Source organism: Marmota monax, unplaced genomic scaffold, assembly GCF_021218885.2.
Source record: "Marmota monax isolate L192 unplaced genomic scaffold, Marmota_monax_Labrador192_F-V1.1 WCK01_AAM20220418_F8-fsc00064, whole genome shotgun sequence".
NCBI lineage: Eukaryota > Metazoa > Chordata > Mammalia > Rodentia > Sciuridae > Marmota > Marmota monax.
This window is the reverse complement of record NW_026694542.1, coordinates 7069403-7138678: the sequence shown is the minus strand read 5'-3', so window position 1 is coordinate 7138678 and position 69276 is coordinate 7069403. Positions and strand designations below refer to the sequence as shown.

Sequence of the window (69276 nt, the reverse complement as noted above, 5' to 3'; positions counted from 1 at the left end):
GCTGTTCCCAGAAACCTTTTGGTATTTTCAAGACTTTCCACCATAAAAGAATAAAGCACAGTGAAATTTATTGGGAGAACTAAAGAGAAAAGGGAACCGAGGGGACAATCAACCTTTCATTTTATACGGTCCAATCTAGATCAATCTATGAAGGCTATATCTCACTAATGAATTTGTTTTAAAAATAGTAGAATCTAAACAGATAACCAGGTGCCGTGGCTCACACTTGGAATTCCAGCCATTGGGGCCAAGTTTAAGGCCAACCTGGGCAATTTAGCAAGAGAGACCCTGTCTCAAAATAAAAAATGAAAGGGACTGAGGATGTAGCTCAGTGGTAGACCACCCTTGGATTCACTTCCCAGTAACCCCCCCCAAAAAAAACACCCTAAGTAGAGACTGATGTTTTATTGAAGTGCATATGCTAAAAAAGTCCCTGGCACACCTATTTTGTATCATATTTTTTAAAAGTCCAGATTAAAGACTTAAATGCAAAAAAAAAGATAAAAGAAAGAAAGAAAAATAATAGGAGAACATATAAGACCGTAAGCATCATCAAAGACTAAAGAGATCTAGTAAACCAAAGTGGAAAATGAGAAGCCCTAAAAGAAAAGAAGAACTCCCCCCACCCCCAATACTGAGAATTTGAATCCAGGGGGTGCTCTGCCACCGAGCTACATCCCCAGCCCTTTTTATTTTTTACTTTGAGACAGGATCTCAGCTAACTTGCCCAGGCTGTCCTTGAACTTGCAATCATCCTACCTCAGTAGCTGGGATTTTGGTATTTTCAAATACTAAAATTGGTGTTTGCTGTGCCCAGCTAGAAACATATTTGATTACAAAAAAAAAAAAAAAAGCTTTAAATTGTGTTTAAAAAGCCAAAGTGCAATGGTAAATTGAGGGTAACTTTGCATGTTAAGTGGACAAAAACTCTAAAAATTCATAAGAAAAAGACAAACAATAAATAGCAATAAATTTGGGGAGAACATGAAGAGGCATAACTAGAAAAACAGCAAATGCAAACAGTACACAAAGCAATTTAATGGCCAGTGCCCAGCAGAGAAGTGCAAATTAAAAAAAAATGAGGTCACTTCTCACCTATCAGATTAGCAAAAATTAAAAACAGAGTAACACCTGCTGCTGGAAGGATGCAAGAAAACAATACTCTCATATCCTCGTTGTTGCTGGAAATGTGACTCTCCACAGGAACAAATTTTTCAGGAACAAATTTGGCAATATCTGTTAAAATTTAAAATTTCCTTTTCCCCAGTAACAGTATTCCTGGGAAATTCTGCCATAGAAATAAAAGCCTCAGTCATAGGCTTAAGCCTAGAAGTATATTTATTGCAGTTTTGTGGCAAGACCCTGGAAACCTAGTGAATGCCGATCCAAGGAAGGAATAGAATATTATGCAGTCATTAAAAAGAATGAGTTAACCAGGCACGAGTCACCTGGGCATGGTGGCCTACACATACAATACCAGCTACTCGGGAGGGAGGCTAAGACAGAAGGATTGCAAATTTGAGGCCAGCTTCAGCAGTTTAGCCAAGATCCTGTCTCAAAATAAATATTAATTAATTAATCAATAAAAAGGGCTGGGAATGTAGCTCAGTGGTAGAGTGCCCTGAACTAAACACCATGAGTGATGAGATCCCAGCCATTCAAAATTATGTACAAGCCGGGCATCCTGGCTCAGGCCTGTAATCCCAGCAGCTCAGGAGGATTACAAGTTCAAAGCCAGCCTCAGCAAAAGCAAGGCCCTAAGCAACTCAGTGAGACCCTGTCTCTAGGTAAAATACAAAACAGGGCTGGGGATGTGGCTCAGAGGTCAAGTGCCCCGGAGTTCAATTCCTGGTACCCCCACCCAAATTATGTACACATAAAAAAATGGAGAGAGGATAGTCCCCATTATGTTAAAGACAATTATCTTGCAGGTGGACTTCAAGTAACTTTAACTTTTTTTCCTTTTTTATTTTGTTTTTGTTTAAATGTTATGTGAGTATATAGTATTTATATAATCAGAGGGAAAGAAAGCTATTTCCATGGGCGGGGGTGGGGAGTACTGGCAGGTAGAGGTCCTTAGGGGACCTGATTTAATGAGCAAGGAAGATCGATATTTAATTAACATATCAATTGTTGGCATGTCAACTGATGTTTCCCCAAATCCTTGAAGTGGAGGTTCTCTTAAGTAGCCAAACTGTCATCTGAAACATTGTTTATAATTCTTCCATTTAACTAACGCTGAAGAATGGACCGAATTCCAATATCAAAGCAGGAGAGGATTAAAGAAAGTCTTATTGAAGTGCCTCAAATGACTGCCTGTCCTGTGCTCATCCCAGTTTAGAATTCTTTCTCCAAGGTATCTCCTGGCACCTTCCTAACACCACTACCATCAACTTCAAACTTTTTAGACTTGAATTTTTTTGTTTGTTTGTTTCCTCTCTCCACCCCTCTCTGTAGTGGTTCTTAAAGCTTCATTTTAAATTTTCTTTCTTGGTTTTGCCATCTCTGTTCACCTTACTTTGGGGGACACTGTTTTACCTCTCCTCCTCTTCCCTCTCTCCGCCATCCTGCCAGGCTCAGGAGAGACTTTATATGTTCAGTCCCTGCAAATGCCATGTTTGAACAGACTCCGGAGAAATGTTGAGGTCATGGGGCTGGGGATGTGGCTCAAGCGGTAGCGCGCTCGCCTGGCATGCGTGCGGCCCGGGTTCCATCCTCAGCACCACATACAAACAAAGATGTTTGTCCGCCGAAAACTAAAACAATAAATAAAAAAAAAAAAATGTTGAGGTCAGCTAGGTAGCTAGGGTTCCTCTGCTTTTTTCCCCAACTTTTTTTTCCCTCTCAGTACAGAATTGAACGCAGGGGGTGCTGTACCACTGAGCTACATCCCAGCCCTTTTTGTAATTTAAATTCTCACTAAGTTACTGAGGGCAGCCTCAGACTGTTGATCCTCCTGTCTCAGTCTTCTGAGTAGTTGGGACCTCAGGAGTGGGCCATCACTCCCGGCATCCCAGCATTTCTTGAGCGTTGCTGGGTGTCCTGTGGTGGTAAGGATTCGAAGGTGAATAAGGCATGATCCCAGAGAAAAGGCGACCAGATGTGATAGTGCTCCACTGGACAGTGAGCACAAGCAAAGACGCCATTGACGGGGGCGGGGGAACAGCTGGTAGGACTTGGCAGAGAGAACAGCATATGCCAAGGTCTGGTGGTTCTCCAAGTGTGGTCCCAGACCAGCCACATCAGCATCGCCTGGAACCTGTTGAAAATTCTAATTCTCAGGCTCCATCCGTGATTTACCAAAGCAGAAACTCCGGGGGTGAGGACCAGTGATAGTATCTGTTTTATCAAGTCCTACAGGTGACTCTGATGCAAGCTAAGATCTGAGAATCAGAACTCCAGAAGAGGTCTGAAATGCTTAGGATGAAAGAGGAGGAAAACAGTTCAGGGTGCTTAGGATGAGGTAGGGGAGAAAGGCCAGAAGCTGCTTAGGATAAGGGAGAAGAGAGTAAAGGATGTTTTCTTGAAGGGCCTCGGAGCCAGTCAACGGGTTAGACTTTGTCCTAGGTTACGGCCTGAAGGTTTGAAGAGGGGCCTTGTGGCACTCACACCACCACTCCCAACTGGCTCTTCTGGGAGATGTAGCATTTACTGGGACCCTGGGGTGGAGAGCTTACCGCCGGCAGAGCGGAGCTCCCCCACGCCCCGCAACACCAGGCAGGCGAGCGGTCCGGCCGCAGACCCTCCGTACCCCAGTACAATAGGTCTGCTGTCCGGGAAGAGGTGAGCACTGGCTGGGGCACACACCGAGGAAGGCACGCCGGATGCAGACCCGACGTGGGAGGCCGGGCGACAGCCAGCTCGCAGCCCCAAGCCCGCCGCGGTCCGGGAGGGAGGCTCTGCGGCCCAGGCCCCGCCCCAGCCTGCGAGGCGCGGCCCTCCGGGCCCCGCCCTTGGTCCCGCCCAGACTCGCGCCCGGCCCACCTCCCTAGGCCAGCAGGAGGGCTCGGCCCCGCGTCCGTGCGCGCGCCCGCGGCGGGGTTGCAGGGCTGGGCACGCGCCCCGCGTCCCGGGCAGGAAGATGGTGGCGAGCGCGCGGGTGCAGAAGCTGGTGCGGCGCTACAAGCTGGCGATCGCCACCGCGCTGGCCATCCTGCTGCTGCAGGGCCTGGTAGTGTGGAGCTTCAGCGGCCTGGAGGAGGACGAGCCAAGCGAGGTGCTCCAGCGGCCAGGCGGGCGGGCAGGCCGGGCGCGGGGGCGCGCGGGGTCCTAGCGGGCTGCGGGCCGCCCGGGCCAGCAAGTGGGGCGCCGGCAGCGTGCGTGTGGGCAGCTGGAGGCCTCCAGGAGCCCGACGTCCGGCTCCTGACTCCCCTTTCCCAGGCGGGCCTGACGGGCTGTGCTTCGGCGTGGTGGGTGACCCAGAGGCCCGGGCCGCGGGCGGACTGGGGGCTGGGGCGGGAGGAGCGGGTCATGGTGGGGTGGTCTCCTGCCGCGGGAGCGGTGAAGGTCAGGCGCGGGGAGCGGGGCTGGGAGGCGGGGCGAGGCTGGAGCCTGCTCCGAGGTGGGGAGCCCCAGGCCAAACTTTCTGAAGTTGGGAGGGGGCGGGGGTGTGCACGCCGTGGGTGGAGGAGTGGGGCGGAGGGACCCCGGGCATCTTTGCCCAGCTGCGCTTGAGAGGCAGCGACAGATAGGAAAGTGGAGCTTTGGAGTGGAATTACGGCCTGTGACGAAGTGTGTACCTCCACGAACTGAGAGAACAGGGAGTGACCCTGAGGGGAAAAGCTGGAGTGTCCCCAGTTGTGGCTTCTCAGCCAGGGGTTTGGGAGGGAAAAGTTGAGCTGGCTTCAGGACATTAAAGAATCCGGGAGAGACCCCCTGTGGCTCTAAGGGGATAGGGACGACAGCAGCTTGTTCAGCAGCGCTCAGGTTCCCTGATCCAAGAGTCTTCCTCATTCTTGTTTGATGTGTTTTCAGCCGAGGGCCAAGTCGCATCCTCCCCAGTGTGGTTCAGAAGGGTCCAGTGAGATTGGAACTGAAAGGGCATAGAGGGTGAGCCATACTCTTAAGCTGTGGCTACAAGTTAGGAGTTCCCTGCCCCTGCCTCCACTTCTGGTCTCTCCAGGGCTCTGGTCAGAGGCTGTGCTTGCCTGCCCTCTTGGGCTTCTCTACCTGGGAATTGAAGGCCAAGGGAACCCCCCTGTCCACTCTGACTTCCTGCACCTCGGCAGTCTGGAAGGCCTGGTGTGGAGATTGGAGAAGAGCTGATCTCTCTTGTTTTGGGGGGAGAACCAAGAAGCTGGAATGGGGAGGGGAGCAGGAACAGTTACATGAGACCATTACTCCATAAGGAGTTGAGGGTGGGGACTGGGGAGGCTGGCTCTGTGACTTCTGAGGGAATGAGCTTGTTTTGTGTGGACCAGGGTGCAGGAGGAAGAGAAGAGAGTTTCAGGCCTAGTATAAGAAGTCTTTTGGGACAGATAAGACTTTAAGATGGACTAGCTACCAACAGAGTTAGAGAGCCCCTGACCCTGAAATATGTGAGCAGAAACTGGTGACCACTCTGGGGAGGGAGATGTCAAAGCACCTGAGCCTTCTCAGAAGCAAATGGCCCTGTGCTGCATTCGCTTGTGAGTCTATGAATGATCTGAGGACCTTGCTCCCCTGTTTATAGCTTGGCATGGAGAATTGGCTCACCCCTTTCTCCAGCTTGGAAATTGGAGGAAACTGACAGAGGAATCCTGGGCTGAATGGAAAAAGATCCTCAGTGAGCTAATGTTGAGCATCAGGCAGCCACTGATGCTTGAACCCCTCAGCAGCTACCTCACCAGACTTGGGGGTTGCCAGGCAGCATAGCACAGTGCTCGGGAAGGCGGCTGCTGAAGTGGGACTGCCCTCTTCACCATGCTGTTCCAGCTCTGCTGCTGAGCACACCACCAGTGAATCACCGCTCCTCTTTCCATATCCTCCTCAGTACCCCCTCAAGACTGGGTAATAGTAGCACCGCTCTTGTTGGGTTTATACAGACAAAGTGAAACGATGCCTGTGAGCATTTGTAGGAGTTCCTGGCACATGATAAGCTGTCAGTAATGTAACACTTATTATCTCAGCACTGCACCTAGGGGACAGGAGTTCAGTCATTCAGTCAACAAACATTTATTATGTTCTATTCACACCAGGCACTGTGTCAATATGGAGAGATAGAAATAAAGACTAGGTGAGCCCTGGCTCTCATGGGCAGAGTCTACAGAGAAAGACAGACAGTGAAAAGGTTAGTCACCAGACTAACAAGGAGGCTGGTTTAGATCGGGAGGTTGGAAAGGCTTTCAGCAGGAAGAGGTGGGCAGGAGAGTTGGGGCAGAAGGCCCTGGGAGTGGGCTGAGCTGGGTGCTCTTGAGGAATGGACAGGAGGGTGTGGCACTTTCCCTGAAAATGAATCCATACTGCATGGCTAAAGGGGCCACAGGAAGGGCCTGGGGTTTTGTTCTAAGTGCAGCAGGAGAGCGCCACCCGGGATCCAATGTGCTTTTAAGATGTGCACTCTGCTGTCTGTGGGAGGGCTGGAGTGGCTACCTGGGATGATCACCAGACTCCAAAGAGCCACTTGATAGTTTTCAAAGCCTTCACAAACATTCTCACCACTTGTTTTATCACCACTTACTTTAAATGCAGTCTGAGAAGTCCAGGGAGGTGGGGTATGGGGTGAGCATTTCTATGTTCACTGTCTCCATGGCTCAGAGAAGGATTCCGGGGATTCTCAGAGCCAGGAACTGGCCAAGGACTTTAAGTGCTTCTTCAGTGGGGAACAGGGGGCCTTTGAAGCCAATATGCATCCAGGCTTGAGGACCAGTCCCCATCCTTAGTAATCAGAGGGGGCCTTGCAAGGCCTCACAACCTGAGGCTCTGCTGATGCTCACATGGACTTACCTGGGAGAGGACAGGGCAGGGGCTATCGACTAAGGCTTCTCTCATTCTTCACCGCTGCCTCCTGGTCCCCTAGCCTCCTCTGGGATTGTCCTTCTCAGGGTCAGCCAGCTCCCTGCTGCAGTGCAGGGCACCAACATGCCTGCCTGCTCTCATATCCTGTCTCCCACCACAGCCAGCCTGGCCCTGTGCCCTGCCCTCCTGACCAGCTTCCTGACTTGTTGATACTGGCTTCCACCCGGGGAACCCACACCTCTCTGCCATATCCACCCACCGAAGCTTGGGAATGTCTTTCTCTGCTTGCTGTGTGGCCAGGCTCACCTTTCTAGAAGGCTGCCCAGCCCAGGGTGCCCTTCCCGATGGGGGTACTGAACAGGATCAGCTGCCTCCACTCAGGTTTCTCTTAGATGGGGAGCCTCCCCAGCTCTCATTGGGAACCTCTTAAGTCATCAGAGGGCTGGCTCAGTGCTAGGCACAGAGGGTCTGGGTGCCAGGGTATAGGAGAGGGGCTCTGGCCTGAAGGTGGCTGTTACGTTCTTGCTGTGCTCAGATAGGGGAGAGAATGAAGATCCTAGGGAAGTGAGGGGCAGGGAGAGGCCAGCCAACTGCTGTCTAAGATGTCTGAGGGTCTTGGGCCTCTCTTGACTTCACATTTAACTGTTTCCTTCTCCCCTTCCAATAACTAAAATGAAAAGAATGGCACATTTATAAATGCACCTAAGCCAAGACTAAAACCAAGACCATTGACATCCATTCATTCAGCTGGTGCTTACTGAATGCCTGTGATCACCAGACACTCTTGGGCTCTAGGAACAAATTAGCAAATAGCCCTAAAACACACAATATAAATAAATGGCAGGATGATGAAGGGTATCAAGTGCTGTGGAGAAAATAAAGCAGAGGATGGGAGGGCCAGTATTTTGAATACAATGGTGGGGGGCTCCCTGAGAGGAGGCTACTCATGCACAGTTGAAGGAGGTAAGGAGCAAGCTGTGGGAGGGGCTGAGGTCCTGGGTGCAGTGAGTGGGAAGGTGGGATGAAGGGATGTGAGGAGGCCCTTGTGACAGGATGAGAGTGAAGCAGAAGGGGTCATAGGAGAAGAGGTCAGAGGGCAGGGCTGCCAGATCCCACCAGGGGAGGCCACTGGCTGTTTCCAGCAGCAGGATGGTGAGATGGAACTGAAGTTCTAACCGGAGCCCTAGAGACTTGAGGCAGAACAAGAGCAGGTCCAGGAGACCGGGGAATCCAGGCAGAGGGTGATGGAGAAAGTCCTAAGAAAGAGTCAGATTCTGCATGTATCTTCAAGACAGCTCCAACAGGACTTGCTGATAGATTGGGTGTGAGGGAGAGAGGAATCAAAGTTGACTCCAGTGTGTTTGGCCTGAGCCACTTAAGGATGGGGTTGTCATTAACTGAGGTGGAGAGGAAGCTGAAGGAGGAGCAGGTTGGGAGGAAGAGCAGGTGCTCCCACTCGGACCTGTGGGTCAGAGGTCTTTATGCTCCCAAGAGAGATGACAGGGAAGCTGCTATTTAAATGCCTCAGAGAGAGGGAGAGAATTCTGGGAGTGTGGATGAAGTTTAGACACTGAGACTGAGTGAGATCACTGAGAAATGAAGGTGCTAGGCTGAGGACAGGCCCCAGGGTTCCCTTTGGGAGCTGAGAGACTGATGAGGTCTGGGAAGGCCCAGGAGGGTCTCCTGGAAGCCAAGGGAAGAGGTTGCCCCACTGAGGTGTGCTGCCCACAGGCCACGTGAGAAAAGGACTGAGCTCTTGCAGGGCTGGAGGAGAGGGGCCATGAGAGAGGGCTCACATGGGGTGCAGGAGGGGAATGGGACAGTGGTAGAGACACCCTCTCAAGCTGCCTTCTCCATGCTTTCTCTCTCTTGCCCGTCACTCATGGCTGAGGGCATTGCTCAGGGAGACTGAGCGGCTGTTGGTGAGAGGGCAGAGCTGAACTCAGAGCTCTGGGGACTCGGGACCTCTCTTTCCTCTGTCACTTCCATGTCTCAAGACACCAGCCAGATGCCTCCATGTGTCAGCTACTCCACTGGACTCTGGGGAAATGGGGCTGCCATGGCTCCCCTCAAGGGGTCCACTGTCTGCTACAGGGACATCCAGGGCTTCAGAGCTCAGTGTATCCCACTCTAGGGCAAGTGTGATGGCTGCCAGCCAGGCAAGGGGGGGAGACAGGACTGGAGAGGAGGGTGGTTCAAGCTGACCAGGCCATGGGGGAAGTGTCTGGGTTGGAGTCAAGGAAGCAGGCACTTAGAGGAAGCACTTAGAGCCAGGAAGCAGGGGTGCAGCAGGCTCGTGGAGGGCTTGTTTCCTTCGGGAGAACCTGCTGCGAGTTCAGGTTGGACAGCCTCCAGCTGTGGGCCCAGCTCAGCCTCACCTTTCCAGCCAGGGACCAAGTGTGGTGGTGGCTCAGGGGCTTACCGCCTACAGGCAGACCTTGTGCCAAGTTCAGGAGCGCAGGACTTCTCTAGGGAAAGGGTGGGCAGGAGCTCCTAAGTCTGAGGGTGCCCCCTGCCAAGGTAGAGCTCGAGGAGGCAGAGTAGGCGAGTGACTGTCCTAGTGACCTCTGTCTGCATATCTTTTACAGAAAGGAAGGCAGAGGAAGCCACGACCACTGGACCCTGGCGAGGGCTCCAAGGATACAGACAGCTCAGCGGGGCGGCGGGGCAGCACGGGCAGAAGGCATGGGCGCTGGCGGGGCCGTGCTGAGAGCCCAGGCTTGCCCGTGGCCAAGGTGGTACGGGCAGTAACCAGCAGGCACAGAGCCAGTCGCCGGGTCCCCCCTGCCCCACCCCCAGAGGCCCCAGGGCGCCAGAACCTGAGCGGGGCAGCAGCTGGGGAGGCGCTGGTAGGGGCTGCCGGCTTCCCACCACATGGAGACACAGGGAGTGTGGAGGGTGCCCCCCAGCCCACAGACAACGGCTTTACCCCTAAGTGCGAGATCGTGGGCAAGGATGCGCTGTCTGCACTGGCCCGGGCCAGCACCAAGCAGTGCCAGCAGGAGATCGCCAACGTGGTGTGCCTGCACCAGGCCGGGAGCCTCATGCCCAAGGCTGTGCCGCGGCATTGCCAGCTGGCTGGTAAGGGACAGGGCACTCTGATCCTTCCTAGGCATGGATGGGGACGTAGCTTGGCTCAGATCTTCACCCTTATTTCCCAGAGGGCCCATCTCCTTGCCCAAGCTTTTGTTTAATGTATTAAGTGGCAGAAAGGGAGCTGGGACCCAGGGCTCCAAATGTGGGCTTCTTCCATTGAAAGGTGTTTTACCCGTACCCTTTGACCTTGTGTGGACCTCAAAGATGTGTCTGTTTTCTACTCTCAGGGAAGATGAGTCCTGGCATCCAGTGGGAAGAGATTCGGGCCCAGCCTGTGGATGGCCCCCCGGTACGCATCGCCTACATGTTGGTGGTTCATGGCCGCGCCATCCGCCAGCTGAAGCGTCTCCTCAAGGCCGTCTACCATGAGCAGCACTTCTTTTATATCCATGTGGACAAGGTACTGGGGGCAGGAAAGACCAAGGGTGTCTGGAGTGAGCAGAGCAGAAACTACAAAGATTACAAATAGACAGGGTCTCTGACTTGGCTTAGGCAGCCGAGAGACAGGAAGACTGAAGCTCAGAATGGGACGTGTCCAGCAGCAGGTGGCGCAACCCTTTAGGAACTAGAGCCCTGCCCTTTGCTTTCTCTACTCCATGTTATTTGTGCTCTCCCCTGGGGTGGAGTTGGGGAATTGTAACCCTAGGGCCCAGCTGAGTAGCCCCCAGCTGAGTACCCCCTCTTCCCCAGCGTTCCAACTACCTGCACCGGGAGGTGGTGGAGCTGGCCCAGCGGTATGAAAATGTACGGGTGACACCCTGGCGCATGGTCACCATCTGGGGTGGGGCCAGCCTTCTGAGGATGTACCTGCGGAGCATGCGGGATCTGCTAGAGGTACCTGGTTGGGCCTGGGACTTCTTCATCAACCTCAGCGCCACTGACTACCCAACCAGGTGTGGGGATGGGGCTCTGAACCTCTGGGTGGGAGGGGGCCCCAGCTGGGCAGTCAGGGTTGGAGGGCCCTGATGGGCTCCTCCTCCTTTGAGCCTCATTCTGGGATCCATACATGACCCTCTTGGCCCCCTTGGTCCTAGCCATGTATTAGAGGAGGAGCTGGTAAAGGTGATCTGAGGATTGGGAATGATAAGGGGAAAAGGAGGAGCCAGAGGTCTGTACCTGGATACATCTAGCAAGGGAGGGAGGATGATGTGATCTTTCTTGGGACCTCACGTGCCTACCACCATAGAGAATTAGCCAGGGAGGGATAAGGCTCATGGCCAGAGAGCTCTCAGCAAGAGAGAAAGGTCCAAGGGAAAGTGCTGGAGGAAGTCTGCTCGGGCCAGTGGTTGAGCAACCGCCCCTCACACCCCATTCTCTCACCAGGACCAATGAGGAGCTGGTAGCATTCCTATCCAAGAACCGGGACAAGAATTTCCTCAAGTCACATGGCCGGGACAACTCCAGGTGAGGGAGGTGTGGAAGGAGGCTCTAGTGTCTTCTCACAACCCTTCCCACACAGGGGGACTTAGTGATCCCAGCCTTGGGTTCCAGAATCTCCAGACCAATCACAGATGGAGGAGTGCTGTTTGCTGGGTAGATGAGAAGGCCTGGCCCCACTCTGTGGATCCCTCGCCATGGTCCTTTTGCCACCCCCAGGTTCATCAAGAAACAGGGTCTGGACCGGCTCTTCCACGAGTGTGACTCGCACATGTGGCGCCTGGGTGAGCGGCAGATCCCTTCAGGCATCGTGGTGGATGGTGGCTCCGACTGGTTTGTGCTGACACGCAGCTTCGTGGAGTATGTGGTGTACACGGATGACCCACTTGTGGCCCAGCTACGCCAGTTCTACACATACACGCTGCTCCCAGCTGAGGTGGGTGCCTGGGCCGGCCAGAGAGGGTGCGGGTTGGGCTACTCACAGCTCATCTTCCACACCCCTGCCACCTGCAGTCCTTCTTCCACACCGTGCTGGAGAACAGCCCAGCCTGTGAGAGCCTCGTGGACAACAACCTGCGGGTTACCAACTGGAACCGCAAGCTGGGCTGCAAGTGCCAGTACAAGCACATCGTGGACTGGTGCGGCTGCTCCCCCAACGACTTCAAGCCACAGGACTTCCTACGGCTGCAGGTGCTTGCTATGGCCTGAGAGGCCGCCTTGCTAGGCCTTCACCCACCTTTTCCCCAGGAGCCTTCCAGGTCAGAAAGGCAGGATGGGCCTCCACTGGGAGCAGCCCTGGGGTCTGGGCCCACAGCAGCAGCAGAAAAAGCCCAGGGAGGCTGATTGCTAGGCAGTGCTGAGAGGGGCCGGCTTCTGCCCTACTGTGGGGTCCCAGAGCCCTTCACTCTCCTTGTGTCTCCCTCTCCAGCAAGTCTCCAGACCCACTTTCTTCGCCCGGAAGTTTGAGTCGACTGTGAACCAGGAGGTCCTGGAAATCTTGGACTTCCACCTGTATGGCAGCTACCCCGCTGGCACGCCAGCCCTCAAAGCCTACTGGGAGAACACCTATGACGTGGCCGATGGCCCTGGCGGGCTCAGCGATGTCATGCTCACCGCTTACACCGCCTTCTCCCGCCTCAGCCTGCGCCATGCTGCCACTGCCGCACCTCTACCGGCCACCTCACTGTGCAGGTGAGACCCCCTTCTGACATACTGCAGGCCCTCAGGGTGTGGTGCCCTCTGGGAGACAAATCGAAAAGATAGTCCCTGCCCACAGCAAGTCCCCAGTCTAAGGCAAGGAAAAATGCAAGAAAAAGTAATGATAAAGAAGGCAAGAGCCAGGCACATAGGTGCTATGGGTTGTGAGATTTGGGGCAAAGGAAGTGCCTGGGGATGGGACTCCCCAGTGCCCCCTCCTTGGGACTCCAGGCTGAGTCAGGTGTGCTGATGGCATCTCCCTTTCTCCCTGCTGGAACCTTAGGTTTGAGCCCAGGGGTTTGCCGTCCAGCGTGCACCTGTATTTCTATGACGACCATTTCCAGGGCTACCTGGTGACGCAGACGGTGCAGCCCTCAGTCCAAGGGCCAGCAGAGACGCTTGAGATGTGGCTGATGCCCCAGGGGTCGCTGAAGCTGTTGGGGCGCAGTGACCAGGCCAGCCGGCTCCAGAGTTTGGAGGTGGGACAGGTCCTCCCCCTTGGTTTCTCTTGACCCCTAGCAAAACATAGGGAGTGGGGAGAGAGGGACAGATTCTCTATCGGGTCTTCATGAGCTGAGTTCACTGGAATCTTCTTTCCCAGTAATGGCAGCCTTGGTGATGTCCCACACAGACATGCCTGTGTCACCCTGCATGTACACTCTGAGGATCTCTCCCAGATGGGGACATAGGACATGCAGTGAGTAGGGAGGGATTGTCATTCCATCGTAACACAAGCCCAGTCCTTCTACACTACAAGGATCCTTCTAGGGGTATGAGGATATTCTGGTTGAGCTTTTGGGTGCCGCCTCATTCTCTTTCCTAGTTACCTTCTGTGGGATGGTCTGCCTATGGCCCCACTACTGTAGAGCAGTTCAGAATGAAAGCCTAGAATGAATCTCAGAGCTGAAGAGATTAAGATTCTCCTAGGGGCTGGGGATATAGCTCAGTTGGTAGAATGCTTGCTTCGCATGTACAAGGCCCTGGATTCAATCCCAGCACCACAAAAAAAAAAAAAAAATTCTCCCAGTCTGACCCTTTTATTTTTCATACGGGGAAACTAAGGCCCAGAAACAGTGACTGGCCTGAGGTTACACAGTAAGAGCAGCATCAGAAGAGAGAAGGACATTTCCTCCAGGCTCCTACCCACCTCCTCCCTCCCTACAGGTTGGCACTGAGTGGGACCCCAAAGAGCGTCTTTTCCGGAATTTTGGGGGGTTGCTGGGACCACTGGATGAGCCTGTGGCCATGCAGCGCTGGGCCCGGGGCCCCAACCTCACAGCCACTGTGGTCTGGATTGACCCAACCTACGTAGTGGCCACATCATATGACATCACGGTAGATGCGGAGACTGAGGTCACACAGTACAAGCCTCCACTGAGCCGGCCCCTGCGGCCAGGAGCCTGGACCGTTAGACTGCTTCAGTTCTGGGAACCTCTGGGTGAGACCCACTTCCTCGTGCTGCCCTTGACCTTCAACCGCAAACTACCTCTCAGGAAAGGTAAGGATCTAGTGCCTAAATGATGACCCAAAGACAGAATAGGATTTGCCAGGGAGATGACTTCAAGAAGGTGACCATCAGAGCTGACCCCATCCTTAAGATAAGGGAAGGGAGGAGGTTGGGACCTTGATCTTCTATCCCTTAGCATGGAGGGCCCTACAGTGTGGTATAGGGGAAAGAGGAGCTTTAAGGTAAATCAGACTTAGGTTGGGAACAGGCCTCTGCTGCTTTCATTGGGCCTTAGAAATTACTTGGCCTTCCTGAACCTCAGTCTGTTCACATGTGAAGAAGGGTAGTGTAACTATCAGACCTCCTGGGTGCCTGTGGCACATATTATTAAACTCGCTCAAGTTTAAAAAGGGGAATCATTGGAAGAATACAGGATGCTTCCTCTATCCTTTGGGGGTAGCTTGTCCCCTGTCCTAGTTTCTCTGAGATCAGCTTCTTCACACATGGCCTTGCAGAGCAGCAGAGCCTGATCAGGGCCTTTGGGTCCCCAAGTTCCATGATTTGGGGACAGCAATTCTGACTGGTCATCTCAGTCTACTGTGTGACAGAGTGAGCAGAGTCACATGGCTCTCCCCTGACTTGGCTGAGGCTAAGGAAGCAGGTGAACAGCAGCAGAGGCTGGGCAGCTTCCTGCAAGGAGCTGGAGATACAGGGACGAGTACTGGGTAACAGCTGGGGGTATGCAGTGGTGCTCACGCTAGATATTTCCTTCCCCCTCCATATCTTCTCACAAGATAGGTTAACCCAGGTTGAGGGTGGCGGGGGACACTGGGGGTTGGGGAGATCTAGGGCAAGTGAGCCACATCTGCAGCCCTCCTGGAACTCAGTCTGGTGAAGGAAACAGAAGAAGGAATAGAGGCAGCTCTGCTGGTGGGGACTGGGGCTGGGTCTCCAGAACAAAGGCAGAGCCTGCTGTATGTAAATGGGAGGAACAAAGCTGGCAGGTATCTGATGAGGGGACAGAGAGTTCAGGGAAAGTAGGAGATGGGAAGGCCAGCTGGCCAGGCAACTGGGCCCTCAGGGAGGATCTAATAGGTTGCCAAGGGCTCCAGGAGCCACTGACAATGATCAAGAAGGGATGTGAGCGACACAAACCAGGTTGTTACCTTATTTTCTAAAGTGCCTTGAATCCTCTGTTTGACTTAATGAAACAGTTGAGAATTCAGGGAGTACATCCTTGGTTTCATATAACTTACAATTTTATAGACACAGAAAGTTCCTTGGATTAGTCCAATGTCACTCCACCAGATGAGATTTAATGGCAGGGCTGGGATGGGAACTGGGCTACTCAGATCTGACTCCTGGGGTCTGACCTCGTACTTATTGCCTGCCCTGCACCTCCAGATGATGCCCTCTGGCTGCACGCGGGACCACCCCACAATGAATACTTGGAGCAGAGTTTCCAGGGCCTGAGCGGCATCCTGAATCTGCCTCAGCCAGAGCCTGTGGAGGAGGCCGCCCGGCGGCGCGCAGAGCTTACAGGTCCTGCTCTGGAGGCCTGGACAGATGGGGAACTGAGCCGCTTCTGGTCTGTGGCAGGACTGTGTGCCATAGGCCCCTCTGCCTGCCCCTCCCTGGATCGCTGCAGACTGACCAGCTGGAGCTCTCTGTCCCCAGACCCCAAATCAGAGCTGGGGCCTGTCAAATCAGATGGGCGACTCAGGTAGCAGGGCCCCAGCCAGCACACCCGGAGAACCCGGGAATTGCACCTTACAGACAATGGAGGGCTATCCCCTCCCACAGGCAGGAACCAGAGGCCCCCCGGGGGTACACCACATCAGCCATCCAGAGCCCGCACAGAGGGCAGCCAAGGTGGGCTAATGTCTCTGCTAGGGACCAGAGGGTTGACAGGAAGGGAGAAGGGCTCCAGCAGCATTCCGAACCCAACTCTTCCTCCCCCTCCTCTCTAGTTTGTTTGTTATTTTTATTTAAAATGGGTGTGTGGGGGAGGAACTAGAAATAAAAGATGTGCAATAGGGCTCAGAGAAGCCCCAGGAAGTGGGCCATGGCTGGGCGGAGCGGGGCCTTTTGAGCCCATCTGCTACTGCTCTGGAGAGGCTGGGTCTGCTTCGCTCTCCAGGGCTGGGTCCCCCAGCCTGGGCTGTGGTGCTCATGGCTGAGGCCCTGCAAGGGTACAGGTACCCTGCCAGCTCTGAGGCCCAGAGAACAGGTGTTCAGGAGCCACCGTGGAGCTGGGCTCTAGAGGGACAGCCCCTCCCCTGGTAGCCAGGGGACCCTAGAGCAGTGAGGGAGTCTGGCTCTAGGACTTTCTAGCACACCCTGCCCCTTGATGGGAAAGGCAGGGCATCAGGGCCTGCTGAGACCATTACAGTTTCCCAGGTACTCCCAGGTGTGCCCTGGGGCAGTGAGCCTCATTAGCAGTGTGGGAAGCCTGTCAGGGGCTCAGAAGAACCCAGAGTCGCATTGTGCCTGAAGCTCGGTGTGAAGTCTGAAATATGCAACAGAAGAAATATATCTCTATCTCTCTAAGCAGGCTCGTGTTTTTCCTCCTGCATGTCGGGGATTCATCGCTGTTCCCAGGGCCACCTTCTTTTAGGAGTCTTAGCTGCTATTTTGATGGCCCTGAGAAGGCAGAAATCTCAGCCCCCCAGAGCAGGAACAGCTTCAAATCCATCCCAGCCAGAAGGGATGCAAAAACTCCTCCAGTGCAACCCTTTCTTTTTCTGAGAGGTCAACGGCCCTGGGAGGCTCAGAGACTTCCTCATTGCCACTCAGCAGGCCAGCATGAGGGGAGCTTCGTTCTTGAGAGCCCTGATCCAGCACTTCCACCTCGCCAGGCTGTAGCAGATGTTGGCTTTTCTGCCTTCAGTGTCACCTGGGCCCATCCTGGAAGCCCTCATTGTTCTGTTTCGTGGGGCACCCTCAGGAACAGAGGCAATCCCAGCCATGGCTTGATGGTCATGCTGGAGTTTGTCCCTTAAAGCTGGGAGTAAGACTTGGGTTTCCTGGCCTCTGACCTGGGACCTGAAAGGATCCTAGAAAGGTTTGTCTAGCTGCATGCGGTGGAAGGCTGAGGCAGGAGGACTGCGAGTTCAAAGCCAGCCTTGGCAACAGCGAGGTGCTAAGCAACTCAGTGAAACTGTGTCTCTAAACTAAATACAAAATAGGGCTGGGGATGTGGCTCAGTGGTCTAGTGCCTCTGAGTTCAAACCCCTGTACCCCACCTCAAAAAAAAGGTTTGTCTATTCCTTTCCCTTTCTTAAGCCCCTTCCCCACCTCTGACTCCCCTCCTGTCGTTAGCAAGGGCTCAGAGTTCTTCACACCTTCTGTAATGTGGGGAGCAAGAGTGAGGTTTCTAGACCCAAAATCACCACTGCTGATCACACTGGTCTCAGCTCAGCTTGGTATATTAAAGGGCTCAATTCCGCCCAGGCTGCCCCATGTCATTTTCCTAGTTGCCATGAGAGGGCGCTCCTGACCACTAATAACAGCACCAGAGTGGGTTGTTCAGCCACTGGGCTGACTGCATGCAGTTCTCATTTAATCCTCCCAACCCCTAAAATCAGGCACTTTTATTACCTTCCTGGGGCCTATCAGGAAACTGAGATTCAGAACTGTGAAATGACAAGCCCAAAGCTTGTCATCCAGTGGTAGCAGCAGACTTCAGAAGGAGGTAGAAAGCCTTAGCCACTGAAATAACTATGCTCTCTCTTGAGGGCTTGACTAGACAGGTAACCAGAAGGGGCAAACAGCAAGAGCATATAGTTCATGATGTTCAGGTTCAAAGTGAATATAATTGTGTTTTACTCCTATTTTAGTGAATATCTGAAGCTGTACTCTAGTCCTCCAGATCACTGGGGGTTTTGTTTCTCAACATCAACTCTGAAGGGTTTTTTGGCTCTGGGGTTGGTACGCAGGACCTTGTGCATTCGAGGCAAGTGCTCTATTTTTCAGCTACATCTCCAGCCCAACTCTTAGGCCATTAAACAGAAAAATTACTATCTGGGTTCAGCATATTAAACACAGGCCAAACCAAAACAGTTGAACTGCTGGCCCAGAGCACACAAAGCAGCCCACATTAACCAGGGCTGCCTAGCACAACAGTTCTCAAACCATTGTTGTCTTAGTTTGGGTGGCTCATGCACTGTGTGCCAGCCCCTGCCACTCCCACCATGTCACACCAGGTCTTAGTTCCACATTGCTCTCATCTGCTGCAAACATTCTGTATTTGCATTCTTGTTTAGCCCAACAGATCATGAACCTGGTTTAACTGGTCTGACAGTCCAACAATGGTTGTCACTGCTCGCCAGTGATGCTCATTTGCAGGCAGGCAGAAGAACGAGGAAAGTCTGGTCCCAGCCCTGTTGCTCTGGCTGCCTTGTCTTGGCTTTAGTGAAGTAGAAGCTCTGTAGGACCCAGGACCAGAGTCTAGGACTCTTCCCAACAGGCTTAGAAGGTAGGCTTGAAAGTGGAGGCCGTCTTGGCCTCCCCTCCTTTGTTCACATCACTGAGGCAAGTTTGAGAGCAGCTTCTCTGCCAGAATCCCTAGTCTTTTAGTAGGGAGAGTTAGCTCAGCCTGGAAGCTCAGTCAGGCCAAGTCCCCAGAGCTCACAATATTTGCTCTGGAAGGAGGAAGAACCCCAGCAGAGAGGCCTTTGTGTATTGTGGTACAAGCCCAGTTTCCAGGGTAACCATGGAATCCACAGTTCCATTAGAGGTGGGAGCCCAGACCAGAAGACAGCCAATTGGCATCCAGAACCCAGTTATGTAGGCCAATAAGAAGTAGAGATAGGCAGAGTCAGACTGAAAGGAGATCTGAGACCAAGTGCAGAACCTTGGCAAACTGGAGCTCCCCTGCCTGGCTGTCAGGTTCAGCAGAAGCCGAGTCCTTTCCCACCAACCCATTCTCCTGAAGTGATAGAGATGCCCTCATGGCTTCAAGGCATACAGAGGGGAATGCCATCTACAGGACACCAGGTCATGGCCTAGTACTCCTAAAAGAAGGCAGAAGGAGTGGAAAACCTGGAGAGGTCCTCACAGGTACCAGGGCTCTGAAGGGCTCGATCCTCTTGACCCTCTAGTTCGGGGGAGGACCAGTGGTCCTGGTGGCCACCCTCAGGGCTGAAGCCCTTTCCTGGCACTCCATGCCACTGCTTCTGTGTCCACACCATGGACAACAGCTTCCTAGCCATAGTCATGGCCATGATCAGTACCTACTGCCATTCCAAGTCATAGGGTTGGAGCAGATGCACTCTGAGCCCCTAACTATAGACCAGAAGCCCAGCCCCATCAATAGGTCCCCTGTAATAACAACATTCCTCCCAAAACCACCTGGAAGAATGCTGTATGGAGGCACTATGAGTCACTGTCTCTCCCCATTAGTGTCAAGTTCTACAGTGCCACAGTCTGATAGGAGAGGGCTGAGTACCAAGGGTTGAGTTCAGGCTCTTGGGTTCTCTCCTGCCTCCTCAGACCCACTGTTTCTAAGGTTATCTGCTCCTCCTCCCTAAATGTGTTCCTCTGTAAAGTCTCCCTTACACATGGCACTGCTTCCCTGGGCTGAAGGGAGACATAGGACAAAGCCATTGTGCTCTCCTGCCCAGAGAGTTGATGCAGCAGCAGAAAGGAAGCTGCCTGCACACAAGTCTGCCCTGTGTGTGAAGCGGGTCATTCCCACATCAGCTTCTGGAGTGGGACTCTAACCCAGGGAGGAAATGGGCCACAGTCAGTCCCAGGCTGTCCCTGATTGAGCCTCTGGGAGGGTAGTTTTGTCGTTGGTATTCCTCCTGCCATCCTGCTGTTGTACCAGCGACACCCCCAGTGCTGCCAGGTCCTCTGCTCCTTTCTCTTCTTTTATTGTCCTAGCCAATATGTAAGCACTCTTCCCCAACAAGCCCTTGCCTCCCAAATTCTGGCAAGAGGGCCCCTGCTCAGGGGAAGCAGTTATTCAGTAGCAGGGGGCCTTTGGGCTCTCTTCTCTGAATGCATCCTCCTCCAGCTTAGGCTCCCGGTGGGTCAGGGCAATAGTATGGAAAGGGTTAATGACATACTGGCCATTGTTAAACTCTGCAGGGAAACTCAGTGTCTTCACCCAGCTCCCCAGTTTCCAGGGAAAGCCCAGAGGCCCAAGGGGCAAGTGGCAACATCAGCAGTCAGGGACAAGGGCACCATATGGCATCTATACAGAAAGCAAAGGCAATCTTGAGCTTCAGCCCCCACCTCTGCATCAGGTCCAGGATGAAGAGCTGGGGACAGGAGGATGAGGTCTTTTCTAACTCCCTCCAAAGCTCACCAGAGGTGGTTGTCAGGTTGTGAGAATAAGCCAGTGGCCCGAAAGAAGTGGAATCTCTCTATACCCTTATGCATCTCAGAAATGCTGAGAGTCTGAGTTGTGGCCTGGGACTTGGCAGAGAGGACTAAAGGATGGGAGCAAAGGGAACTGGGGACAAGACAGTGCATTTGGACTCTACTCTCTTGCACAATGATCCTAAATCTTGATTTTTCACCTTGAGTTATCCTTTGTGACTCAAGTTTTACTGCCTCCATCCCTACCTCAGCACCATGGCACGCCCCTGTGAAGGAACAGGAGTCCTGAGGTATGCAGGGGAGATAGGAACTTTGGGGTTACCATCTGGGAGTGGTGGAAGATGTGTGTGCTGGCTCTTGAAGCCAGCAAGGAGCCTGGTTTGGTTAAGGAGACTATGAAGAATGCAAGGGAAGGAAAGAATGAGATGAAGCCTAGAGGTTTCTTGGGGAGGAGGGAATGTGGGACCTAGTCTTAGGAGGATCCAAGCAGAAGCTGGATAATGGTGGCATGTCTTTCTGGCTCTGTCGGTTTTTCTTGGTCACGGTGTTATCCCCAAGGAGATGAGGTATGCTGTGTGAGGTTCCCCAGGAGCCACTGTGGACCCTGTGGCAGCTGGTTCACTTGTCCAAGTAGAATGTTCGATAGGACTGGCAGCAGCAGACTCACCAGCTGATGGCACACTTTGGGCTCTAGGCCTGCAGAGGTGGACATTCAGTCCTCCTAGCCTAGTGCCACAAGAACTGATTTTCCCGGATCACTCTTTCATACACAATGCCTCGTTAGAGACCCTTGGGTTAGAACAAAGAAAGGGCCACTAGTGGAGGAGCTAGAATTTGGTTGGAGGCTCCACTTCCCTTTCTATATAGGGATCCAACTTATTTCCAGGAAAGACCTGTTGCTGCGGGAGAGAACGCAAAGCAGCACTCCAAAAAAAAAAAAAGGTAAGTATACAGCCAATACCTTTGTTCTTCCATCACTCAACTGCCACCAAGTTATGAGGAGGCTCTGCCACTGTCTGCACTACCACCCAAATGTGGTTCTGCTGACCCATCCCAAGAGGCAGCCACCTGCCTTGCTCAGGGAAACATCACTGTAGAAGGGAGTGACCCCATCTTGCCCCTTCCTATTTCTTTAGGGGCCTTGAAGATACAGCATTGTGCCTACGGAGACAGTCCCCACCAACCTCCTTTGCTAAGGACTAGCTCTACTGGGCCTTTCTGGTACTTCACGTGGAAAAATGCCAAAGTGGACCCCCACAAACCCCAGGTCACATTTGCCTAGGATCTACAGGAAGTGGGGAATCCAGGGTCATGTCTTGAGAGAACAAGGCAACAACTTCAAGGTGAAACTTCAGAAAAGGAAGACTTCTCTGCCCCCAAATAATTGGAGCCCATGCCTATAGGCAGAGGAGAGTCCTCAGAAAAAAGCCACTGGACTCAAAGCTCCTCTCTGGGACTGCAGCCAACCCCACCTACCGCCCAACGCCAGGAATGGCTACCCTCCCTGGCTGCAATCTCCCTGCTAGGCCTTTTAAGTGTTTGGTTGGGTTGACAGTGAATGCCTGCCCCTAGCCTGCTCTGGGTCCTCAGTAAGTATTCCCAAAGCCAGATTGTTTGCTGCTATGTGGTTTGAGATAAATTAAGAACCAGAGAAGAATGTGGGCTTACTATGTCTAGCTATTGTGGTAAGCGGGAAGAAGTCACTCGTCACCTACCTGCCTCACCACTGGAAGGACGTTGGTATTCCAGGTCAGATGGGGCCTGACTGAACCTCCTGCCATCCCACATGCTCCCTCTGCTCTGGATTCAAAGAGGCAGGGGCCTACTGTGTAGCCATCTCTGGGGCTAAAGCCTGCTCCTTTGCATGTGGCTTTAAGAGAGAATACAACTGTGTTGCTTCCTCTATTGCCCTCTCTCCCTCCCAGGACGCAGCCCCTGGACTTTTAGGGGATACACAGGGAAAGCAGTTGGGATACCAAGCTCACCTCTTTCTTTTCCTCTGGGAAATGGTGCCAATATAACCCTCTCCTCAAAACAAAGCCTCCCTTTTCATTTCCTCACTCTGACAGGATTCCTTCCTGCTTTCTCCCTTTAGTGTACACAAGAGAACATGGGTAAGAACCAACAAAGCAGTAAGCAGCTACATCTAAGTTTGTCCCCAAACAGCACAGATTCGTGATTCCAGCAGGCTTTATTTAGGCCCAGGACAGGTCTCCCAAAAGGCATCCCAGCAGTCATCCGAGTCTCCTGCAGAGTCAACTTCCAACAGACCTCTTCCTCAGAGGCCCTGTTGTGACCCTAATACTTGACTTCTGGTATCACCTTCTCCTGTCACCTGGGCTCCAGTCTCTGTTCCAAGCCCTCAACCAGGACTTCAAAGCATGGCTACAAGTTTGAAGGTGCCCTCAGGCTTGGCAGGAACAACGTGGACAAAAGTCTTGTAGAGCACAGCACCTTTGGGCAGTCTGGTAACCAGATCTACTGCCTCCAAGTTATTGGGATTGGGTACGTAGACTTCTTTAGTGTAGTGGACTATCCCCTCCTCCAGGGCATACAGGTACTTCCTCTTCCCCAGCCCCACCTGCAACACACAGTCTTGGTTAGTTGGATGGGGAGCCAGGTGGTACATCCTAGAGCCTCCACATAGACCTCCCCCCAAGATTCAGGTCCTGGGGCTGAATGGTGAGGTTTAGAGAACTCCATGTTTCCCTTCCCACTGCTTAGTACTTTTTTGCCTTCTGCTCCATAACAGAGAGGAAAAAGAAAATTCCAACAGCCAAATCTGTTGGCTGCTGGGTCAGAATGCTGGTTGGAAGCCACACTGAATGGATCCCAAAACCAGACCCAGGGAAAATGTCTCAAATCATTGTCCCTACGAACATGCTTTATTTAGACTTTAAAATACTTTAAAAGAATTGTCATATTAAACACCAGTCTAATGTACATTTTCATTTATAGACAGTCCAGGCTCCATGGAAAATATAGATCAGTATTTTATAGATAATGTATGTTAATAAAGCAATAATAATGACATCAGCGAGTACAGTGCTTACTATGTTTAAGCACTACAGTAGCTAATGTCTTTATTACACGTTTTATTTTGTTTTGGTACCAGGGATTGAACTGAGGGGCACTCGACCACTGAGCCACATCCCCAGCCCTATTTCATATTTTATTTAGAGACAGGGTCTCATTGAGTTGCTCAGCACCTCACTTTTGCCAAGGCTGGCTTTAAACCTATAATCCTGCCTCAGCCTCCCGAGTCGCTGGGATTACAGGTGTGTAGCACCATGCCTGGCAATCTATATTTATGATAGAGCCTGAACTTTATATAAATGAAAATGTACATCAAACTGGTGTTTAATGACATACACAAATATATGTATACATACACATACAAACACACAGATATGTATATATATATATATCAACTCATTTAATCCTGACCTTGTGAATTACGTACTATTCTCAGTCCCATTTTTCAGATGACAACTACTAAGCACTAAGATCCCACTTTACTGTGTCTCAGTATAATACTAACTACTTTATAGGTCATCTTAAGGACTAAATGAGTTCATGGTCACAAAGAGCTTAGAATGCTATGAACTCAAAAAATGTTAGCTCTTATCACTGTTATTTTAGCAAGTTCCAAGAGTTCTCTAGCCACACATCCAAAGTCTTTTAAATTCTAAAAACTAAAGCTACTGCATATGAAATCAATTCACATTCAAATTAGCATCTCTGAAATAATTACAGATTACTATCAGCCTTTCTGTGTCTATTAAAATTAGCAATAAATGAGCTGGGGGTATGGCTGAATGTGGAACATTTGGCTATCATCTGCTCCCCAGCACTAGAAAACAAACAAACAAAAACCTCCTACCCACAACAAAGAGGTGGGAAGCTTAATTACAAAGGAAACTAAACTGAGGAAGGGTAGATGATTTTAAAAAAGGGGGAGGGGACTAAATTATTACTTAAAATAACATGAAGGGTACAGTATAGTTCTGTTTTAACAAAGAATTCTTCTATCTCATGAACTAAGCCCAACCTGCTGAAATTGGAATCCCTGCCTGGTATGGATCGAATTTCTGACACACACAGTGAATTGTTTTTACTAAATTCAAGCTACCTTTCAACCACATAGCAGGTTTATGCAAAGAAAAATCTTAGAAATCATGAAAAATGAATAAATGAACTTAATTTCCTAAGACTCAAAAAAAAAATTGAAGAAAATATCTGAACTCACAAGGCATCTCACCCTCTTGAACTGAGGACTGGAAAGGAGAACCAAAACGTTAGGCTAACGTAACACCAAGGCAAACACAGCTAGGCAGACTCCCTATTCACTACACTGCTTATTGTTGTTTTACTCAAGTTTTTTTCTTTTAATATTTTTTTGGTTGTCAACGGACCTTTATTTTATCTATTTATATACGGTGCTGAGAATCCAGCCCGGTGCCTCACAGATGCTCTGCCACTGAGCCACAACCTTATTCAAAAAAAATTTTTTTAATATTTATTCTGAAATTTTAGGTAGACATAATATCTTTATTTTACACTTATGTGGTGCTGAGGCTCGAACCTGGTACCTCGTTCATGCTAGGTGAGCACTCTACTACTGAGCCATAACCCTAGCCACCATCATTAGTTTTTAACAGAAGAAGAAAAAATAATTTACTGAATTTGATTTTAAATCTGAATTTAATTCTAAAAGCTCCTTTCAGTCATAATATGTGCATTATTATTAGAAAATATTATTTTTGCTACTGGGGATTGAACCCAGGGGTATTTATCACTGAGCTAAATCTCTAGCCCTTTTTCTTTTTTAATTTTGAGACAGGGTCTCCCCTAAGTTGCCCCAGCTACCCTCATACTTGTGACCTCCCTGCTGAGCCTCCTGAGTAGCTGAGATTATAGATGAGTACCACCATGCCTGGTTTAGAATTGTACATTATTAAGAACTTTTAAAAACACGTACCTTTTAAAAACATTTAAAACTGCCACCTTTGCATTACTATAGCTTAAGCATATTGCTTCTCAGTGCTCAGGTAGCTGCAGTTGCCCCATATATTAAATTATATAACCCACTCCTATTTCTCACTGAAAAGAAAATGAAGCATAGGATGTGCAATCATCTAATGTTAGACAACCCTGTTACTTGGGCCCTGCCACTCTCTTAGGTTTTTGGCATTTCACCTGTGAATCCCACTTCACGGGGATTTGGTAAGGAAAAATGAGATAGTAAGGGCAGGAATAAGCACAATGCTTAGCATATGGTAAGCACCCAATAAATGCAACTGTTTTCATTACTGTATTTAGGGACAGAAAGGTGGTCCTAGAAAAAAGGGGAGGGGAGGGCCCCCAAGCAACTCACGTGGGCACCTGGGTGCCAGCGAAATTGGCGCTGAGTCCCAAGGATGTTGCCAGCATGAACATAGTGACCTAGAAGAGAAGTCCACAAGTGTGCTCTCAGCCCCAGCGATATGACAGCACAGCAAACTTCTAGGAAAACATGTTGGCTGGCCCAAGTGCTGCATACCAACCTCTAAGCATGTCCCTCAACAGAAACAACTGCCAAATGGTCCAAACAGTGCCCAATCCCCTACCCAGCAGCCTCTTCACTCTAGTTTCATTGCTAAAGTTCACACTTACTCGTCTTCAAGATACTTCAGCCCTAAACTGAAGTATGGAAGCTAAAACACATTCTCACCTTCCATTTTCTTGATGCCATAATGTTTGCCTCGTGACTTTCCACCAAGGTTTTTGGAGCTACCACCGGTCTTCTTAGATGCATTTCTGACAGCAAGAGTTATAGCTGGAGGAGGGCTCAACAGGGCTGTAACTGCAGAGAAAACAGAAACACTGTTAGATCTTTCTCTGCCTCCATGGCCCATTTGCTAAGCTAAAAGGTGACAGGGGAAATAAGAAAGATGTGTGAGGGGAACAGAAATGCTAAGTGTTAGATTTCAAGGAATTCCTGGAAGTCCTTTGGTCTTCTCCCATAACAGGGGACCATTCATTTCTTGTACTGTCTGGAGATTAAGTGCTGCCTGAGGTAGGGGCATAGGAGTGTATGTGTGTGCATGTACGCACTGGGAAGTGGGGTGTACAGATGTGGGGAGAATAGGAAAATATAAATGGGGGGAAAAAAATCACATGTTCTGAATCCTGGCCATTCAGTCCTACTGAAAAAAACAAAGAAGCCGGCAAGAGGACACCACAGCACTGCCTGTTTCAGAGCCTCACTCACCCTCACACCCCATGGAGAGGCACAGCCAACCCAGACAGGCCAACAACAGGACACCCAGAGCGGCCTCAGCTGCAGCTCCCCCACCCTTTTGAAGCTATCCATTCACCCACTGCAACCAGATACCTGCATACAAAAAGCGCAACTGGTGGAGCATGGCTTCCACAGGCTTCTGGACATTTTAGCAAGTTGTTCCCTTTCTTTCCAAAGTACATCAAACAGAAGTCCAACCAAATTCAATACAATGTAAGAAGTTAATCTGACCTCATCCTAAAGTGCTCAAAGGCATTTATTTTAAATTAATAAGAACAAATGCAAGGCCAAGAAGGTAGGGCATTTATTTTTAAAAAGACAATGAATTCAAACTCATACTAACATGGAAGCCTCTTGCTGTAAGACAAACCTAGGAACAGCAATCCTAGCTTTCAGATCTCCAGACTCAGTCGTGGTTTGAGTACTACGCAAACATCTGTAGGGAAGTTTTTTGAGTGTCTGCAGCCTCTTTATTCAGCATTTTGGAAGCCTAGCTTTCTGAAGTTTTCATGAGAACAGAAACTAGCTCGAACAAAGGAGCACGAATAAGAATTAACAGAAAAGCCAGGGAGAGTTGTGCAGGCCTGTGATCCCAGCAACTGAAGGGACTGAGACAGGAGAATCCCAAGTTTGATTTGGTAAGGAGAAATGAGATAGTAAAGGCCAGCCCTTTTTATTTATAGATAGGGTCTTAGTAAGTTGCTAAGGCTGACCTGGAAACGACTGGTCAGCCTCAGCCTCCCTAGGATTACAGGCGTGTGCAACCTTGCCCCGCCTCCTTTTGTTCTTTAGGTCTAAACCTCAGAGGTTTCCTTAGAGGACTTTCCTGACAATTCAATCTAAAAGAGGATGCACATATTCTCTTTCTTCATGGCACTTGTAAAAATCAACTATTTTACTGATATATGCTTACTGATCCATCTACTAGCAAGAACTGCCCAGCGGCTAGAGACCATGTCTTCATATTTTCTTCTGATATTCTTAACACTCACCAGTGTCTGGCACAGAGAACGACCTAAATCTGTTGAACAAATGGATTAACTTTGTTTGAACTCAGTCCTTTCCATGGATAAAAGGATCCACACAAACCAAGAGAGGGGAAGCGGTGTGCCTGCGTCACCAACCGCCAAGGAAGTCCTCTCTCGGTGTTCCAGATAGAGGAAGGACACGTGCTTCCCCAACCTTCCCCGCCCCGCGCAGGAGCGCCCAAGACCTGTCACGTGATCAATGGCAGCAACCCCCTCAACCCTCGCACGACCCCAACGCATCCAAGGCCACCCTCGGGGGCAGTTTCCAAATCCCGGCCTCCCTCCCGGTTCGACTACAGCACCCCACTTACCAGTTGCCCGCGTCCTCAGCGCCAGAAGCGCCGACGCCATGATTGCCTCACAATCGCTTCCGGTCTTGGAAATCTGCTTCCGCTACCGGGAGATTTATTTCCGGGTTATACGTGCCAGTTGAAAGAGTGGCGCGGGAAGTTGCAGGTGAGCTCTGCGGGATATGGACCTTCCGCGGTGAAGGCTGCGGGCCTGGGCACGACTGCAGAGGGGTTGGTGGCCAGGGCGTGCGGGAAGTTCTGCAGCGGACCGCCGGCCTCCGCGGTGCGGAGCTTGACCCACAGGGGTCCGCCTGTCCCACTCCGTCATTTGGCAGGAGAACTGAGACCCAGGACCCCTCCCTAGTAATATTAAACTTACTTAGTAAAAAAAAAAATGCTAGATGGTGCTAAGCGTGGTAAATACATTATTTCATTTAATTATTTCAAGCCATATTATACTGAAAAAGAAAAATGAGACCCAGGAAGATTACAGGGGTTATTTAGGTCCATACACAGTATTTGTTCTAAGAATGATTCTTGCCTATGACCCAGCAGTTCCAGTCCTAAGTATATACACAAGAGAATTGTGAAAATAAACCCACACAAACTTTGTATGTGAATGTTCACAATAACATTATTCATGATAGTAAATAAAAGGAAAGGAATTAAATGTACATCGAGGGATGAATGGATAAACAAAAGGTGGCATAGTCATACAGTGGAATATTACATGAAGCTAAGTGAAAGAAGCAAGTCATAAAAGGCCACATATTGTACAATTCCATTTGTAGGAAATATCCAGAATAGGCAAATTTATAGAAGCATTTTTGGTTGTCAAGGCAGTGACTTTTTTTTGCTTTACTAGAGATTGAACCAGGGGTGTGCACATGTAGACTAGTGCTGTACCCAGCTTTTTTATTTAATTTTGAGGTGAGGTCTCTCTGAGCTGGCCTCAACTTGGGATCCTCTAGTTTCATCCTCCCAAAGTTGCTGGAGATATAGTATTCACACCACACTTGGCTAAGGTGATGACTTCTTAATGGTTATAAAATTTCTTTTTGCGGTGATAAAAATGTTCTGGAATTAGATAGTGGTGATGGTTACATAACATTGAATGTATGAAAACCACTAAAGTGTGCATTTTATTTATTTTTGCAATACTGGGGATGAAAACCAGGGCCTTGTGCATACTAAGCAAGCACCCTACGACTGAGCTACTCCCCCTAAACTGAAATTTTTTCTTTTTTTTGATGGTACTTGGAATTGAATTCAGGGTGGACTCTATCACTGACCTACAAGCTTGACCTTTTTTTTCTTTTGAGACAGGGTCTTGCTAAATTGCCATGACTGGCCTCCAACTTGTAATCCTCCTGCCTCAGCCTCTTGAGTTGCTGGTATTACAGGCGTGCACCACCATACCTGGCTCATTTATTTTCATGAAGCTTGGTGATAAGAACATGTCTAGTGAACTGAATTGACACTACCATTTATGTCTTTTCCTTTTAGGCAATTAATTTGAAAGCACATATTGGTGGCTGTAATGAAGTCATTAGAATCCAGTGAGAGTGATTCCGAGGAGTTGCCAACTTTTTCCTTTCTGAAGAAGGAACCATCTTCAACAGAGAGGAGGCAGCCTCAAAGGGCAGAGAAGATTGTAGTGATTGACTCCTCAGATTCTGAGGCCTCCTGTCCTTTATCACCAGGATTGAAAGATCCACCACCTGTCTCAGACACTGATGAAACTCTCACACAAACAAAACCAGTCGGAGTACTAAGTAGTGGAAGTGAGAGCGAAGAGGAATTTGTTCCCCTAGCTGAGAGGCTTAAGTGTAAGTTTTTGACCTACAAGCAGTTGAACTCTGAACACTCTAGTTCCCCAGTTAAAAGTGTTTTGAATCATCAAAATAATGAAGAAGCATCAAGTGACTGGAAAAAACAGCCCTTTTCAAAGATCCCTGACGTTTCCCTCCATGTTACCTTAAAGAGGAGTGTACTAGGTAACCAGGACCCTGTCTTAGACAATCCATGCATTCAGCCTCCAGCCTACCAGTTTACCCACCTTGTTCAGAACAATAGCCTGGAAGTAACCAAAACAAATTCTGATGTCCCCCAGCCCCAGAAGAGAACCAAGCACAGGAAGAATGTTCCAAGAAGAGACTTGCAGAGATGCCAGCTGCAGGAAAAAGCAGGCCAGAAGGAAAGCACCCCAAGACAACAGGAAAAAAAGAAGGCAACGCTGGTCAACAGGCTGAAAGCCCAGAGGCCAGAGGAATGCTTAAAGCACATCGTTGTGGTGCTGGATCCAGGTTCTCCTAGCATCTGTCTTCACCCTGAGCTGAACTGTCTGCTTTCAGGACCACCCACTGATAGGCTCTTTCCCATCTGTTGCAGTGCTTTTACAGATGGAAGGTGGGGGCCAGCTCCTGGGAGCTCTGCAGTCCATGGAGTGCTGCTGTGCAATTGAAGCACAGGCTGTGCCTTGCAGTATCACTTGGAGGAGACGGGCAGGATTGGCTGAGGTAGGGGTCTTCTGGCTAATGGCTCTTCTCCCCTTCTACCTTTTAGGATTACAGGGTAAATAATGCTTTTATTTTAAAGGGTATACATCATTTAGGGCTGCTTCAGGAAAGCAGATGGCATACTCAGTTTAGGATAATTTGAGGAGGATTTAATAAAGAGATCGCTTCCCAAGGCGTGGGCAGGGAACAAGGAAACTACAAGGGACAGCACAGCAGCTCAGGGTCTTGCTAGCATAATTCCTGGCTTCTCCACCTCAGTAAGGTTGACATTTTGGATCTGATAATTCTCTGTAGGATGGGGGCTGTACACTGAAGAATTTTTAGCAGCATCCTTGGCCTCCACCCACTAGATGCCAATAACACCCCTCCCAGTTGTAACAATTAGAAAATGTCCTTTGTGGGAAAAATCGTTCTGGTTTAGAGGCATTGGCATAGCAGTTACAATCCCTGAGCCTGAGGGATGAGAGGAGAAAGTGGTTAGCAGAATTTTGAAGACATAAAGCCAGGTGAGGTGGTGCATGCCTGTTATCCCAGCAACTAGGGAGTCTGAGACAAGAGGATCACAAGTTCAAGGCCAGCCTCAGCAACTTAGCAAGGGCTTATGCAACTTAGACTCTATTGTGGGGGGGGAAAAAGTGACTGGAGATGTAGCTCAGTCATAAAGTGCCCCTAAGTTCAATCCCCAATACCTACCCCAAGAAAACCCTCAAGAGAAATAGAGAGAAGGCCACCTTCAGAGAAACTATGTCCTCTCCTGAAGAAGTGTAGCAAATGCCAAAGGACTCCACTGGGAGGGAACCAGGGAAAGAAATACCCTGAGTTCACACTCTTCTTCCTTTCCAGTCCCCTATTTGGGTTCCCACCTGGGAGCCTGTGAACACGAGGACCTTGTGGTGTCTGTAGAGATCACCTCCTTAGGCAGAGTGGGGCAAGGGAAGATAATCCACATAGGATTCTTAATTCTCTAACTGGGCTTTGGGAAAGGGGCCTGTCTTTGAATCCCAACTTCCTGGTTTTATTGCTGCTACTCTGGGTAAGTTATTTGGGTTACGCATATTTTTGTGCCTCGGTGACCTCATGTGTAAAATGAGGACACTGTTACATCACTTTAGTCCTCCTGTTGTGGGAATTCGGATTACCCAGCACCAGCATTTTGTAGACTTCAGTGTATGTCCCTCCCCACTGAGGATCCCTAGGTTACTATACTTTACCTGTCATGCCTCATGTCTGAGTATGTGCATCCCAGTCCTCCACCCATCATTTTCAAGAGTTTAGAGACGAAACAAGATTTTTTTCCCCCCTCTCTTTCTGGATCTCGTAACTTTCTCAGTAATTGAGAACAATAACCCATGCTTTTTATTTGAAGGTATTAGCAAACCCTTGTATTTGTCTAGCACTTTATCCTTTCTAGGCATTCCCGTATCCTCTCTTTGTCTCAGTCTCAGTTATCCTATAAAGTAGGAATTTTCTGCACACCACAGGTTGGGAAACAGGCTCAGAGAATTTAAAAGCCTAGTTCAGAACCACAGCCAGAACTAGAACCCAGAGCTACTGCCATCTACACTTTGCCATCTGAGGGGTCTTGCTTTTGCTTTTAGGGACCCAATCAGAAACCTTTCTGCAAAATTCCTGCTCTGCAGTCTCGCAGTCTCTCCGTTATACTGTTTTGCTGTTGGATTGTTGGCCCTGAAGCAGCCTCAGCTTTGACTGCGTCCTTGCTATTATGAAGAGGAGTTATTCTCACAGAGGTTCCTCTTGTGATTTTTTTCACCCACAACCTGTGTTTATAAGGGCCATTCAACTCTTAGCCTCTACCTTCAAAGTGCAGTCGTGTATTTGTTTCCTCTATTCCCCTATTCAGAATGCACACAAAAAATTGGCAGTTGCTTCTCAGCCCCTTTAAATGTGCCAATTTTCCCGTTTCTTCCTCCTCCTCCTCCTTCTCCTCCTCCTCCTTTCCCTCCTCCTCCTCCTCCTCCTCTTCTACTTCTTTTTTGGGGTTTGCTTTCTTTTTTCTTTTTGTAGGGCAGGTTATGATCCACTGAGCTGCACCCCAGTGCTTCCTTTCTTATTCAGTGTTTCAGAAGTGCAGTGCACCAAGGTTAAAGAATTGAGGGCTAGGGAGGAACAGGATCACTAGTGTTGTTCCTTGCCACCTTGACTTCAGTCAAGAAGAAAAAGTTTGGGTGTGGTAGCACATGGTTGTAATACCAACTACTTAGAGGGTGAGGCAGGAGGATTGCAAGTGTGATCCTCCTGCCTTGACAACTTAGCAAAACCCTGCCTCAAAATAAAAAAATAAAATAAGCTGGGTGTGGAGTGTTCATACCTGTAATCTCAGCAATATGAAAGGCTAAGGTAGAAGGATGGCTTCAGCAACTTAGCAAGGCCCTAAGCAACTTAGTCAGACCCTATCCTCAAAGTAAAAAATAAAGAGGGTAGGAATGTGGCTCAGCAGTAAAGCGACCCTGTGGAGGATATAACTCAGTGGCAGAGCACTTGCTAGCATGTCTGAAGCCCTGAGTTTGATACCCAGCACTGAAAAAAAGGTGGGGGCATGCCTAGGGTTTAATCCCCAGTACCCAAAACTAAAACTAAAATAAATTAATAGAGGGCTGGGGATGTGGCTCATAATAAAGCCTTCTGAATTTAATCCTCAGTACTCGGTTGGTGGGGGGGGTTTGAAAAGGAAGCTGGGCACAGTGGCACATACTTGTAATCTCAGCTTCTTGCAAGGTTGAGAGGCTAAGGCAGGAGTATCACAAGTTCTAGTCCACCCTGGGTAACTTAGTGAGACCTTGTCTCAAAATAAAATAATAAAAGAACTGGGAATGTAGCTCAGTGGTAGAGCGCTTTCCTAGCATGGGTTTAATCCCAAGAACCACAAAAAAAGGGGGAGTGAGGGGAGAAGGAAACAGCACAAGGGGCAGGGAATTCATTCACCTGGAAGACCTGGGTCACTCATGGGGCCCCACACCTGCTGATCTCCCTCTCTGTCTTGTGTTCTGGGCCCTTTGGCAGGATGAAGAGGACTGGGTGGAGGAGCAGACAGTCCTTGTGTTACTCCTGGCAGAAGCTTTTATGTCCATGATCTGCAACTTTAAGCAGGTGGGTAGGGCCAGAGGAGTGGGACTGAGGCATGGAACAGAGCAGCCCTCTTACCAGGTGGGAATGTTAATGCACCTGGTAACGCCCCTGCCCCTTCACACAGGGAAGTCCAGGCAGTGCCAGAAAAGGGAAGGACACACTTCAAGGCTTTGTAACTGATGTCACAGCAAAGACAGCAGGGAAAGCTGTATCGTTGGTGATTGTGGATCATGAGAAATGCTTCAGGTTTGGATTTTCCCTGGAGACTTAGTGTTAAATAAGGCAGCTCTTGGGCCAACAAGGGTGAGTTTCTTCACTCCATCTATAAATCACTGCAAGATGATGTCCCTGGAAGCCCTGTGGGATGTCCTGGTCCACTTTTCTTACACTCCTCTGCCTGCGTGCAGTCTGGAGGTGCTGTCCTTTACTTTGCTCCCCTGCTCCAGGGCTCAGAATCCTCCAAGGAGAAGGAAACAGGGAGCGTCAAGTAAACAGGCCAAGGAGAAGCAGCAGAGACGAGAGCCCAGCACAGGGCCTGTGGTGTCCAGGGTAGAAGTGGAAGAGGTAAGAACTTCCTGTTCATATGGATGCTCACTATTCACGTAATCCAGTTTGCTAGAGAATAAACTACCCACTAGACACTGCTTTCTATACTGGCCTGAGTAGGAGAGAAGGGATCAAATAAGGAGCTAAGAGGCTGGGGTGCAGTTTCTGTGAACAGTGGGAGAACCACTTCCAACTAGTCTCTCTCTGCCCTTCCAGTCCATCATTTTTTTGGGGTTTCTAGGCATTGGTGGATCTGCAGCTACATACCGAAGCCCAGGTTCAGATTGTGCAGAGCTGGAAAGAACTGGCTGACTTCGCCTGCACATTCACAAAGGCCGTGGCTGAGGCACCCTTCAAGTGAGTGTCCCCAGAATAGCCTGCTGCCTCCATGTAGGAACTTGCCTTTGAGGATAATTCTTGCAGCCATGCTAGTTTTTCCTAGCAAAAACTCAGGAGCCTGAGGCAGGAGGATTACAAGTTTGAGGCAGCCTCAGCAGCAAGACCCTATCTCAAAAAATAAAGAGAGGGGCTAGGGATATAGCTCAGTTGGTAGAGTGCTTGCCTCACATGCACAAGGCTCTGGGTTCAATCCCCAACACCATCAAAAATTTAAAAAATAAATAAATAGGGCTGGGAATGTGGCTCAGTGATAAAGTGCCCCTGGGTTCAGTCCCCAGGACCAATAAATAAAATACTCTCCTTTAGCTTACAAGCAGAAGAATCTGGTACCTTCTATAGTAATGAAAGGGACTAGTTATAGTTTTTTAAGGGAAACCACAACTAACACTGTGCTTGGAAATGAAGTAATTGCTCAAATCATTGAAGGCTCAAACTGGCCAGATATGACACTGTATCCACCTCCAGGTCACTGGACTTTTCAGTCCTTATTTGAAGGGACAAGTGTAGGACTAATGAGCAGCTCAGCTTCCCAGCTGTTATCTGCAGGACACTCCGAGATGAAAACAGCTTCTCCTTCTGCCTGGAGAGCGACTGGGCTGGAGGGGTGAAGGTAGACCGCACTGGCAGGGGACTGGCACTAGTCTGGAGAAGACAGATTCAGCAGCTGAACCGAGTCAGCCTGGAAATAGCCAGCGCTATTGTGGATACCTATCCCTCCCCAAGGCTCCTGGTAGAGGTATGCTGCTCTAGGGTCACCTAACCTGCTTTGGCCTCAGAGGGCCCCCCAGATGACTTCCATGAACAGCCCTGTTGAGGACCCAAAGATGCCGTTTGTCAGCAGTGTGGGTTGGCTTAGTTCATGCTGACCCAGAGGGACCCTGGGTTCTCATTCCCCAGACCAAGCCTGCCACCCTTTTGTTCATGGATGGAGGACAGCTGGGGATGGTACAGCATTAAGAGATCATTTACTGCTTTCAGGCTTATCAGCGGTGTTTTTCGGAGCAAGAACGCCAGAATTTGCTGGCAGACATACAGGTGCGCCGAGGGGAAGGAGTGACGTCCACCTCCCGCCGTATTGGGCCAGAGGTGTCTAGGCGTGTCTACCTTCAGATGACCAGTTTGCAGCCAGATCTCACTTTAGATAGTGCTGACTGATGCTAGTCCACAGGGACAAGGATAAAATGCTGATTTCTACCTCCTCAACCTTAGAACCTAACTGGAAGCACCTCCTGAGGCCTAGCCAGGGGGTGGCCCAGTCTCTCCTTACTTGTCGTATTCCCTGTGAACTCAGGGCAGAAGGCCAAGACATTTGGTTCTGCTCTTCTCCCAGCAAAAACAGCTGTTACCCCTGCCCCAGCCAGCCCTCAAAACACAAAAGAACAAAGACAGACCACTCAGACATGGATTTAATAATTGTAGAAATCCAAAAGAATCAGCATCAAATCTCGAAGTCGGAGTGAACTCTTGCCTGCAGGTTGGCTCAGCCACTGAGCTGCCTCAACCGGCCAAAGGAACTATGATAACTAGGCTGACTTCTGTATTTTCGTAATCTCATTGTTATGTATTATGTGTTAAGTTTCAATAAAGCATTTTATACCAATGGCTCTGGAGCTTGGAGGAAGACTAAGGAATGTGTAGTGATTCTGAGTAAGGTGTGGACCTGCGTGGCACAGCTACCTTGGGGGAGGAGAGAGCAAAGTCCTTTCTTCCAGTACCAAGACAGTCATGAGTGATAGAACTACCCTGGAAGGGGCACTAGGGCTAAAAAGCTGGACTCTGCCCTCTGTCTCTAAACTATAGCAGGTTCTTGCTCCCTATGGGAAGAGGCAAGGAGCTTGCGATTGGGTTTTCAGTGAATGAGCACCGAGACATGGTCCTTCTGATCCCTTCATCCAGCTGTTGTGAAAAGATGAAGCATAGGCAAGAAAATGTTTAATTTAGCAGCCAAGAGAATGGATGGTACTGCCCTAGTTTGTGCTAGTCTTTAGTTTTATGCACCACTTTTCAGCTCCGTTGTTGCTACTTATTTCCCTTCATTTCCTACAGTTTGCATTCATTCCTTCCCTTCTGTTATAGGTCTAGAATCAAACAATTCTGAACCTCAGTGTCTATGAAGCTGAGTGTTCAGGTTGCCTCTGAGGTATTTAATCACACCTAGTGCTAATGGAGCTGTCACAGACAATGCAGCCTTGCAGAGATCCACCTCCTCATTTCCTGGCAATCAGGGAGTTAATGCTCTGAACCTGAGGCAAGGAGCAGGCCTGCTGCCATTTTGTGGAAGCTATTTAAGTTAGGGCAGGACTCCACAGGAGCTGCCCAAGACCCTGATGGCGTGAATAGAGTCATGACTCTGTCTACTGTGAAGTATCTACACCTTGCCTGAGACAGAATTCTGGTGTGGGTTCTGTTCTCTCTGAACTTTACAAAGGAAGCCAAATGATGTCAAGGAAAGAAAGAATACCAGAGTGGGAGTCTAGTTCTACCTTACACTATCTGGGAGACTGGGCGAGTTATGGAAGGCCTCAGTTCCTCTGCCTACAAGTGTTACATGGGGCTGAGGGTTGTGAAGTCCCTTTCACAGCCAGAGGTTTTGATGGTCAATAAAATGTTGAATGTCTCAAGAGTTTTTTTTTTAGGAAATAGGTAACCCCCTCCCCAATTTTGACTGGATTTACTGAATGTGGTGGTCCCCTAGTCCCCAGTAACACACTGCCTCCTGATCTGCCTGGGCTACCCAGGGAGGAATGAAAGAAAGGGTTTGTGACATACAAAAGTATAAATGTAGTGACAGCTGACCATTTAGTAGAAACAAGCCTTGCCTTTACACAGCTTAGTACAATAACTAGAAAAGGCTGTTTTCTCTCTCCCCACCCCCAAGCCTATTCCTTTAGGCATGCAGGTAACTATCCCTCCCCACCTCCCATTTCTTCTCATTCCACCAGGGAACCCTGACTAAGGAACAACAAGAAGTCCTACAAAGGGGAGGTCTCAAGTACCAACTGGAAGCCATTTGATGATGGCAGGTAGGTCTGACGCTAAAAAGGTTGTGTCCAGCAGAAGCCAATTCCACAGGAATCCGAGCTCCAAGGCCGGGAGGCAGCAGGTGCGGAGGACAAGCTCACTGCTGGGAGTCGGTCTGCAGGACCCACTGGAGGATCTCGTGGCGGCGCAGACCCTGCACAGCATTGTCGTAGATGGTGTTCACACTGGTGCACAGGGGTTGCTGCTGCAGTGCTGTCACCCGACACGCAACCAGCCCACCGGCCACACACAGCAGCAGCAGCGGCAGCAGCAGCTTCAGCACAGCCCAGGACCGAGTGTGTTTCCGGGGTGGTGGCTTGCGGGGACGGGAGCCAGACTTAGATTCTGGAGAGATAATGTCACAAGAGACAAAATGAAGTTCTGTTAGTTTGAGGAGACCCACTGTCTTATAGTCTATGCAAGTCTCCCTGCAGATAGATCCACTCAGCCACTCCTCGAGACCTGAGGAGAAAGATGTCTTATAGATATTAGAGCTCTTCAAGACTCTGCTACACAGAGACCATAACATAAATGTCTCATCCCTGGGATCTCAAGGGACTACCCTGGAAACTGGAACTCATTCTGCGTGACTCCTGTAGCTCAGACCCCAGGTTCCTACTCTCCTTAGTAACATGAAGATGGTCCAAGCCCCTTGGGAGCAGGAAGGGCTTATCAGAGGGTGTTCAGCAGGGATAGACTACTGCCCGTTTGGGAACAGAGTCCAGATTTACTAATACTGTGAATGTCATCATTATATAATACACGTATGAAAAACCTAAAAGGTAATACAATATATCACTTGTAAATAGCAATTACTACTGGGAATGTATTATAGGTGACTGCTGTTTTCTGAGATTATATCATTTCTAAATCTCTGCAATGAACACATATTATTTATAATCAGAAAAAATAAAAAATAGGCTTTAGGATGTCAGCCCTAGAGAAAGTGAGACTCCCTGCTCCACGGTGCTCTAGGACACAACTGACACACCCATATGTGGCACTGGGAAACGAGCCAGCCAGCACCAGCTCCCCCAGAGAGTCCTCCATTCCCCGTGGCCACACTCTTCAGACACCCACACTACTCCCAGGTATGAATGCAGTTTATGTAACTGGTCTGTGAGCTTGCTCACTCATTCATGCCTGAAAACATGCACATGTCTGCCCTGGGCTGCCACTTTGCCCAGACAGCAAACTTACTGGGGGCTTGATTTGCTTCCTTTTTGGGCTTCTTCTCCTGCTCCCGCTTGGAAGCTTTGAGAGCATCATACTCCTTTCGCCGACGCTCCTTCTCTTCTGCCTTTTCGCGCTTCCGCAGTTCCCGCTCCTGAGCTTCCTTAGCTCGCTGTTTGGCCTCCCGCTTCTTCTCTGCCTCTACAACAAAATATACCCAAACATGACTCCTCTCCCACCAACCCTCCAGCAGCCTGCTGTCCTCAATAATTAAAAGCTAGAATTCAGCTGCCTTTTGCTTTATGCCATGGGTCACATAAGAAATAGAAAAAGGAGGACTGGGGATGTAGCTCGGTGGTAAAGCACTTGCTTATTAGCACTCGTGAAGCTCTGGGCTCCGTCACCGCACTGCAGCAAAAACAAAGAAACAAAACCCTCCAGAAATAGAAAAAGGAACCAGCCATCATTCTACTCTCTAGGAAGTAAGCTCTTGCTAAAAATCTCTCTCAGGGCTTGCTGAAGGGATTATTAAGGGATACCCTGTCCACAGGCAGGAGAGATTGGAGTGAAATAACAAAGGGAACTAAGACAAGCACAGGTGACAGGTCTGCATTTCTCTAGAATTAGGTACTACTTCAGAAGGCAGAGCAAGCCAGGCCTGGTGGTGCACCCTGTGATCTCAGCACATAGGAGGCTGAGGCAGAAGGGTCACTTGAGCCCAGCCTCAAAAAAAAAAAAAGCAAATGGCAGAGCAGTCAACAACCTCCTAGAACTTAGCCATGAAGAGAAGGAACAATGAAAGGGTTGCTCCTATAGGACTGCTATCTTCCCACACTTTAGAAATCAATGTAGCATGGGGAGGAGGGCAAGTAAGAAGACCATGATCACTCACATTTAGAGTTACAGCTAACAGCAATGTTTTTCTAAAGTGACAAATGATTTGTCAGTTATCTACCAACTTGGGAATCTATGTTCCATTTGCTTAACAGCTCAAGTATGCTTACATGTGGCACTCAACTTCCAAATTACTGGGTTCTAAGACTGCATTTCCAAATCAGTTATTTGGAAGCCTAAAATACATTTTTTCCAAAGCCCGAATGCCACAAAATGGTAGTTAAATGTCCTTTTAGGACTTTAAAGCCTATCTGAATCATAATGTAGCTGAACAGCAGTACTGTAAGTACGAGAACTTTCCACTGCTTCTCTACAGCCACACCAGCTCCACATTCTGGCTGAGCACCAAGAATGCCAAGAACCCACTACAGCTAGCTTCAAGAGAATATGCACCATCGAGAAGCGAACCAGAGGGGGTCAGAGTGAACATGGGCTTGTCTGCCATGGTGGCTGGGCATGGAGAAGGGACACTATTACTTGGGCATTGTGAGTTCAGGGACTGCCCGTAGTCAGTACTGCAGGCACCCCTTCTGTAACCATGTAGTCCTTGGTAAGGGGACCAAAAGTCAGCCAGTCAGCAGAACATACTACATGCCAGGCACCGTTCTGAGTCCTTGAGGTGCATCAGTGGAAAAGGCAGGGCAGGTTCTAGCACCTGCACAGACAGAAACACACGATCCATAAGTGAACGCAGTAAAAACAGATAGATGTGCCACCAGGTCAACAGAAGAGGTGGGGGAAGGGTGGCAAGTAGGATGGCTACTTGAGTTTGGGTGCTCTGGCAAGGGTTGAGGGTGACCTTACAGCAACACTGGATCAGACATGAGGGATCACAGGAAGCAAACCAGGAGCCAGCTGAAGGAAAGGAACCAAGCAAAGCCTCTAAGGCAAGGCCACAGTTAGTGTATCCAAGCAACAGAAGAGGCCCCAGTGGCTAAGTTGATGGCACTGCGTGGCAGGCAACATTAGGCCAAGGTGGCCTGTGGGTCACAACACCTGAATTTGGACTTCATTCTAAATTCAATGGAATGTCATTAGAGGGTACAGTAGCACTGCTTATTTAAAAAGATCCCCCCAAGAGCTGGAGGTATAGCTCTAGGTTAGAGCACTGCCTAGTATGCACAAGGCCCTGGGTTCAATCCCCAGCACCACACAAAATAAATAAGAACAAAAATAAAAAGATATCCCAGGCTGCCATGTGAGGATGAGTTTAATGGATATGGCACATTCAAGTCTTTTTCAGAGGTAGTGCTGAAGGTAGAGAAAGTGTCACAAGAGGACTTGCTGACAGACTAGATTTGATAACAAAAGAAAGGGACCCATCTTTCCTATTTCAGGTTTGAATAACTACAAAGATAGTGACTTCTTGTTTAGGGGGAAGACTGGGAAAGGGCTGAAGGGAAACGGGTCTGCTTCAGCCATATCTGAGATACCTTTCCTCAAATTATTTTTTCTGAGATGCCTTTTAACCCTCTAAGAATAAGGATGGAGCTCAGTGGAGAAGTCAGGACTAGAGAGAGTCATCAGATAAAGATAACACCATCTACCACCACACTGTCCATCAGCACTCGCTCTTTAGCACAGCACCTGAAGCATAAGACTCAACTGGCTGGGATAAGGACTAGAAGATGACCAGATGGGGGACAGCCACCTACCTCGTTCCACTTCCAGCCGCCGCTGCCTCTCTCGCTCCTGATCCGCCTGCACAGCCTTCATGTGCTGTAGCACCTGTCAGAGGAAAGGAGGGCTCTGAACTACTCCAAGTAGTAACGTTCAAAGTGCATGTTTGCTCAGGAAGTCTCAAAAAAGACTGCTTTTTTCAGGATCCCAGATCACCAGGGGCCCTGGCAGCAATGCAGAACTAGATGACTTAATCCCATTTCTGCATCCTAAGTCATTACACCAACCTCAGTAGCAGAAGAGTCATATAAATCCAGTTCACTAAAGCTGCCAGGAAAAATTTTTGGAACACAATATTGACTATTATCTATAGACAGTCCTGCCATCTACAATCACTCAAGTGCATGATTTCATATGATCCTCTCAGAAACTCCCTGACCAGCAGGAACAGCATTCCCTCCAATACACTTTCCTGACCCTCCCCTGTTTTTAACTACTTCGGGAACCCTTCTCCCTGTAATTCCTTGCAACCTGCCTCAGTCGTAAGATTGCAACTATCCTGTCCATAGGTATCCCATGTGGCTAGCACAGAGTGTACGTAACTGGAGGCATTTGATACGTGACACCTCTCCCAAGACAGCTGAGTTGATAAAAATGGCTGCTCAGCAAAGAGGTGCAGGTCTGGAGAAGGGCAAGCACGATGGTAAGGGCATCAAAGCTTCTGTCTGAATACAAAATCTGAATACTAAACAAATGCACGATTACCCAGTTGATCTGGCTAAGAGATGTCCCTTTTTATCTTTTTACAAGTACTGCCATCAGGAGTTAATTATCTGAAAACACAGGTAGTTCAGAAATGGGAGAGACTGCTCCAATGGAGATTATGAGCTCCCAGAGGACAGATTTTGTCCTAGAGACCAGCAACATCATTCTGACTGGCCCAACCCACTCCTCTACAATGCCTACAGGTGTGCTGCAGCTCTGGAGCCAAAGTGCCAGAGACTGTGGCTTCAGTGACCATATCCACAATGCATGGTGCTTCCTGGTCATGTCTGAAAGGGATGTGTGAGCAGAAAAGACCTTTGCACTCAATAAAAACTACTTTTGTAAGCCACAAACTGTGAAATAGCAATTTAATATGATCCAACATATCTGCTGAATGAAGAGCTAAATTATAGTGTATGCACAGAAATGGAAGCAATACCTACTTCCTAGAGTTAGGAGGACTATGAAATGACATACACAAAGCATCTAGGACCAAGGAAAAATCAGTGGTAGCTGCTGTCAGTTTTTAGAATTTACATCACTTCTAAAGCACCATGTTCTCTTTATTTCTTCATAGTACTAGGGACTGAACCCATGGGCACTTTACCACTGAGCTACATCACCAGTTCTTTTATTTTTTGAGACACGGTATTGTTAAATTGCTGAGGCTGGCCTCAATCTTGCAGTCCTCCTGCCTGAGCATCCGGAGTTGTTGGGGTTATAGGTATGTGATTGTGCTCCACAAAATACTGTTCTTAATGAGCAGGGAGGGCAGCACATTGTCATGGTTACTGGCCAAGGGCAAAGTTTGCCTAGTGAGAAGCCTGTAGTTCTTCACTCCTCTATCAGATGACCCCAATTATAGTCAAATGCCATGTCTGCACTGGACTTGTCTGTTTATAGGTATAGATTTATAAATCCCCTCCCCAACTGCTGGGGATTGAAAGGTCCTTGAGCATGCTAGGCAAGCACTCTACCACTCAGTTGTATCCACAGACCTAAATTTATAAATCTGAATACCTTTATTAAAACTCACACAATAACTGTTCCTCCAAAGGGTTATATAGCCCCTATCCCTATTTTCCCATTAAAACCAATATCAACATAGTGTTCTAATGCAGATTTTTGGTTTGTTTTCCTCATTTACTCATTTGATTTACTGGGTTTTTTATTTGTTTTTTGCTGGGATGACCCCCAGGGCCTTGCACATGCTAAGCAAGCACTCTACCACTGAGCTACACCCCCAGCCCAGGCCCTGGTTTCTTAGAAAAGGAAGTACTGCATAAAGTAGAAGATGGTGGTATTCTAGTACTTGTAAGGTAAACATAGAAACAAATCTCCCCAGGGTTTAACAGACTAATTCCACTGAGACCTTAGCACTTTAGTCAACAGCTATCAGTGCCCTGGAAGAAAAAAAAACAAGAGGGCGAGGAAGGTCCTAGGGGAACATGGGAAGGAGACACCCAGGAGCCCCGTGCTCACCTTGTTTGCACACTGCTTACACTGCTTCTCATCCAAGCAGTCACCGGCCACTTTGGCCAGGACAGGGTCCAAGGGGTTGTCCTTCAGGTCCAGCCACTTCAGGTTCTAAAGAGATGGGTAAAGAGGCAGACTAAGCCTGAGTTCACACACTGTCCCTCTAGGTAGAAGAGTGGGCAAGAAGGAAGCTCCTCTGTGTTCCACCCCCAGGGATGCCATCTCAGGCCAGCAAGGTAATATTTTTGACTACCTTTCTCAGGGTCATGCACAATCAGTCCCTGGGCCTGGCCATGCCTGGCTGTGAAACCATGGTGTATGGCTTCTTACCTTGAGCTGAGCAAAGCTGACAGGCAGGGTGACCAGCCTGTTGTTGAGGAGATCCAGGTGCTGGAGGTTGACCAGACGGCCAAAATCAGCTGGCAGCTGCTGCAGCTTGTTCTTACTGAGGTCCAGCTTCACCAGGTGTGTGAGGCCACAGAAATCCGACTAGGACCCAGAGAGAGACCACTTAAGCCTGGGGCTCACACCCTTTGGTTTAATTGCCAGGGAGTCCCGAAGTTAGAGGCACCTAGGCATAAATCCCAGCTCTACCTCTTACCAGCTATTTCCTCCCAGCATGAACATGGAGAGAAAACCTGCCATTGCTAGTGGTCGTGACTGAAGCAGGCGCGTAAGACAGCATAGTACCATCTAGCAAAAAAAAGTGTACATCCCTTCCTCCTCTGTTCTCCTTCCTGCTCATCTTCCACACTGCTACTAGAGTGACAAGGAACCTTTCTGTCCTCCCACAGCACCCTATCTTCATCTTTCATAGGATCTCTCAAAACACAGTGTTTAAGCCTTGAGTACTCAATCTCAGTCTTGTTACTTGCAGCGCCTAGTACTTTGCACAGGTGCTCAATGAGTGTTCCTGGAATAGCCGGCTGACTGGCTAGGGCCCACCCAGCCTATAACCCAGCTCTTCTTCAGCAAATGCCAAAACATCCCCACATTCAACCTTTGCCCAGAACCCATCTGAAAGTGATGGCACTAGCTGGCTAATGAGGCACTACTCATGCTCTCTGGGGACTTGTAAATGCCAGGGGATCTGCACTGCCAAGCAAAATGGAAATTGTTGGGACAGACAACAAAACAGTCAGACTGAAAAGTGCACTTGGGGGCGCCGAATAATTCTGGCAACGTGTAGAGCAGGTGTGAAGCTGCAAGGAATTGCTACCCTTCTTTAATTAGAAACAATACTTCCTGGAAGAAGTGGGACCTCAGATGCTTCCTGAACTGTTAGAAATAGTTTTGATGAACTGTGAAAAGATGCTATAGACAGTAAGAGGCTCAGGAGAATGCCAAGAGAGAACTGGACTAATGATCCAAAGAAGAAACTGCCAACTTCTGAATTTGATCCCTAAGCCAAACCCAGTGGGAATCTACCCTGGGAGAAAACAAGGAGTGGCATGGCCAGAGAGAAGGGTGGAAGAGGCAGCAGTGACAGCAACACAGGCCCGACTGCAGGAGCAGTGCTATGGAGGAGGGAGTCATTACCCAGCAGAGGCTGAGGGGGCTGAAGGAATCTAGCACCTGCCCAGGAGCAAGGGAGCAAAGGGAGAACTGGGAAAAGTGATGCAAGCAAAATCAAAAGGTTTTGACACAGAATGGATGTGCCCAACAACAACAACAACAAAAAGCAAATATGAAGTAATTCAAGTCTTTGGGAGGATAATGATAAGGTAGTCTTATAAAATCACATTCTGCTTTGTGTCTCATCACAAGATGCATGGAGGGACTGGTAAACTATTCGTACTTTCTCTCTGCAATGCAGAGCAACTAACAAAATGGTCTCTAGCCTCCTCTGTGCAATAGGGAGGTAAATTACTTTTCAAAGGAATAAAGCAAGAAAGAAGATGAGCCCTGTAAGTGACCAGCCAGCATCCTGTCGATGTTGTTTTCTGTGGCCTGACTTCCCCACTGCTAGAATGGGCCTGTACCTCAATTCCCTTCCCTCTGAGACAAGCCACTCCATCCATCTCCTCCCCAACATACCCAGATTAGCTGGAGCCTGCCTGGAGGCCAATCCTGAAATTATATCTTATGACCCTCCCACCCCCAGCAACAGGAAGGCAATGCATCCAGGCTCCAGAAGTCATGGTTGCTTGCCAATCTTACCGGTAGACTACTCAGTTTATTGCAGGACAGATCCAGTATGGTGGCCTTTGGAAGTGCAGCCTAGAAGAGATAAGAAAAACATGTCAAACCAACACCTGGAACGATTCAGTAACATCTGCTCATTTTCCAAAGAAAGTTCCCACGATTAAGAAAGGCCTTAAAAAAAAAAAAAATCACTAAAGTACCATGTTCCTGGGGATAAAAGAAAAAAAATGAGCCAGTCAACCACGATCTAGGGAAGAATTCAAAGAGGAGGGATTTAGCTGTGGAACTTCCGAGAAAGGAAAACTTCAATTCTTAGAAATTCTCCATAGCACTTTAAAATTCTTCTCTATCACTCCCCTTACTAGGTTTTGGGGGAGGGACTATGTCTTATAAATCTCTGCAATTTACATATTCCCCAATTCAGGGCCTTCCTCAAAGAAGGCACTGAATATCCCATATGTGATGGCCAACTCGTGGCTGAAGGAACAGGTATGCCAGAGTGAATGCCAGAGTGAAAGGAGGCCCTCACAGCCCACCTCAATTTTTCCACAGTGTCCAGATTTTTCCCCCCTGGAGATAATGTGCACTGACCATTGGACTAAACTGTTTCAGAGAGCAGCCTAAGGCCAGACTAAAACAATGTTGACCATCTTCTTGGGTGGGAAACGAAGTGAACATTTAATTAAAGACCTTGGGCCAACCTTGACTTTTCTGTCAAAAGTCCTCAAAATGAAGTATGACCACCCAAAAAAGTTTTGGATACTACAGGGAGAAAAACACCTCAATAACAATTCCATCTATCAGCACATGCTACCTTCCATGCATTTTACATTACAATTTAATCCTCATAAAAAGTATATGAGATGGAAACTATTAGTACCATTTTATAAATGAGGAAATTTAGACATAAAGGTTAACCAACTTGCCAAGGGCACTCAGCTATTAGGCAATGGAGCTGGGTTATGAACTGAGAATCCCATTCTAGTCACCACATTAAAAGCCACAATAAAGGGAAGACTGGGCCAAGGGTCAAGGGCAAATGTAATTTGTAAAGGAAGAAAGGAAGGAGAGTGTAGGCCATCCCAAGTGAGGCAGGCCAGAGGGGTAGTGGTGGGGATGGGGATCTGGTGGTTTAGAAAAGCAGGGGACGTCGGACCCAGCTCTACAATGGCAACTAGATGTGTGATCTCCTTGGGGGCCCAGGCCTTAGCTTAGGGTGGGGTGGATAGTCGGCAGGGATTCCTGCCAGGTTCAGGGCAGGTGGGATGAAACCTTGAGAGTCAAGCATGGAGACTTCACCTCTTCAAGGAAGGCTGCCTCGAGGCTGGAGTAGCCAGCTGGGATGGCCAGCTTCCTAGAAAAGCTGGGTTCTGGGCCACACCCAGGTCTATCAGGAGGCCTGCTTTCCCGGACCGACTCATTCATTCATTCATTCTGAAATACATCCAGCAACCCCGTGGCCGCTCCTACCGGGGGTCCTGCACGTAACTGGGCGCTGTGAAAGCCCCCAAGAGGGAGACAGATTCACTCTTGGCCCTGAAAATGCCCAGGGTCGGACAGGCAAATCCTCCCTATCTTCTGGAACAGCGCCAAAGTGACACGTGTACATCCCAGAAACGCTGGGGCCGGACGCAGCAACCCACCGAGCACTTAGCATTCCTCCACCACTTCGTTTTAAAGATGGGAAACTGAGGCTTGAGAAAGGAGGCGGCCCACGCAGTGGCCAGTGCCAAGCATAGTAGGCTCCTGGGCCTTGTGGGGCTATACTGACCAGCTCCTTCACCGGGACCTCATTCAGATCGCTGAGGCTCAGGTCCAGCTCGTTGCCGTCCAGCTTGTCGCGAAGGTTCCCGCCCTTGCTACCGGCCTTGGTCATGATGACGCCGGCTGAGCGGGCCCCGACTGCGGGACTTCGACGGGCAGGAGAGAGGCTGAAAGGTCGCTCGTCGTTCAGCAGAGGCGCACCCAATGGACCACGCCTGCGCCCTCCGCCGCTGCGGCCGCTGCGAGACCGCCGCCGCCCGTCCGCTCGCCGGACGCACTCCGATCCCCGCGCCCCGCTCCCACCGGTGCAGCTGCGACGACGACCACTTCCGTGTCCACGTCACCTTCCGCGGCCACTGAGACGAGTTGGGCCAGAGCGGCCCGAGCGGGTGCGGGCGCGCCCCCTGGCGCCTAGGACAGTGCATGGCGCCGCCTCGGCCAGAGCATTTCGGTAGCCAGACGTGGCCTGCAGCCAGGCAGGGAAAGTCCATGTTCCTGGAAGTAGCAAGACCTGAGTTCGCAGCCCAAACTGACCTCATCAGAGCACCCCCACCCGCTGATTAGGAGCAGAAACTGGGTGTTCTCCAAAATTGCTCACTGTTTTCTTAACCCCAAATAACCATGGACTTCCTGGATTTTTCTTCCCCCCGCCCACCCTGCCTCTGCCCTTGTCTCTGTGGCTTCCATCCACCCTCACCCAGCTCCTGGGATGGTTTTTATGGAAATCTGACCAAGTCTCTTCTTTGCTTAAAACACTCCAGACCTCCAGCTGCCTCTGGGATATGAACCACTGTCGTTTCTAAGCTGGGTCTGGCCTGCCCTGTGCCTCCTCGCAAACTCCTGTCCCTGCCTGGACTGGATGCTGTGCACATTTCCTCCTAAGTGGCTTCCAGGCTTTTCCTTCTCCAGCAATAGCTAACTCTTAGTCCTTCAGGAAACCTCCCCTGACCATTGTCTCTCCTTAGGGCTCTGGTACTGCCAAAGGTGTGCAACCTTATTATCAGAGTAATATTAGAGCTTCATATTGAAGTGGCACCCTCTTTCTCCACAGAAAAGCCCTCTTCACTATGGCTGATTTTAGGACTGTCAGCAAGAATCCATTGCAGATAAACGTCCTATTTTCATGTCACCCTGTTTACTTGGCCACTTGTTGAAAAGATACTAGCACTCCAGGTGCTAGACACCCCCTTATTAGTTTTCACAAACGTATCTTGTATATACTTTGAAGAAATGTGCAAACAAGGCCTCTGGCCTTGAGCTGGGCTTCACAGACAGATGTCTACATTTTTAAGATAAGTTACAAATGGGCTCCATGGTAACAGCTGGCAGGGGAAAGAAAGAAGGGGAGAAGAGGCTCTCCCCTTCTCAGGTGTTGTCCTTGAAGAGTTAACTTGCCCAGAACAGTGAACGAAAAAGCTGCTTTTATGTGAACTTCTGCAGACTGTGAACTTCTGAGCCCCTCCCCTTACATGCTAGGTATAAAACTCTAAAACTCCCTGAACTCGGGGGTCAAGGGGGATTGATTGATTACAGCAAAGGCTGTACCCTCTGAACCTGGCTGCAGCCAAATAAAACTGTTTCCAGCTATCTTCGGTGCCTTGCCTCGTTTGTCCCTACAACAATATGGCTAAGTGGAACCTCTGGCACTAAACCAACTGAGTATGAATCCTGGCTCTGCCACCTGCTATTTATGAAACCTTATATAATCGTTGTATTCTGTCTTATCTGTGAATCTATGGGAAATGTGAGCGTCGCGGGCGCACAGGTCGGACAGGGTGGCAGAGAGCAAGAGAGGCCCGGAGTCCCGCTAGCACCCCTTGCTAGATCCGAGAGCAGAGACCCAGGGTCGTGCTTTTCCTCGAAAGCTGCCGCCCTGCCCATGACTTCAGAGGACCAAGAGCAGTGAGGACCAGGCACGCTGGGGGCGCTGGGGCCGGCCATGGTCATGGAGGTGGGCACCCTGGACACCGGAGGCCTGTGGGCGCTGCTGTGGGAGCGCGGCGCAGTGCCTGCTGCTGGACTGCAGCTCCTATCTCGCGTTCAATGCCGGCCACAACTCGGGCTCTGTCAACGTCCGCTTTAGCACCGTCGTTCGGCTGTGCCAAGGGTGCCATGGGCCTGGAGCACATCGTGCCCAACACCGAGCTTCGCGGCCGCCTGCTGGCTGGCGCCTACCACGCCGTGGTTCTGCTGGACAAACGCAGCATCGCCCTGGACGGCGCCTAGCGCGACAGCACCCTGGCCCTGGGCGCGGGCTGTGCAAGTTTTCTTCCTCAAAGGAAGATATGAAGGTTTTCCAGCTTCCTGTCCGGAGCTCTGTAACAAACAGTCGACCCCCATGGGGCTCAGCCTTCCCCTGAGTACTAGTGTCCCTGACAGCGCAGAATCTGGATGCAGTTCCTGCAGCACCCCACTTTACGACCAAGGTGGCCCAGTGGAGATTCTGCCCTTCTTGTACCTGGTCAGTGCCTACCATGCTTCCCGAAAGGACATGCCTCGGGCATCACTGCCCTGATCAATGTTTCGGCCAATTGCCCCAACCACTTTGAGGGCCACTACCAGTACAAGAGCATTCCTGTGGAGGACAATCACAAGGAGGAATCAGCTCCTGGTTCAATGAGGCCACTGACTTAATAGATTCCATCAAGAATGCAGGGGGAAGGGTGTTCGTCCACTGCCAGGCCGGCATTTCCTGGTCAGCCACCATCTGCCTCGCTTAACTCATGAGGACTAACCAGGTGAAGCTGGATGAGGCCTTTGAGTTTGTGAAGCAGAGGCGAAGCATCATTTCCCCCAATTTCGGCTTCATGGGGCAGCTGCTGCAGTTCAAGTCCCAGGTGCTGGCCCTGCACTGCTCGGCAGAGGTCGGGATCCCTGCCATGGCTGTGCTGGACCGAGGCACTTCCACCACCACCATCTTCAACTTCCCTGTCTCCATCTCCGTCCACTCCACGAACAGTGCTCAGCTACCTTCAGAGCCCCATCACCACCTCCCCCAGCTGCTGAAAGGCCCTGGAGGTGAGGAGCTTCCATCCCACCAGGACTGCAGACTCTTCCTCCAGAAGAGAGACAGTAACTCCAGAGTTGGGCTTGTGGGTGCTGGTCCTTATTTATTTAATTTCACCCAAGTTCTCCTGGGTTTTGAGCAGTTGCCATGGTGAATTCAGCACTTTGCGGACCAATATACAGTGGGTACATCAAGTCCCTCTGACAAAACGGGGCAGAAGATAAAGGACTCGTGGGTGAGCTGCTTTCTTTTTGCTTGCCTCCATTTTTTCTAGAAACTTGATGCTTGACATACCTACCAGTATTACCATTCCCGATGACATATATGTAAGAGAATATACCTTATTTATTTTCCCGTAGGCGGTCTGCCTTCACAAATGTCAGTGTCTAGTCCTAGAAGAACCAAATACCTCAATTTTTGTGTTCAGTACTGTACTATCTTGTAAATAGATCTGAGCAGGTCTGTTCTCACTGGTGGAAAACACAAGTTTTGGTTTATTTAGTTGCCAACAGGTGTTTGCTGGTTATTTATGACCTGAAATAATATATTCCTTCTTCTAAGAAGACATTTTGTTACATAAGGATGACTTTTTTTATACAACAGAATAAATTATGTGATTTCTATGAAAAAAAAAGTATCTAGATGATACACTTTGAGGAGGATTGAATGAGTAAAGCTCGTGACAATTAACTGTTTCTTCAAAAATACCAATGAGTATTAGCTATAATTCTCCATCTACTTTAGTACACTTTGTGTCTGTCCATAGTGGGCTGTGAGGGCAGAGACTGTCTTAATCATCTTTGTATCCTTGGAGTCTGAGCCACCTATGTATGCATAGGAATTACTCCTTCAGATGTCTGTTGAATGAATGAATGAGATGCTTTTCCCACTCTAAACCTCAGTTTGTGTTAAATCACAATTGCAAAGAAAAGACCATTGACTCCAATTTTAAATCAAATTAAAGCAAGCTTGAAATTCCTGCCAGGACTGTCTCTCCTGAAATCCTTGGATTAAAGAACAGTACCCCAGTTCTCTAGGAGCACAGTTTTATAGCACAAAAAGTTGCAAAGGGGGGGGGTGTGTGTTGAGAACTCTCAGATAACAGGATTTTGACAAGCATAATACAAAGGCAGGTAGTAGGTTAATGATCTAAATGGTTTGACATTTCAAGTTAGGGAGTAAATTTAGATCCCAATACCAGAATTTATGAGGTGCTGCTGATAACTATTATTATTTATCTTTAAATGCCAGGAGTGGCTATGTTTTGGTTTAAACTGTTTTTTTTTCCCCTTAGGTGTTTAAGATGAAGCAAGTCAAACTGACTTTTGTTTCTATCTATTATTAAGAGTCAGCTAAGTTTCCATGACAGTCACTCTTGGGGGAACTTGAGAGCAGTTTCTTAGTTCTGCTAATGCCATTTGCACTAGTATGGGTCCAGGTCTTGCTGACCATGTGGCTTCCCTTGGAAGCACCAGGGATGTCTCCCTTCTCCAATAACCCCCCTCTTCATGGTAAGTGCCTCCATTGGCTTTCTGTTCTCCAGTGGTCTCATGAATCTCCCTGATTGGGAGGTTATGTGGCCCAGAGTTGCAAAACTCTTTAGAGAAGTTCCCTGTTCCCTGGGTTTTAGACTGACTCAGAAGGCAAGAGCCAAATATTGGTTCTTGGTCCCTTTTAATTTAACTTTAATTTTGTCTTGATCTTAAATATCTAGCAAGTCAATCTCACCAGTCTTAAATTAAGAATACTGGGCTTTAATTTTAATGTCTATAACCTTACAGTCATTTATCCCTTTTTATTAATTGGAGTCTGTACTATCCTATCTGTCCTTTAAGTGATGGCTTATTATCTTAAAGTAACCCAGGTTGTGTGTTCTTGAATCAATACCTCTGTAAAACATTAACAGCAACATTTAGACAGTTTATAAGGAAAATACAAAATAAAATTAACAAGAGTAAAACATATTTATTTTGTTACTAACTACCTTGAACTTTGACTGAGTTATATTAAACCCTGCTGCGCCCCTCCCCTGACTCAGGCAATGGCAAGGCCCTACTGAGGTGGATGGCGCAAGGCGTCCATCCTCTGGAGGAGCGCAGTATGTTTCTGGGAATGGGCTGGTTTGTTTTTGTATTCCTTTAATAAGTATAGTTGCGATTTCTCATATGACCATTAAGTATGAAGGAAAAAACATGACTTTCCCAATTAATGCAACTACTTCTAAGAATAGATCTTTTTGCTCTAAATGCAATGATTCAGTTGTGGAGCGTAAATTGTTAATGTCTAATGAAAAACTCCCTGTATTCCTGTCAAGGAAGTTTTTGAGAAATTAAATTAAAATCTAGAGAAGAAGAATTAATGTTAAGAAGACAGATTAGTGCTTAGTACTGGGCAACTTGTTCTTGTTCCTGTGCACAATGGTTTGTGCTCTTACTCTTGTTTGATTAAAATTAATAACAAGTTAACCACTTGCCATAACCATGGCACCGGTTCCAGTCAGTAAGTCAAGAAAGAATAGTCAAGGTATAGGCCAATAGTTGGGACATTTCTAACTATTATTAAAAGTTAACTAAACAGAAACAGCTCAAAGCAAAACGCGAACTGAAAGGAAAAATGCTTGCTTATGCATAAGCCAAGATACATTATTCTATTCTAATTGTAGCTACGTAATATTTTGTTTCTTTGAATAATGATTCCTGTTTTGTAACCACAAAGTACTGTGAGCCTGCCAAAATGAAAAGTATGTATGATCAACTTCACAAGTAAAGATTGGGATCAGCACCTTCACTTTGGTGTCTGTGTTGTTTCTCCACCCCCCTTTTGCCAACTCCTCACCATCTCCTGAGACCCCCTGTTGGAGCTGGACTCTGACAAAACCCCTGTTTGAGATCCTAGTAATCTTAACAACAAAAATTAATCTTTTGAATATAACTTTAAATGAACTGAAGTCTGGCCTGCTGTGGAGTCATTTTGACATGTAGTAAGATGGGAGGCAGAGACTTATCTCAGGTAAGGCAGGGCTCTTTATAAATCTTAAGTAAGGTGTTCTAGTTCTGAAGCTGATTTTTGTTTCTTAAATATCATTTATAAAGTTTACATATATATTTTTCAAGGTAATATGAATATTAGCTAACACAATATGATATTACATTTAAAACATGAATTACAGAAAGGCTGGCAACTTTTAAACTTTTATGGAAAAGTTGCAAAATGTTTGGGTTTTATAATATTAACCTTTACATACATTAGGCTCTCATTAAATTAAAAATACATTTAAATTTTACCCCAGTGTAAAAAGTAACATAAAAACTTTATATCTTATTGATAACAGGTCCAGTTATAGAACAGTAAATGGTATAAATAAATCTCCAAAAAAGTTTATTATACTTATAAGCCCAAAATTACTATACAACTTTAGTTTGGAGAACACCAGCTTGATATAATGTTATTTTAAAGCTTCTACCTTAAAGATTTGTACACCTGGAAGATATGAACATATTTAGTACACAAATAATAGTAATAGCACCATAATTACATTGATATTTTTATATTTAGTTTAGCTCTTGAGGAAATAACATTATAATATTTTAAAGTAACAGTTGTTGTTTAATCATAATTGTATAATCCTTAATTCATTTAAGATTACTTGCTCAAAAAAATAAGACTTAATAAACACAATGTTATGGATAAATCAATGTTTTAAGAAATCCTTGTCTTTTTAACATATAAATTAAACTTTGGTTTATATCAGTATATTAACATTTGACCTTAAGGAAAAACTTTAAATAGCCTTGACTGATTGTTTTACATATATATATATATATATATATATATATATATATATATATAAAATCAACTCATATAGAACTTTTAATCTCTCTTTTCTGTCATCCCTCGTTTTGCTCACAATATGAAACAATCCTTGTAAATTTTTGAATTTAGACAAATTATTTCGTTTTAATAAAAAGAAATACTTTATGTTGTTTATATTACTCTTAATTGGAACAGTTGAAACTTTTGGACCTTTGCATATAGAAATCGTCAATAAACCTTTGTATACAGAATTACATCTGCTTACCATTTCATGAAAACACAATGTTTAAGTATATAGAATTATGCCTTTTGGGGCTTTAAATTTTTAGTAAAACCATTTTTAGTGATGACAAAGCAACTTTAACCACCCCCCCTCTTTTTTTTTCATTTACAAATTTATAAAAACATCAATAATGTTACCCAATGGAATTTAAGGAATTAAGAGTACTTGATGGTATATTTAACAGTTAGCATTTTAACCTTGTAAATTAATCAGATGTCTAACAAACAAAATTATTGATAAATATGAGTAATCCCATGTCAAATCTACTTAACTTATTTACCAAAATACCAGACAAGTATATTGAACAGCATCAGCCATTTCTTCCTTATTGAAGAAAATTTCTAGAACCAAGGGATATTAGACACTTTAGAGACATCAACTTTTTATTAATTTTTTGACCACCTAGAGAAACTTGTGAGTTAAGTTTGATTTTAAAGACATATTTATTTTCATCTGTTTATCTAATTTAAGTTGAACTCTTTTAAATCATGTGAATTAAAGGTATTTGAACCCATTTTTAATTTTATGAGTGCTCCTTATATATCGACCAATTTTCATATCATGTACATGATATATGGACATATGCACATACAACATATAACACAAGTGTGCACACATAACACAATAGTAAAGGCCTTATAGCTTTTCGCAGGTGAAATCTCTATTGCAATGTTTAAAAACTCCATAGTTGAATAAAAAATAGGGCTGATTGGAAAAACATTAACTTAGGTCTGTAGGATCAAAATCATGAGCTCAAAAAATACAGAATCTAAGAAAAAGCAAGAGTCCTAGAAAAAAATGACCAGCCAGTAATTAGTAAAGTATCATACAATTTCCTTTTTGGTTTAGTCTCATATAAGTTCAGGTAAAGGGCACTTTTTTATAAATATAACTTTATTTTATTTATTTATATGTGGTGCTTAGGATGGAACCCAGGGCCTTGCTCATGGGAGTCATGCACTCTACCTCTGAGCCATAACCCCAGCCCTTTTACTCCCCCCCCCCCCCAGGGTTTTAGACAGTCTCCTACTGAGCTTCTATTTGCATTTCAATGTAAATCCTGGCTGAGGTCCAGAAGGAGCTAAGGAAAACTGCTGTTCTGAGCAGAAACCTCATGCCTAAGGCGTTTTAACCATTTTTTCCCCCTAGTTTGTAATTGGACAGGTTTGGATGTCTAAAATTATGATACCTTACTTTCTATTACCTTTGAGAACAAAGCTATGATGTTAAGTTCCTTATTAAAATAAGCCTTTTGCTGTTGAGCAGGTCTACTACCTTGTGTGGCCATTCCTAGGTTTTGTCTTCCTCTCTCAGTGACTAACAGGATAAATCTTGCTCCAAACCCTGATCAAAACTCAAGGGGAGTAAATCTTTGGTAATAGGCTGTTCAGATATTTTTAAGAGGTCTAAGGTAAGAGGTGAGAACAGAAAACCTGGCACTTGTATTCAATTGACTTCTAGATCTCTACAGAGAAGCAGGAGAAGCATACCTGGGGCATTTGAGGCTAAAGTTACCTCCACACATCTAAGGCAGATCAGAACTTGGGACACTGTATACTTACATCAATTGCTCTCTGGGGCTGGATAGAAAAGTAGGAAACAGCTTTGGCAGGCAGAGCCCAACATGCCTGCTCTGTATTGAATGGTGATTGAGAGCTGCCTAGGCCGGGAAACCTTTCTCCCAAGTTTTGAAGAGTTGCATTAAATGCATTAGCTCCATTTAAGTAGCTGTGGGTGCTCATATCATCCTCCAGAAGGAAAGAGGAGCTGAAGTATGGGGGGGCGGGGTGCAGGAATCCTCCTGAGAATCCTGCTGTGTTCATGCATTAGAGGCAGCACCTTTTGCATCCAACTCAGTTTTTGACTATTAAGACTCCTTATTAATTATTTTATCTCTGACAGATCAACTTTTAACTGCAAGATTGTACAAAGTTTCAAAAACCCATTTACATACCAGATTGTTACAGTAAAACATCATCTTAGACACATATACATCTGCTGCAGTCCGGCTGCAGCAAAATAACCGGGGGTGACGAACAACTTGTGTAGATTGATACAGCAGGAGTAGGAGCCGTTTATTGTAGGACAGGAGCGGCATTTATACATTCCACACAGCTTATCTAATTAACATAAACTCGATACAGCAGTCAACCAATAAGGAATCTCCACACTTAATGGCTCGCTGGCGTGACTTCACAAACCACTCCCTCTGGCAAAATGCCAGGCGCCATCCAGACTTGTTAACAGACTCTAACATACATCCATAGGTAGCCCATTCAGCCAAGATCATTCCCAAGAAATAATCTATAATATCAACACATTATTGCCCATATCTTAAAGGGCCAGAAACAGATACAAAGACACAATGACAGAGAGGAGCTCCAAACTATGGCCGACAGACAGGAATCTTTAAAACAGACCAGATAAGGGGAAAATCTCCCCAAGTTTCCAACTCCCATTTAACTATGACACCTACACCAGTGGCACCATGTCCCCACGAGTGGACCTGATGTTCCCACAAAGAGGAAACCAGACGTGTAAAATCAAGGGTCTCAGTGTGTCAACTTTACTGTATTCATTTTCTTTTCTTTCTTTCTTTTTGTAGTTGTTTTTTGTTTGTTTGTCTTAAGTAGACAGAGATGGAGCAATCCTTATAGTGTAGGGAAGGAAGGCAGGAGTTCCCCAAAGCAAAAGGGACTTTGGCAGCTACTGGGAGTCCCTCAGTCCCTCCCTTTACTTACAAGAATAGCTTCTCTGGTTTGGTCCAACCCCAGGCACACTTGCACATCTCCTAACTTTCCGGTCGTCAGCTCTCAAAAAGTTCACCTTACATCCTTGGCATGGAAGTAGTTACTTGGAGTGCTAGGCTTCCCAAAGAAAGCAGGTTGGGGGGACACCTTTGGAGTCCCACCCAGGGTGTCAAAATTTGTATCTGAAAGTTCAGTTCCTGTCCTCAACCTATTAATGAGAATTTAATGAGGACAGGGTTTGAGAAAAAATGAAAAAGAAGGTTTATTGTTTTGCTAACAAAGGAGAAACACAGGGGATTTCTGTCCCAAAGGCTGTGACTCTCTTGATCTGGAGGGATAAGGGGTTTTAAAGAAATTTTTCTAAGAGTTACATTTTGATAGGGGTTCCCAGGGTGCCCTGATGGCAGGCTATGATTCACCTGTTTATTTGGAAGATATTCATTTCCTAGATCTCCAGCAGGCATTTCCCTCCTGCAGTGAGTGTGCTCAAGGCAGGCAACTAGGGGAAGAAAAGAAAACATTGCTTCCCTAATCCTGCTCAACAAAGTGGGGTAAAGTTTATCAAAATTTTTTAAAACACAGTTCAAAGGTTTCAGGCTTACTTGCCTTATTACCCATTTTGATGTTCAATTGTCTTAAGTTTCTACTAGAGAAAAACAATGAAAAGGAAAAAAAACAAACAAACATATAGAACACAGAAAAAGACACAAGAAAACAAGAACCAGGTACCAAAACCGAGGGAGCAGAGCAATGTCTTGTAATGCTCCAAACAGGAGCGCGTATGTTCCTTCATCAGACATCTCTCTGTCCTTCCAGAGGAATTCCTTACTGAACCAGTAACAGAGGACAAAGCGATATTTCATTACTGTCCTAGACAGGAGTGTATGTGCCTCATCAGGCACCTCTCTCTTAACCCAATACCAGATGTTATAAGGGCGCCACTTACCTATGGAGGCCTCCTCCCCTGAATGCTTGCTAATTGTTTTAGTGCAGCAGTTCACTCCAGCAATCCAATGAACCAAAGGCACACCTGGGGCCTTGGAACATCTCAAGTTGTGCACCCCCTGGAACGGCATTCCAGCCCCGAGTCCCAGAGCAAAGCTCCAGCTTCAGAATTTTTGGTGGTCTGATTTCGCTGGGGCCTTCAGATGTTGAACTGCAATGCAAAGAAAATTCCACCAAATCCAATTTTAAATCAAATTAAAGCAAGCTTGTAATTCCAGCCAGGACTGTCTCTCTCGAAATCCTTGGGTTAGAGAACAGTACCCCAGCTCTCTAGGAGCACAAAAAGTTGTGTGTGTGTGTGTGGGGGGTAAATTGAGAACTTACAGATAACAGGATTTTGACAAGCATAACACAAAGGCAGGTAGTAGGTTAATGATCTGAATGGTTCAACATTTCAAGTTAGGGAATAAATTTAGATCCCAACACCAAAATTTATGAGGTGCTGCTGAGGTTTCAGAGAGAGTTGTTATCTGGTCAGGGAAAGCCAGGCATGGGTGATTTCAAGGCATGGGCAGGCATTTCAGGCAAGTTTAGAAATCGCAGTAATTTATAGTAAAACAGAAATTAACTTTTCATGACTTTGTGATGAGATGGCTCCCAAACTTAAAATGGAATCAGGATGGGTTCATCATTTGCTCATCTCAAAATGGGAATTTAAAGCTTATCTCGGGGGGGACTGAAGACCAAATGTCAGTGAAATCACCTATTATTTAATAAATAATTGGGCACAAACCTCCCACCCCAAGCAAGACACTGTACCAGGCTGCTAGGAGGAAGACAAGTGCAATTAGAGAATAATACATTAGCATTTGGCAGCCCAAATCCTCAAGCATCCATTATCTTACCTTGATAATGTACGGGAGGCCCATTTTATTGTGATTCTGATCCTACAGAGGAAGAAACCAAAGCTTAGAGAAAAAAAGTGACTGTTCTGGTTCTCAGCCATCTTACTGGTTGAGGGATAGACCAAATCTTGTGATTTCAAATACTGTTTCTTTTATATATATTTAATATTTATTTTTTTTAGTTGTAGTTGGACACAATACCTTAATTCCATTCACTTATTTTCATGTGGTGCTGAGGATCGAACCCAGGGCCCCTCTACCGCTGAGCCAAAATCCCAGCCCTCAAATCCTGTTTCTTTTCACTGCACTCTATTTTTCCTGCCTCAAGGAAATCTACAGTGCACAAAGTAATTATCATACGAAGTAGTGGAGTCAGTGCCCTGATATATACATATGAAATCGGTGTGTGAATGTGTAGGACTGTGTGTGTGTGCGCTTGCGTGTGCTTACATGCAAGAGCATCCTTTGTGCCCTGAACAGTGATTAACACATACCGTTTCTTTCTTTTTCCTTATATTTCTTTTCATTTTTTTGAAGTGCTAAAAATTAAAGCCAGGGCCTCGGGACCTTGTGCATGAGTGCCCTGAACTACTGTCCATAGTCCCCTTTTGTTTCCTTTTTTCTTTTTGCACTAGGGATTGAACCCAGGGGTACTCTACCACTGATGTCCATTCCCAGCCCTTTTTATTTTTGGTTTTGAGACAAGGCTCCCTAACTTGCCCAGGCTGGCCTCAAACTGGAATCTGCCCTGCCTCAGCCTCCGGAGCTGTTGAAATTACAGTCACTATTCTTTCTTTCTTTCTTTTTTTGTATTTTTTTAGTTGTTGATGGACTTCAATTTCTTTACTTTTATGTGGTGCTGAGGATCGAACCCAGTGCCTCATGCATGCCAGGCGAGCACTCTACCACCGAGCCCCAGCCCCAGCCCCACTATTATTTCTTTTAACTCAGTCCTCCCACAGCTTTATAGGCAGTTTTCCAGGTGGAGGAATTAAAGCTCTGAGAGGTCAACTATTCAAGGACAATTACAACAAGGAAGTGAATCTGTTCCCAGTATGGTAGGAGGAGGAGCCTTCGAGAAAGAAAGAAATCAGAAGAGGCTCCAAAGAGGAGGTGCAGTTGAAGTTAGGCTTTGAAGAATGGGTCAAGCCTGGTTTGTCTGGTGCACATCTGTAGTAGCAGCTACTCAGGAGACTGAGGTGGGAGGATCATTTGAAACCAGAAGTCGGAGATCAGCCTGAGCAATACAGCAAGATGGATGGAGGGAAGGAAGAGTAGGAGGTAGGAGGGAAGGAGGCATCAGGGCTGGAAACCAGCAGCTTTGTGAGGAAGTCAAGTCTGTCATTCATGCAGGCTTTTCCTTGGGAACAGCTACTGGCCCTGTGCTGCAGCACCTCCTGCACAAAACCAAGTGCCACCTTGTGCCTGTGTGTCCAAGGTTGTTGGGAGCCTTCTGAGAGAACACCAGTACCAGCAGCCCTGGAGAAGCCAAAGATCAAGACCAGGACCGGAGGCAGATTGGCACTGTGAATTCTCTGACCTTGGATGTCAGACCAGCATTGCCACTATTAGCTCTAGGGAAATCTTAACAAGTCCCTGCATCTCTCCAAGTTTTTGCTTATTCTTCTGTAAAATGAGTGCCACAGTATGGGGAAGTGTCAAGGACGCACAGACAGACACATACAAAAAGAGTCAGTAGCACCGTGCCTCCAGAGGTTTGTCTTTACAACAAGAAGCAGGTTTTTTTGTTGTTGTTGTTGTTGTTTTGTTTTAATTTAACCCAGAGACTCTTTACCACTGAGCTACATCCCCAGCCTTTTTTATTTTTATTTTTATTTTTGAAACAGGATCTCCTGGAAATTGCTTAGGGCCTTGCTAAATTGCTGAGGTTGGTCTTGAACTTGCAATCCTCCTGCCTCAGCCTCCTGAGTCTCTAGGATTACACATATGCATCACTACACCACTATGACTGGCAGAAGCACCATGTTTTAAAAAGGCAGATTGAAAGCCCTGAATTAGAGACCTTAAAGGTTTTTTGTTGTTGTTGTTGTTTTTGTTGTTGTTTGTTTGTTTGTTTTGGTACCAGAAATTGACCCCAGGGGCACTTTTCCACTGAGCCTCATCCCCAGCCTTTTTTCTTTTTTCTTTTGAGATAGGGCCTAGCTAAATTGCTGAGATTGGCTTTGAATTGCAATCCTCCTGCCTCAGCCTCCGAAGTCACTGGGATTACAGGCAGGGACCCTCACACCAGCTCCCATAGTATTTTTTAACACAAATGATCTCTGTTTAGATAGTTTATGTATACAGACTTGCTTCAAATAAATATGCCTATGCGCAGTGATGCCAAGACCCTTCCCAAGATAACCTTCAAATATGAGGCAATTGCAATTAGAAATCCCTGTAACAAACTAGGCATTCTAGATCAGCTTGGCAACAGAGTAGAACTTGTCTTACAAAAAGAAAAAAAGAATCTTTATAACAAATTATATGTTTGTTTTGTTTTTGAAACAATGTAAAAATTATCTTAAAATGCATCTGGAGGAGGAGCTGGGGTGGTGGCTCAGTGGTAGAGGGCTTGTCTGGCATGTGTGAGGCACTGGGTTGGATTCTCAGCACCACGTATAAATAAATGAATAAAATAAAGGTCCATCAACAACCAAAAAAAAAAAGAAAGAAAGAAAAGAAAGAAAGAAAAAAGAAAAACATCTGGAGGAATATGAATAACAATTGTATTTTTATTTTTTATTTTTTGCAGTATAGGAATTAGAACTCAGGGCCTTACACATGCTAGGCAAGTGCTCTGCCACTGAGCTACACATCCCCATCCCAATAAGTATTTTTAACACAAAGATGCAGATGAAGGGAAAAATAGAGTTCATATGAAAATATGAATATGCAAAAATCACCATGAATACTTTATGAAAAAAATAGCAATGGAACAGGGTGTGGCGTGTGCACCTGAAGTCCCAGCTGCACCATAGGCTGAGCAGGGTGATCACTAGAGAGCCGGAGTTCCAGGCAACCTGGGCAACAGGGTGACTCTTCATCTAAAAAAAGAAATAAGAGAAAGAAAAGAAGGAAGGAGGGAAGAAAGAAAGGAAAGAAAAGAAGAAAGAAGGAAAGAGCAACCAGCCTTCTGTCCTACTAGCTATTAGACCTTAGAAGAAAAGTCCAGGGTGCCAGGTGTGGTGGCACATGACTGTAATCCCAGCTACTCAGGCGACTAAGGCAGGAAGATGATAAATTTGAAACCAACTTGAGCAACTTAGCAAGATTTTGCTTAAAAAATTTTTAAACATTCTCCCTCCCTCCCTTCCTTCCTTCCTTCTTTCCTTTTTGGTACAGGGATTAAGCCACTGAGCCACATCTCCAGCGCGCCCCTCCCCAGGCCTTTTTTTTAAGACTGGGTTTCACTAAGTTATATAGGACCTCACTAAGTTGCTGAGGTTGGCTTTGAACTTGCGATCCTTCTGCCTCAGCCTCCTGAGCCACTGGGATCACAGACATGTACCACTGAACCTGGCAAATTTACAAAAAAATGTTTTAAAGGGCTGGGGATGTGACTTAATGATAGAGTGCTTTGAGGCCCTGGGTTTGATCCAGCCCTGCAATACTAATACCACTACTACTACTAATAATAATAATAGTCAGCACAGCACAACATCATCCAAAGGCATGTATCTCAATGAAACAAAACAGAGTGGCTAAAAATATACAAATGTACATCTTTAGTATATAATTAAGATTACATTTATAATTAAGTCCATTAAAAGGGGAATGGCTGAATAAATTAGAATGTATTTATAAATGGAACATTACTGTGGAACATTATTTGTCATTAGAGAGAATAAGTAGGAACTGTATGTATTGGCCTGGAAAAAAGTGTTTGCTGTGTATGATCAAGTAAAAAAATACAAGTCACAGATGGACAGGTGTGGTGGTGCACACCTGTAATCTCAGTGGTTGAAGAGCCTAAGGCAGGAGGATCACAAGTTCAAGGCCAGCCTCAGCAATTTAGCAAGGCCCTAAGCAACTTAGCAAGACCCTGTTCAAAATAAAAAATTGTAAAAAGCGCTCCCTGGCTTTAATACCTAATACAAAAAAAAAAAAAGTCACTGAGTGAGGTGCATAGTGTGATGTGATTTGCATAAGAGTTGCTCGCTCTTTCTTTCTCTTTCTTTCTTTCTGGTACTGGGGATTGAACTCACGGGCATTCAACCACTGAGCCACATCCCCAACCCTATTTTGTCTTTTATTTAGAGACAGGGTCTCACTGAGTTGCTTAGCTTCTTGTCATTGCTGAGGCTGGCTTTGAACTTGAGAACCTCCTGTCTCAGCCTCCTGGGATTACCCGGTGTGCACCACTGCGCCCAACTGGGAATTGCTTTCTTTCTGTTCCTCTCTGTCTCTGTTTCTCTCTATATGTATGCGCACACTCTCTATATAGACACATACCTACATGCACACATTTCTGAAACAAATTTAAGAGTACAGAACAACTCCCAACTCCCAATGGTTCAACTTAAAATTTTTTTTTATTTTACAAGGGTGTGAAAGTGCTATGCATTTAGTAGAAACTGTACTTTGAATTTTGGATTTGGATCTTTTCCTGAGCTAGGGATAGGCAGTACAATACTCTGTGGTGATGCTAGGTAGGAGCAGGGAGCGCACCTCCTGGGTCAGCTACATAATCATGAGGGGAAGCAGCCAATGCTCTATAGTGTACTAGTTGCTAAGCTGTAATGTTCTGTTACACTACCATCTAATATATGGACTTCATTTGATTTCACCAATTGTCTGGCATGATTGTATATATACATATGAATCAATCATCACATATATTTTTGTAAAAATATATAAAGGATATAAACACTCAAATATGTGTCTACATGTTCATACGAACCTAGGAAAAGATACAGAAGAATGTGCACACTTTTAAACTTTTTACCTTGAAGATTTTTTACAATGAGCTTTATTTCTTTTGTGATGAATTATAATATAGAAAAGGTCAATATAAATAAATAAGCAATTAAAGAATGAATGGATGGAATAATATGTTGAGACAGATCTAAGATCAAATCTAGTTTTACCAACTTTGGACACATTACCTAGTCTCTCCAAGCCTGTATTTTTCTCACTCATAAGTATCCATCTATAAAGCAAGATATATATATATATATATATATATATATATATATATATATATATATATATATATATATATAAAATATATATATATATTTTCTTTTTGGTAGCAGAGATTGAACCCAGGGGCATTTAACCACTGAGCCACATCCCCAGCCCTTTTTCATATTTTATTTAGAGACAGGGTCTTGCTGAGTTGCTTAGGGCCTCACTCAGTTGCTGAGGCTGGCTTTGAACTCGACATCCTTCTGCCTCAGCCTCCCAAGCCACTGGGATTACAGGCATGTGCCACCATGCCCGGTTGGGCAAGCTACACTTTAAATAAGGATTGAATGGAAAAAAGTTACATGAAGTTCACAGTCCCTAGAAAGTGCTTAAAAAATAATTCCTGTGAAACTTTTCAACTCACCTCCTCTTCCACATCCACATCTTTTCCCCTTTGCTCACGCCGTTTGACGTGGAATGCCCACTCCTCTCTTGCCACCTCCCCAGGAAAACTTGCCTAGTCACCCCGACCACAAGTGAGCTATTTCTGCTGATGCCTCACAGTGCTTTTGGCCACAGCAGGGCTCACAGCACTATGTCCTGTTTGCACTGGAGTTTGGGGCATGGATCACTACAATGACAAGGAAATCCAAGGCAAGTCCATCAGGAGAGAAATGCTTTCCTCGCTAATCAAACAGTGCCGAGCCTCTTCGCTGGTTGCATTTGTTTGTGACGCCTGGAACTGCCACCTTGAGACTATGAGGAAAGACACTGGCTTTACATGGCAAATGGCAGAGTGGCAGGATGGATTGGCTTGGGTTTTGATAGTAGCATCTGGAAGCCACCTGACACCCAATCCCAGGCCTGAAAACCTCACCTCTTGGTTTGAACCTCCAAATGGAAAATTCTCTTTAGTCTCTGACAACTATATGGTAGGCGTTCTATGAATATTCTTCGTTAGTCATTTGTCCTACTCAAGTCATCCAAAGTATATTGAATACCAACCACAGGCCACACACCACACAGGGGCTTGCTGGGAATAAAATCCATAATCATTACAACAGAGGCGCTGCCTGTCTCATTCATAAGGCTCGGCCTTATTTCTTACTACTCTCTAATAAGTGCTCTTTACTCTCCTAGCAAAATTGTGAGAAATTTCCAGAATGTACATGCCTTTGTCTTTGGATATGCTTTCCTTTTATAATCACAACATCTCATCAGCTGTCCACAGATTCTCCTGCAAATCCTATAAATGGTGGGCTGCATAATGGCTCCCAGAGATCCATGTCCTGATCCATTGAATCTGAATGCTACCTTAAATAATAAAGGGGCTTTTCAGATGTGATTAAATTAAGAAACTTGAGATAGAAACATTATCCTGGTTCATTTGTGTGGGGCCTATATGTATTCACGAGTATAGGGACACTCTAACACTAAGCTACATCCACAGCTTTTTATTTTTTTATTTTTTAATTTTGAGATAAGTTCTCACTAATTTGCCAAGGCTGGCCTTGAGCTTGCAATCCTCCTGCTTCAGCCTCTCAAATATCTGGGACTGCAGGTGTGTGCTTATAAAAAAGAAAGGGGAAAGGGCACATAGAAGAGGTGGCAATGTGACCATGGGGGCAGAGATTAGGGTGATGGGACTACAAACCAAAGAATATCTGGACCCATCACAAACTGGATACAAGGGATGGATTATTTCCTGGACCATCAAGAAGAAACCAGCCCAGCAAACACCTTGAGTTTAGTCCCATAAGACGTACTTTGGATTTCTGGCCTTCAGAACTATAGGAGTACAGATATCTGTCATTTAATCCACTAAATGTATGTAATTTGTCCAGCAACAATAGTAGAATAACACACAGCTCATTTCTTAGGACTCAGCTCAGACCTCCAATAGACCTTCTGCAACGTGGCTAGGGTGGGTGATTGGCTCTCCCTGTTCCCACAGCACTGGTCACATCATGTGACATTGTCAGCCCTAGGGCTGGGGTCCTCTGCTAATAGTGAATTCCTTGAGGATGCTTGCCGGGTTTCTGTTCGCGATTAAAAGGCTCAGGAGTCACTCCAGGAAAACTGGGCTGACTGGGCTGTGCAAAATAACCACACAAGAGACACTAATACCTTTTTCTTTGAGGTCACTGTGATGGCTCCTCTGACCTTAAGGGTTCACAGGAAGAGAGAGAGAGAGCACGCGAGAGCACGCGCTGACCCATTTTATTGAGGAGAAGCTATTCAATGAGGCAAGGGGCCAGGTTTCAGGGGTCTGAGTCTATCTTCATGATGTCCACTGTCAGCAGGTTGACACACCCAAGGGCACAGTAAGAGAAGGGGACACACATAAGGCACTTCCATGGAACATTCTATTCTAAACAGGGAAAGGGGTAATATTACAAAGGAACAGGTGAGCGTAGCTCCACCCATGGGGCTGTAGCAAGACATGCCCAGGCGATGACACTGTCCCTCCAACCCAAGAAGGGTTGGGAAAGCTCTGCCACATTTCTTGACTGAGCGCTTCAGCACCCAGCGGAGGAGTGTGACTCAGTCACGTTCAAGGTTGGTCTCCCACAGATATTCTTATTCGTCTTTCCAGACCTAAACTGAGGATCATGCCTGCTATTAAGTGGGCACTTAATGAATGTCTGTTGAACCAATAAATAGGAGAAAGAAGAGAAATTAAATTTGGTCTTATAACATGGGGTCTTTACCCATGACTTCACATTTGACTTTAGCTCTTGATTTTAACCCAAGAAAAGAAAAATTACAAGCAAGGCAGGGGGTGGTGTGCTCCTGTAATCCCAGCAGCATGGGAGGCTGAGGCAGGAGAATCCTGAGTTCAAAGCCAACCTCAGAAATTTAGCAAGGTCCTAAGCAACTCTGTGAGATCCCTGTCTCTAAATAAAATTAAAAAAAGGTTGGAGATGTGGCTCAGTGGTTAAGCGCCCCTGAGTTCAACCCCTGGTACCAAATAAATAATAAAAAATAAAAGATAAATTACATCTTCCAAAGAAAGATGTTTGTTTTCTTCTCTTTCCAAAAGTAAGGCTTTGGGGGCTGGAGTTGTGGCTCAGTGGTAGAGTGCTTGCCTGGCATGTGTAAGGCACTGGGTTCAAGTCTTAGCACCACACATAAATAAATAATATAAAGGTCTGCAACTAAAAAAAATTTTTTTTTAAAGTAAAGGCTTTCACAACCTTTGGCAGATGCTGGGATTGTGACTTATTTAGCTTTTCAATTTGGAAATGTCAGCAAGAAAATACTGATAATTTAAGCTCACAGGCCTTGGGGGTGAAGCTCAGGTGGTAGAGTTTTTCATAGCATGCAGGAGGCCCTGGGTTCAATCCCCAGCCCTTGGGGGAAAAAAAAGTTGTAAGATCATATGTGCCTACATCTACCATCGATCATTAGTTGTGCTCAAACTAGTTTTACTCTACAAAGTAGTTTAGAGCAAGTTCCTTATTTTCACTTTCAGTTTGAAAATCAGAAACATCTGTTTTTAGAATAATTTTTCTCTGTCCTGTTTTTTGTTTTCGGTTTGTGTGTGTGTGTGTGTGTGTGTGTGTGTGTGTTTTGGTACTGGCTTCTGAAGCAGTTTGGCTGGATTGACAGAAAATAAGCATTATAGTCCAAGTCACTGAAATCTCTTTGAAAATTAAAATTCCCTCATCTTTCTCTCCCCCCACTTTTCCATGTGAATGATAGCAGTCCCTTCTGCTTTTCTCTCTCTCTCTCTCTCTCTCATTTATTTATCTTGTTAGTGCCAGTGATGGAACTCAGGGCCCTTCACATGCTCCAGAATCTCCATTTTACCACCACTCCTTCCTGATCACTGCATTTCTTGTTAAACAGCTTCTTTCTTAGATAAAAAGTGAGGAATTTCTTTAAAATGGACACTTTTTCACATGCTGCTTGGAAGCAGTCAATTACAATAGAGAGCTATGAAAAAAAATTACACCAGAGAAAAGTAATTTATTCAAGGCCATTGACATCAGTCACCTGGATCCTTTCAAGACCTGACTTCAAGTTTAAGGAATCCCTTTGCTCAAATTAGTTTTAGCAGTGGGAACCTCATCAAACATCAGTCCCTGCCAGGCATGGTTGGCACACACCTGTAATCCCAGTGACTCAGGAGGCTGGGGTAGGAGAACTGAAATTTTGAGGCCAGCTTTCACAACTTAATAAGACCTTCAATTACTTAGCGAGACCCTGTCTCAAAGTAAAAAATAAAAAGAGCTGGTTATGTGGCTTAGTGGTGAAGCGCCTCTGGGTTCAATCCCTAGTACTTGGGAAAAAAAAAATCAGTCCCTATAACCCACTGATGCCCCTAGCAAGAGACCTTGCTTCGGCCTCTTAATAATACATTTTTAGGGCTGGGTCTGGGGCTCAGTGGCAGAGCGCTTGCTTCGCATGCATGAGGCATTGGATTCGATCCTCAGCACCACATAAAAAATAAACAAATAAAACAGAGGCATTGTGTCCATCTACAACTACAAATTTTTTAAAAAATACATTTTAAGTTAAAACATGTAGGGCTGAGGGTGTAGCTCAATGGTAGAGCATTTGCCAAGCATGTGTATGACCCTGGGTTCAATCCCCAGGACCTTGGGAGGTAAGGGGGCGGGGAGATAAAAATGTTTACCCTCTTAGAAAATAAAAATAAGAAAAAAAAATTTTTTAAATCAAAAGCAGCAGATCTCTGGCTCCAACTGTCCTGGGAGAACTTCGACTCTCTAGGTTCCTCCTGCAGGTAGAATCATACAGATAGAATCATACTCTTTTCGCCTGTCTTATTTCACTTAGCATTTCTTCAGGGTCCATCTGTATTATAGCATGTGTCAGAATTCCTTCCTTTTTAAGGCTGAGTGTAGTCTGTTGTATGGATACACCACATCTGGGCTATTTCTGCCTTTCTGCTCTTGTGAGTAATTCTGTTATGAACACACAGTCTTGAGTCCCCATTTTCAATTATTTGGGGGATATATATATATATATATATATATATATATATATATATATATTCAGGAGTGGAACTGAAGGATCATACTGTTAC

General features: G+C 47.0%; 4 protein-coding genes and 1 pseudogene across 5 annotated transcripts; 3 read left to right on the top strand and 2 right to left on the bottom strand.

The window, feature by feature from the left end:
* Positions 1 to 4018: 4018 nt before the first annotated feature.
* Positions 4019 to 16603, top strand: Xylt2 (xylosyltransferase 2). Its single transcript, XM_046420534.2, has 11 exons — positions 4019 to 4216; positions 9525 to 10017; positions 10260 to 10432; positions 10723 to 10925; positions 11356 to 11436; positions 11629 to 11845; positions 11923 to 12099; positions 12338 to 12600; positions 12890 to 13085; positions 13771 to 14104; positions 15458 to 16603. Exons 1-11 carry the CDS (start codon positions 4082 to 4084, stop codon positions 15778 to 15780), a joined length of 2595 nt encoding a protein of 864 aa, XP_046276490.1. The 5' UTR covers positions 4019 to 4081; the 3' UTR covers positions 15781 to 16603.
* A 5949-nt stretch (positions 16604 to 22552) lies between these two features.
* Mrpl27 (mitochondrial ribosomal protein L27) lies at positions 22553 to 28136 on the bottom strand. Its single transcript, XM_046420446.2, has 4 exons — positions 28003 to 28136; positions 26094 to 26225; positions 25758 to 25825; positions 22553 to 22961 (listed from the first exon to the last, which is right to left on the bottom strand). The coding sequence occupies exons 1-4, from the start codon at positions 28040 to 28042 to the stop codon at positions 22755 to 22757; spliced, it is 447 nt and encodes a 148-aa protein (XP_046276402.1). The 5' UTR covers positions 28043 to 28136; the 3' UTR covers positions 22553 to 22754.
* A 1359-nt stretch (positions 28137 to 29495) lies between these two features.
* On the top strand, positions 29496 to 35837 carry Eme1 (essential meiotic structure-specific endonuclease 1). Of its 2 annotated transcripts, none has more exons than XM_046420292.2 (8): positions 29496 to 30287; positions 30373 to 30500; positions 33522 to 33608; positions 33712 to 33833; positions 34034 to 34151; positions 34375 to 34490; positions 35079 to 35268; positions 35511 to 35837. In XM_046420292.2, exons 1-8 carry the CDS (start codon positions 29522 to 29524, stop codon positions 35685 to 35687), a joined length of 1704 nt encoding a protein of 567 aa, XP_046276248.1. In that variant the 5' UTR covers positions 29496 to 29521; the 3' UTR covers positions 35688 to 35837. The 2 variants fall into 2 exon arrangements, with proteins under 2 accessions (XP_046276248.1, XP_058427509.1); XM_058571526.1 differs by having other exon boundaries at positions 33995 to 34151.
* An 83-nt stretch (positions 35838 to 35920) lies between these two features.
* Positions 35921 to 47715, bottom strand: Lrrc59 (leucine rich repeat containing 59). The gene is made up of 7 exons (XM_046420294.2): positions 47398 to 47715; positions 45642 to 45701; positions 43812 to 43970; positions 43488 to 43592; positions 41276 to 41348; positions 38754 to 38927; positions 35921 to 37898 (listed from the first exon to the last, which is right to left on the bottom strand). Exons 1-7 carry the CDS (start codon positions 47500 to 47502, stop codon positions 37651 to 37653), a joined length of 924 nt encoding a protein of 307 aa, XP_046276250.1. The 5' UTR covers positions 47503 to 47715; the 3' UTR covers positions 35921 to 37650.
* Positions 47716 to 49329: 1614 nt separating this feature from the next.
* Positions 49330 to 50396, top strand: LOC124076401 (dual specificity protein phosphatase 1-like; annotated as a pseudogene).
* Positions 50397 to 69276: the final 18880 nt, after the last annotated feature.

Bases quoted from the DNA above. Each gene is read 5' to 3' on its own strand.
- Lrrc59 (XM_046420294.2), bottom strand. From the start codon at position 47,502: ATGACCAAGGCCGGTAGCAAGGGCGGGAACCTTCGCGACAAGCTGGAC. The intron at 43,971-45,641 runs GTAAGATTGGCA...TCTGGGTCCTAG, and splicing joins ATAAACTGAGTAGTCTACCG to TCGGATTTCTGTGGCCTCAC. The intron at 37,899-38,753 runs GTAAGTTTGCTG...TTATCTCTCCAG, and splicing joins GGAAGCAAATCAAGCCCCCA to AATCTAAGTCTGGCTCCCGT.
- Eme1 (XM_058571526.1), top strand. From the start codon at position 29,522: ATGAAGTCATTAGAATCCAGTGAGAGTGATTCCGAGGAGTTGCCAACT. The intron at 33,834-33,994 runs GTTTGGATTTTC...GCCTGCGTGCAG, and splicing joins GATCATGAGAAATGCTTCAG to TCTGGAGGTGCTGTCCTTTA. The intron at 34,491-35,078 runs GTGAGTGTCCCC...TGTTATCTGCAG, and splicing joins GTGGCTGAGGCACCCTTCAA to GACACTCCGAGATGAAAACA.
- Mrpl27 (XM_046420446.2), bottom strand. From the start codon at position 28,042: ATGGCGTCGGCGCTTCTGGCGCTGAGGACGCGGGCAACTG. The intron at 25,826-26,093 runs GTGAGAATGTGT...CTTCTCTTCTAG, and splicing joins TGGCATCAAGAAAATGGAAG to GTCACTATGTTCATGCTGGC. The intron at 22,962-25,757 runs GTGAGTTGCTTG...TGTGTGTTGCAG, and splicing joins GCTGGCACCCAGGTGCCCAC to GTGGGGCTGGGGAAGAGGAA.
- Xylt2 (XM_046420534.2), top strand. From the start codon at position 4,082: ATGGTGGCGAGCGCGCGGGTGCAGAAGCTGGTGCGGCGCTACAAGCTG. The intron at 10,926-11,355 runs GTGTGGGGATGG...TTCTCTCACCAG, and splicing joins GCCACTGACTACCCAACCAG to GACCAATGAGGAGCTGGTAG. The intron at 13,086-13,770 runs GTGGGACAGGTC...CCCTCCCTACAG, and splicing joins GCCGGCTCCAGAGTTTGGAG to GTTGGCACTGAGTGGGACCC.